Source organism: Pituophis catenifer, unplaced genomic scaffold (assembly GCF_029215685.1).
Source record: "Pituophis catenifer annectens isolate HBS135680 unplaced genomic scaffold, rPitCat1.0.hap2 SCAF_6, whole genome shotgun sequence".
Classification (NCBI taxonomy): domain Eukaryota; kingdom Metazoa; phylum Chordata; class Lepidosauria; order Squamata; family Colubridae; genus Pituophis; species Pituophis catenifer.
In genome coordinates, this window is record NW_027256886.1 from 44,054,160 (window position 1) to 44,126,248 (window position 72,089).

The following is a 72,089-nucleotide window of genomic DNA, read 5'->3' on the forward strand; positions in this document are numbered from 1 at the left end:
GCACGATGCATTTAATTACAAATTGATTTTTCAATTCCTTGAAAAAAAATGTCTCCATTCAAAACCATTCATCTTCTTCCAAACTAAAGTTATTGTTGTGTAGCATTACCAATATCAGTAGCAGTTTCTCTTACCAGCAGAATGTTTTTTCTTCATAACAAGATTGGAAAGAATGTGTGACTTTAAATAATAAAAGAAATAGGGGTGCAAGGAAATGACAGCTCAAGTTTTTCACCTGGCATAAAGCTCTAAGTCTAGAGCTAAATACCTGTATATTAACTTTTTCCAAGCAAATCCTATTTTTAAAAAATGCTAGAAAGATGTCATAGCCCTTTCTAGGTTGAGAACCATGGTACCTATTGATTTGGCTGGTGTCAAATGTTATCCAGCTCACCTAAATAAAAAGTAATCAATATTGGTGAGCGGGTTTGATGTAGCGGTTATGGGACTAGGCTAGAAACCAGGAAACTGTGAGTTTTAATCTTGTTTTAGGCACAAAGCCAGCTGGGTGACCTTGGGCCAGTCACTCTCTGCCTGAGGAAGCAGGCAATAGCAAACCACTTCTGAAAATCTTGCCAAAAAAACTTCAGGGATTACTCTAGCCATTCACCTGGAGTCAAGACTGACTCAAAAGGCACCAAACAAACAAACAAAAAATCAACATTGTAACACAGTGTAGAAGTATTAGTGAATGTGGGAGAATATTAAAAAAAACCAGTTAATTTTTGTGCAACATTATGTAATTACCGTATGCTCCTTAAATTTATCAAACTGCAAATGCATTATTTGTTAGAGGCTCCTATATTTGTTTTTCTTCTATATTATTGTTTTATCATAATGAGTAAAATACCAAACAGAAAAACAAACAAAGTGAAACAAAACAAAAGCATACCATTCAACACTAGCAACAATGTTTGTGGTCTTTCTACATGTTAAATACAACAACAAATGGTTAACAGAAGGATTTGAAGATTAGTGTAATGTTTAGCTTAACCTGTTGACTGCTTTTTCTTCTTTCTTATATATATAATTGATACACACAGAGAGAGAGAGAGAGAGTCAGTCAACAGGTAGAAAGTCCACAATTTCCAATTTCTTATAAAGCTGTCTAGTCCATTATCTCTAATCAAAGCAGTTAATTTAGCCATCTCTGCTAGTCAGTCAATTTCAAAATCCATTCTTCAGCGACCGACATTCCTTTTTCTTTCCAGTGTTTGGCAAATCCTTGCAGCTGTCACTATGTGAAGGAATAGCACCCCAAACTGATTTTCAATTGGCTTGTCCATAATACCTAAAAGCTTCAGGTTTCATTAATATTTGTATCTTAAATATTTTCTGCATTGTCATTATGTTTATCCTATATGTTTGCAGATATGCAAGACTATTATATATAATAAAATGAACCTGGAGTTCGACTACATTTCCAGCACTTATTAGAAATCCCTTTATACATTTTCGCTAGTCTATCTGGGGTGAAATATAGACAGTGTATCTCCTATGCTGTCACTGGTATCCACAATCTATTGTATCCCTTGACTATAATTTTCTGCAGTTTTCTCTAATCTGCTTCCAGTGTTACTACAAGTGAGAAATAAAATATGACCGAGATTTTCTTTTGTGCATGCATGTGTGCCCTTTTCTGCATTTATGAGGATGTGTATATGCACAGGAAATTATGTCTATAATAGAAGGTTGCATTATTATTATTTTTTAGTAACTGCATTAAAGTGAATAAAATTATTGTAATGAAATTCATTTCTTTCATTCAATTAATGCATTCCTAATTTATTCCAAATCTGGGAATCGGGGTTCATTGTATGTGTAAATTTTTGTGCTAAAAGTTATAATTATTAAATGATCAGTCACTACTTGCCTTCTAAAATCTTCTTTGCCCCACCCTCTTTTACAATGAGACCCCCTCTCATTTTTCAGCATGCCCCCATGCCATTTAAAAAGGCTATAGCAATCTAGTTCTCAGCCTGAGGGAAGCTGTGCCCTCGAGACATCCAGTGACAAGGATGACTTGCTTACTGAAAGGCTTCACCATAATGGAGGCAAGTCTAAAGGATATATTAAAAACTCACCGTAAGTATATCCATAAAAGAAACTTTTTAGAAACTCTCAAAATTGTTTACCCTGAGGATATTACCGTTTCCCCTCTATTTTGACGAATGTCTCTGATTGACACCATGTTTTCACATCTTCAGTCCCATCTTCCTTTCTCCCTCCCTCTCTCGGTCTTTAAAATATTTTGATTCTTATTGTTTTCCATCTGAAACAGCCTCAGAAAGCAGGCAGAGAAAGTAGCAAATGGTGCTCTGGTGACAAGAAACTGACACATTCTTGAGAGGCCAGTTAGAGCAAGTTGTCTCAAGCTTCAGCTGTTACCTGAGCAAAGCCGAAGCGCTGTGAAGTCTGTGAGATGGAGCAGCTTTGCCCTCGCTTTTTCATCACGGGTAGCTTCTCAGAAAGGAAGCTTATTTTGAGGCACATCTTCTGAACGGAAAGAGGGGTCTCCACAAGGTGTACCCAAAAATGTCAAGATGCATTGCACTGATAAAACAAAGAGCCTCAATCACAGTGTTGTGGCACCACTTGAATTTTCTGACCATACCCTGTGATAATTATGCTATAATCCAAAATATTAAGTGGCGAAGAATAAATCAAGTCACAAATAAACGTCTATAGATCCTGAAAATATTAGTGCAGCACATCCTATCTTCTCCCAATGCAGGATTCTTTGGAAGAGGTCTTGGAGGCTGATGGAGCTTTGCATCTGATACAGGCTTGTGATTTTCCTTCTGCTTGAGGAGCAGTGGCTTGGCTATGCATATCGCAACCATGGTACTTCAGGTGAACAATGAAAATTCTCTTTGCCACAAGGCATACATTGCAAGAGATTATATCGGAGCTGGCACTTTATTAAGGACAGCTCAAGTTCAAACTAGCCTACTCTGCTTCAGAACATTGAAAATTAGGTCTAAATTATACTCCTTCATCTCAAAATCTGGGATGTAGCCAAATCTAACGCACATTCTGAATTAAAGCAACAACTGCTAGCTTCTTGAAATATCTTCCTGTCTTCCCCAGAAGGCTGACTTATATTATCACCTCGTTGTACAGTATCCACTGTATAAGGCTGGCTGATAACTAGGAATTCATCATTAATCTTCCAAAACTGAGAAATGCCATCCTCTCAGATCTCTGCCCTATGAACTGCATTCATATGAATCCAAAATAAAAAATGTAATATAGCAGAATTCTGAAGAAGCTTAAAGGAATGGCCAGAATAACAGTACATCAGAATGATAATTTTGCCTATTGAATTAAATCCAACATAATTTTCCATTATCCTAACTCAACAAAAGAGAATATATGTAACTGAGGATTGAACTGAGTTGTTGTTGGTGCTCCCTGATCTTGGTTGTTTGCTTGAAGACATTTCATTACCCAAGTAGGTAACATCATCAGTGTGAACATGGGAAGTAAACAACCAAGCTCAGAGAGCACCAATGACTCCACCATTAGCAACAGCAATAGCACTTAGATTTATATACCACTTCACAGTGCTTTACAGCCTTCTCTAAGCGGTTTACAGAGTCAGCATATTGCCCCCAACAATCTGGGTCCTCATTTTACCAGTCTCGGAAGGATGGAAGGCTGAGTCAACCTTGAGCCTGGTGAGATTCGATCTGCCAAACTGCTGGCAGCCGGTGATCAGCAGAAGTAGCCTGCAGTACTGCACTCTAACCACTGCGCCACCGTGGCTCTTAATCATCTGGCAAATCTTGTAACAATCAATTTAAGTATTTAAATTGAGACAAAGAATTTAAATTGTACTTGAGACAAAGGACAAAATTGTATCCTTTTTATTCTATGTACAGAAATGAGATGGCAGAGGTGGGGTAACAAGGCACACATTTTAAAATGTGATTAACACATCTTTTTGAAATCATGTACGATATACACATCCATTCCCCTTTCTAGAATCTATAATATTCAGATAGAATTGGTTAGGTTCATGCCATATACTAATCTATGGTAAAATGGAATTACCCTACATTGTTATTCAACAGTGAAAATTCAGTCATTGATTTAGCACACAATGTGAAACAGGCCATCATTTAACATGGTTTATTTGGGCTTAACATGTTGTGGGAACACAAAACTAGTGTTTTGTTAATCAGATTTATTTAGGGTTTAATGCATTGTATGAAGCCAACTGGTGATATTCCAGATAAGGCTATAAAGATGGCTGTTTTCCTTAAAGGTTAAATCTCTTCAAAGGTGTGATTCCAAACAATGCTTTAATATCTAATGGTGCTTGATATTCAAGCCTGTGCCTTTTAGATTATTTATTACAAACATTAATTCCTGATTAATTATGTTCCCAGGCCTCGGAGGAATTGTGTCTGTGGAGCCCCTATTACGTTTTTGCTATGGCTGTTTGTAGTTTGGGATCCTCCATTTTGTTTCATGCTTTTGACTGTTTCAGTTGACAGTTTCAATTGTATATTTGGATTTGTAAGCTGCCCAGAATCTTGTGGAGTGGGTAGCTAATAAATTAATATCATTTAATAAAGTAAAAAAGTTTTAAAAAATAAATACCCAGCATTTTTTATACTAAGGTATGATGCCAAGAAAATGAAAATAATATGCAGGCAGGAGGCTTTATATAAAACAATATGTTTTGGAAGTTGATGAGCCTCCCCCTGGGCTTAATCTGCCTGTCACTCATGGGGACAGTTCTTGGAGCATTTTTGAGCTGCTGGAATTTGTGCTGCGGTAAGTTTTTCGGCTTCTTCATTTATTTATATTAATGTTTGTTCATTGTTTATGTGAACACAAACAGAATCATCATTCTGTTTTAATGTAAGATTACCTTTTCATTACAAACAACAGAAGCTACAGTTCTTAAAAATTAGACATAAAAAGACTAAACCATTTGGATTTAAAGTTTACCTATTATTTAATATTTAAATATATTTTATAATTCAATTTAGCCAACTGAAAATCTCCAAATGTGCTAGAAAACAGATGATAGTTTTGCATTTCTTGAAGATTCCAGAGTGAGAAAAACTGGTTGGATGGACTATGTGTGTTTATAGCCTTGGTTAATTTTCAAGTTTTATGCTTGAAATTAAGAATATACTTAAATTCATGGCTGTTAGGATACAAAATTGAAGTAAACTAAAAAAGTAGAAATTCCCCTCTCTATCATAGCTCAAAGTAGGTCTTTCGGGCAACTTTTGAAACTATATTCCTCTAGAAAAATCAACACAAGAGTCAGCTGAAGAAATGTCATTTTAAAAAAGTTATTTCTAATAATTGAGACTAATACTTTGCCCCTTTTATTCATTTTTCCACATAAATTACACAAACACTTTAGAAAATGATTACACAAAAGAGAAACCTTCTTATAAGTGCATAACTTAAAACAAACCAAAGAATGCATCTCAGAAACTCACTAAAATATTTCTTTTTGATAAATCGGCTGTGTGTACCATCTCTTTTTAAATATAAATGATGCCTAGGTTAAAAAGTAACTCAAAAAAACCCCTATATATTTTAGATATTTTGTATCTTCTTGGAATTTGCTGTAAGAAGTGCTTAAATTAATCACAAGCTTTTTCTCAATACAATAAAAAGAAAACCGTGAAATTACTGGTCAAGAAATAGAAAGAAAAGGATGTTCTGTTTGATTCACATCTCCTCTTTTGTGGAGCTGACTTCTTGAGCAAAAGTAAATAAAATATTGAACAATATCATCAACAATACCAAAATAATCTATCAAGTAAAACTGCATTACCCCTGCAAAATGCCACAGATGCCTCAGAGTTATTAAAATATAAGTTGATCAATGCAGAGTTTGTGGGTAGCTGTGAAACTGATTTCAGCCTTCACACAAGAGTTTATGAGGCAAGCTTTGCATTTCTCAGTCATTCTAGTATCAATATTCCTTCAACAGAACAAAAAGAAATAAAGCAAGAAAAACCCAAAGAGTTCATCTTGGAAAAGACAAAAGAAAAAGGTGCGAGATTTTATTTTATTTGTAAAATCTAAATGTCTTTTAAGAAAAGGGCACCAGCAGGAGATGCAGTTGTTGTTAAAAAAAGGTTCTTATTCTTCATTCAGATTGCAATTGTGGTTTTTCTTAAAATGATCAGCCTGTAATACTTACATGGGAGAACAACTCCTGTCTTGACGGCAGATAAAATGATATAGCAGTTGTTTCTTGAAAATGGCTCAAAGGAAGAACCTTGGGTTGTTTTCTCTCCAAAAGAATTTTCGGATGTTCCAATATCACCCTTTTCAAGAAGACGGTGATAGTGATGGTGATGTCGATGAAAAACAAAGAAGGAAATTGTTGCCTTTTATTAGAACACTCCACTAGACCAGCACTGTATGACCTTTCAGAGCTTTGGCAAGCAAGGGGACATTGTCTGGTTGCTGCCACTGGCTCATTCATAGGTAACCGTGTCTTCTATGGATGATGCTGAATAAGGCCAGCCACTCTGTAATCAAGAGTCCATGCATAGGCAAAGTTAAGATTTCACTCACAGGAAGAGGCCACAGAAGTAACGCTGGTGATCTTGGAAGTGTCATCTGACCATGGCTGAAGGTTCTGGAGGGCAAAGAGGGAGGAATTGTGAACACAGATTGGGTCTGCTTGGATGGGCTGATTGATGGTTTTTTGGAAGGCCTCTTGCTGGAGCTGCATGAGGATACGATTGGCTTGCTGCCGCTCTGCTTCCCGTTCTTCTGCAGTTTGCCGCCTAAGAGAAATGCACAGAGTATGTCATGTTTCAGCAGGACAACAGATGCCCCTTACTTGTAAAAGTTGACTCCCATTCCATTTCACCACAACCTCTTCCCATCTTTTGGAACATTCTTATGCTCAAGGATTTTTCTCTTCTATCATAGCCAAAATGAAAAGACACATTTAAGGCAACCTGCTGCCCAGTTTATATTAAATAACTGAGCATGGAGAATCCATGTAACAAAGGGAACACCCCTTAAAAGACTTAGCCCTTCTTTGAAACCACCTGACTCAATGATCATCCTAGTGGCAGCCAATAGCTTAACTATGCGTTGTCTGAAGCAGCACCTGCATCCATCCATTAACTATTAATGTCATTTGGTTGATGCTAAATTTTAGAATTATGAGGGATCAGCTGTATGTGTGTGTGATGGTATGTATCTGATTATTCTGTCCTTACACATTTATGTGAGTGGAAAATGTGAAAAAAACCTACAGATTCTAAACATTGCTCCATCTACTGAATACAGAGCCTGTAATACAGTGAACTAAAGCACTGTGATTAACATCTGCTGCTTGCAATTACTGCAAGTTCAAATCTCACCAGGCTCAAGGTTGACTCAGCCTTCCATCCTTTCAAAGGTAGGTGAAATGAGGACCCAGATTGTGGGGGCAATAAGCTGACTTTGTATAAATATACAAAAGTATGAAGGCTATCACTTAACGCATTGTAAGCCACCCTGAGTCTCCGGAGAAGGGCGGCATATAAATTAAAGCAAAAAAAAAAATTTACTTCATATTCATAAAAAGAATGCCTCTTGTTTTAAAACTGCACCACAATTACACAGAACACCTCAAATCCTTGGAAAATTTATACACTAATCTAGTCCACATCGACCACTCATAGCAACTAACAGTATCTAAAACATGTCATAATCAGAAGCATTGAAGAGAAAAACAAAAAATAAAAACAGATACTGTAAATGAGATAATATATATGGGTCAGGGTTGAACTGTGGGGTTCTGGGTGCTCTCTGAGCTTGGTTGTTTGCTTGAAGACATTTCATTACCCAAGTAGATAACATCATGATGAAAGTCTGCAATAAAACAATCAAGCTGAGAGACCATCAAAGATCCCACAGAGTCCATTATAAACTAAAGTTGGTGCCACTCAATTCACAAGAATTTATCTCATGCCACAGTATGGTGTCCAAAGAGATACATAACACCTTTCATCCTTTTTGCTACAAATAATTTCCCTTAATTCTATTTTATTTAAGGACTATGGAAATAATCAAAAGAGCAAAGAAGTCCACAAGAAGATATTGCCTGGGGGGAGAGGGAAGGGGGAAAGCAAGGGAGGGACCAAGAAAAAGAAACTTTGAGAGGCAGAAAAATAAACGAGTTTACAAGAAAACTGTCAGAATTGGAAGAAGTATGAAAGGTGTTAGCAGTTCTCTTTCCAGTTCTGTAACTTAGTATTATGGTCTGGCATGTGCCAGATCCTGCTTTTCTATCAAAAGAATGAATTGAAGTTTCTTTTAAGACAAGTTAGAAATTATTTGCACTCATCTATCTCTCTTCTTTCGTGCACAATCACTTTATCCTAAATCTGACTCATAAGGAATTTATTCTGGATTTTAGAAATTATCTCTTAAGTAGTAGTGTTCAAACAGGAAAGGGAAGACTTCAGGCTTGTTGGAGCTACTGTCATCAGATGCATCAAGTATTCTGCTTTGACAAGCTTAGAATAAAATTGTCGTATCTTAAAATAAATGCTACAATACTCTTAACTGCCTTTAAAAAACAGAAATCCAGAAAAAATATTATAGATTACCTGTTTATAGTGATTATGTGCCATCAAATTGTTGTTGACTCTTAGTGACCATATAGATTCTTAAAAATAAATACATTTGATATGTTATTTTAATATCTGAATAGTTCACCAAATTTTATAAATGGTTAGTGTTTCTATCTGAAATCCTTTTGAGATTTTGGGCAAGAATGCCAAATCTCACAAGATTTCAGATGAGAATGCTAATGTCAGGAAAGATTTGACTTTTCTCTCCCTTTCATACCAGTATCTGCAGTTATCACCACAGGTTGAAACCACCTTTACTCCCCAATTCCCATAAAACATTTTTGCTTTGACTTAGACTTAGAAATTTGAGAAGTGAAATAATACACAAAGAAGTGAATCTCCCAACATGGTGAGCTAGGCCAGAAACCAGTAATCTGGGGCCTATATTATATAGCAAATTCCATCAAAGCTAAAGCCAATACGCTAACTAATAAGACCATTCTTAGAAGAGCATTCCACTGTTCAAAATTCTGGTGAAATCTCCCAAGTGTTAATATTTTCAAGAATCTGCACCTTTTTTAAAAAAAAAGTCATTCTGGAAATTCCTTTTTATTATCTTTATTGATATTGATCTCCTTCCATTGCTGCAGTTCACAAACCATCAGACTTTTAGTCATAATATAAAACAATTTCTGCCTGGGATATTGGTTTAGTTTGATTCCATTGGATCTGGAAAGATTATTGAAACAATTATCAAAAAAGATAGTAGTGAAATGTGGTACATGCAGGTTTAACTCCTTAAAGCAGAGGGAAATTATTAATCTAGAAACTTCAATACTTTTCAAGAAGAGTGGAGATGGGAAAAAGAAACAATATTTCTGTCTTACAGGTAGTCCTCATAACCATTCATTTAATGACCTTTCAAAGTTACAATGGCACTTTAAAAGTGATTTATGACCAGTTTTCACACTCACCACCACTGTAGCATCCTCATGGTCACACGATTACAATTTGGCACATAGCAACTGACATGTATTTATGACAGTTCTACTGTCCTGAGGTCATATAATCACCATCTATAACTTTCCCAGCTGGCTTCCAACAAGCAAAATCAATGGGGGAAGCCAGATTTGCTTAACAATATCTGCAGTGATTCGCTTACCAACTGTGGCAAAAAAGGTAATAAAATGAGGTGCAATTCACTTAAAAATTTATTTGCTTAGCAATGGACATTTTGGGCTCAACTGTAGTTGTAAGTCAAGGACCACCTATATTTGAGAAGTTTACCTCTCTCTTTCTGAGAGTGATTTATGTTTAGATGTAAATTGTGCCTTTTTTGCACAAAAAAATGCCCTATTAATATCACTGTAACTTATAGGAGATTACACCTAAGAGGAAATGCAAAAAAAACAAACAAACGCAAGGCCTAAACATAAACAGCTTTAATACGGCACAGTATTTAGATCAATCTGATTTCAAGGCAGGCTTATAACCTGATTTTATGAATTCATTGTGGCCTCAAATACTTAACTTTTACTAGGTCATGACCAACATTTCTGTATTAACAGTAGAACCATCAATTGCCTATTAAAAATATTTCAGAACTGATTGGCAGATTTGAATAGCGCCCCTCTCTGAGAGCAAGTGAGTTAATGTTACCCAATAGCAATAGCACTTAGGCTTATATACCACTTCATAGTGCTTTACAGCCATCTTTACAGCAGTTTAGAGTCAGCACATTGCCCTCAACAATATGGGTCCTCATTTTACAGACCTTGGAAGTTCAGAATCAAACTCCTGCAGTGAGCAGTGAGTTAGCCAGCAGTACTGCATTCTAACCGCTGTGCCACCACCACTCTTCATCCCTTCAAGGCACTGCAGCAGCCAAAACATGAGAGAGAAAGAATATACCTACGTCCATAGATAAGGAAGTACCAGAACTAAAAAAGACTGCATGCTCAAATAAATGTGCAACAGTTTGGGAGTAGATGAACAATTAGATGCTATAGATGTGGAATTTTTACATACACACATAACTATAAAAAAAACTCCTTAGAGTTGATTAACACAAAACTGAAGGTGTGTATTGTGAAAGATTTGTATACTGTACCCGCCTAGGACATAATGTGTGTGTGGGAGGGGATTATTTGTTTTAGGGTGCTGAATAGACATAGCTACATGTGACTCATTTAACAACCATGGTCTAAAAATACCCCATCTTAATGCAATAAAGTGAAGAAACTGCCTCCCTCCCTCCCTCCTTCCCCCCCCATCCATCTATCTATCTATCTATCTATCTATCTATCTATCTATCTATCTATCTATCTATCTATCTATCCACATAGTAGCAGGCATTTATGCCTTTTTCATCCTATCTGGTGCCTTCTGGTTATTTGGGACTATTGTTCTCAGCATTTGCAATGACTGAGAAGGATGGGAGCCTTGATCCAATATTTTTTGAAGGGAATGTTTAGAATAAATAGTTTAAATGCGTGTTAATTTTTCATATAAACAATATGTTTTAAATTAAGCCCTTTGTATATGTGTGTGTCTACAAATGCACTGTGTGAGGGTCTGTGTGTGTACTGGGAGAAGGATTCTAAAGCCATATTCTGCTCATTCTCTAACACAAAAAAAAGTGCATGAATAAAAAATACCCTTTTCTTTCCACTACAAATTTACTCCTGATGCATATTTAATATTGTTTTGACTCAGAGAAATGTAACTGGGCTTCTTCTGTTGCTCTTTAGCTGTGTTTGTAATTAGTGAAAACAGATTTATTAATTTCAGTATGGAATATTTTTCTCTGTTAGCCAAGTTGTTCACTTGGCAGAGAAAAGCAGTAATTTGTTAAAGAACAAAAAACAAAGCCCAGGCTTGGGGGGTGGCAGTAGGGAAAGAATAAAGTAAGCACTGTGTCCCACCTCAATTTGTTTCAAGACTGCAATAGAAAGCAGCTTAGTTACAGCTCTTCAGCCAGACTTTCATTGCCTTAATTGCAAATATGCAAATTCAAGTAAAGCTTTCCTGGCACTGAGAAGAAATGTCTCATGGGAGAAGTTCCATCCAGACTGCACTGGGACCTTGGAAACATTGTCAAAAAAAGAGAGAAATATTTGCTTCTGAGTACAGTCCAGCATATATTAATTACAAAAGGAATGAAATCCTGTGCACATCTATTCTGAAATAAACCCTGGTGCATTAGAATACAGGAAGTCTTTGCTTAGCTGTCAAAATTGGGACCAGCAGCTCTGTTGCTAATCTGTGGCTGCTAAACTGCAGCTGCTAAGACAAAAATCTTATGACCATACTTCCCAGTCTGTTATTAAGTGAGTCACCATAGTCTTTAAGCATAACATCATGTAATCACGACTTATGGTTTTATTTCCGCATTTTCCATTAACTCTGCTTGACACCAGCCGATTGGAAAGCACACAAATAGCAATCATGTGATGATGGATTCTGTAATGGTCCTTAATGCATGCCAGCTACAAAATGCCTGAATAGTAATCCTGCAACTATAGGATGCTGCAATAGTCAAATACGCAAAGATTGATCAAAAATCTGACTTTTTTATACTGTTGCAACTTCAAATGGTTGCTAAACACTGGACCAATGAGGTCACTGGGTAACTTGGGCCAGTCACTTTTTCCCAATCCAATCTGTCTCACTAAATTATTATTTTAAAGACAAAATCAATAGTGCTGCACTTTGAACTCTTCTGTTGTCCTGTTACATTTGTTAACCATAAGCCTTTCCAGGTTTTGCATTGATGGGTAAGGCCTATTCTTAAAGAAGGGTTCATAAGTATCAGAAAAGCTTAAGGCATCCATTTTATCCCTTAAAATCATCACAAACCCACAAACTGCAGGGAAAGGAAACAAACATTCTAGAAAACTTTGCAGCCATAGAAGACGAGCTATATGCCTGATATATAAGATAAGCAGGCTTTTTGTGAATTTTTTTTAAAAATTGCCCAAGGATTATTTTTCCTAGCATTTGTTGCAATTAAGTGCAGAGTCTGCTTGTTTTGCACTGCATTCACTTAGTTCTCACAGTAACAGTTATCAAAGAGTTCTGTTTATCACCTAGCTTGTTGCAGAACCTGTCAGTGAGGAAGAGATTGGCTGCAGCTGCATTCCAAGACTAGGATTAGGCTAGCTAGAACCTAGGTTTCCATCCTCCTAGCCCAACACCTTAATCACTACACCACACTGACTGTCCAGGTTAATATGAAAAGGACTGCTCCCCGGAAATCTACACAGAAGTCATTTGTTTGGGTAGGTGGTTATTTATTTGAAAGACTCTCTTGTGGACAATTCTGGACAACTCAAAATAATAATAAAAACCAAATATGGTACAACCTTGTGCCTAGCCAACAATATCCAATCCATTGAACAGAACAATCTTCAGATCTCCAACCTTACCTTTTCCAATGCCTTGGTGAACAGTTAAGCCTTTACACTCTTCTGGAAAGATAAAAGGATGAGGGATGCCAAATCTTAAGGGGAAAGTATTCCATAAGATAAGGGGCAAGGGACAGGGGTAACAGCTGCGTGGCGCAGAGATTAGAATGCAGTACTGCAGGCTACTTCTGCTGACTGCTTGCAATTTGGCAGTTAGGCAGTTTGAGTCTCATCAGCTCAAGGTTGACACAGCCTTCCATCCTGCCGAGGTCAGAAAATGAGGACTCAGATTGTTGGGGGCAATATGCTGACTCTGTAAACTGCTTAGAGAGGGCTGTAAAGCTCTGTGAAGTGATAAATAAATCTAAGTGCTATTGCTAAGTGCTATTGCTATTGCTTCTGAAGTCCCACTAGATGGCACTATTTAAAGGAACGGACCTGGAACATGCCCATCCTAAATAACCTGATGGGCCACACAGGTACCTCATGAAGAGCTGGACTGATTATTTATACCAACCATGTCCATGTCTCTTTCCTTGCAATAATTTTCCAGGCATTCTTTTATCTTGGTTGTGTATAATTTAGGCTTTGCTGGTGGCAAGTGTGCAAAATAAGTTCTTTTTTCTTGCCAGCTTTCAGACAGGTTGAATCCTTGGCTTTTTGGATGATTCTGTATGGCAACATGATATTTAGCAAAGTCAAAAACAGTTCAGATTGGTGATATTAAAACACATAAAAGCCAGGAAGCTTTCATAGGTAAAGGCTATTTCATAACCTTTTTCATTTCAAAAGAAAACTACCAAGACCTACCAATTACATCACATTTCTCCAACCTGGGTGTTAGAAAATTCCCAGAATTCTCAGCAGTAAACATGATATATGGGGAATTCGGGGAACTGAAACCCACATATAAGGAAGGTATTAGATTCTTGGGCTGAGGAAAAAAATGCCTCTGGGGCCTGAATATGTTACCTATTTAAAGTGTTATGAGAAGGCATACTTCAACACCAATTTCTAAAATTGAGATATAAAACCCTCTGAGCCTACAAAACTCAATATCAATTCTGCCCTCAATCTCTACTTACAATAATTAATTTAATTGTTTTATATCCAATTCTGCTTTTACTCCATCAGTTTACACTTCCTTTGCCTATTTTCCCAACAGCAGTCCAATGGAGACAGCTGGAATGACGGGCAATAAATGGCACAAAGCCAACCAGTGAGCTTTCACGCCTGGGGTCAGACACAAGCCTGGGCCTCTTCTTACTTTAACACCTTTCCTGGCTCTTTTACAATATGAATTTCTCTGTATATATAATTTAAGCTAATTATTATGTTACACATGCTTATTTAGAAATACTTATTCAGTGGGGCTTATTCCTATGTACATTGGCATAGGATTGCGTCCTTAATAGCATTTTCAGGACACATTTATAGTATAAGACAGCTTATAGTGATATTACAGATGGACACATCAAATTAAAAAAAACAGAAATGTATTCTTCATTCATGATTAAATGTCAATAACACAAATGCCCTGTTTATAATGTTTTATCGCCGTTACAAAAATGAATAATGTACCCAGAGAGAGAGAGAGAGAGAGAGAGAGAGAGAGAGAGAGAGAGAAGATCCAAAATGTTCTAATTATTAATAAGTCTGCTAACTAAATAGGGGCCAAGAAGTCCAGATATCCTATGAGACACTGATTAATAAAAAAGTTTAACATGCTGTACTTCAAATGGAATTATAACATCTGGAACCATGAATTCTTCCAATGATCAATTATGGGCATAAGTATAAAAGAGGAAGTACTGTAATGTCAACTACTAAATATTTAAACATCTATTTAAATATTCTCACTTTTAGACAAATCTAAAATGAGGTACTGCTGGTATATGATACCAGATCCATAATGTATAAAGATACCTGGTTTGTGTGGGAAATGTGAAAAACACAAAGGGTTATTTTACCATGCATAATGGACTTGTAATAGAAAATTTTGGGTACAAATACATACAATAATGCAAAGAATTTTAAAGATTAATATATAGGAAACCTGATTTTTTTTTAATGTACGACTTGAAGAAACTTGTTTTCTTTATATATGGTAACAGCAGAAAGACTACTATATGCACAAAGACAGAAAGATTCTGAAATACTCATAACAGAGCAATGATTGGTAAAGATGGCAAAACTTGCAAAAATGCAATACTGACTTGTTTGATTAGGAAGAAGACAAATACATTTATTAGTGACTGGAAACCTTTATGGACTTTTTGCTGAAAATGGAAAAAAATGAATGAATGATTTATGGATTTGATAATTAGAAAGAGAAAAATATGGGAAGAAGGGAATTATGATGTAACTATAAAGAGGAAGGATAGATGAAAAATTTGTAACTGCTATAAAGTAAGTTGAAAGCCAAACCTTGATGTGTTTTTTTTCCATTTCTTTTCTTTCCTTATTTATGTCTTGTACTTATTCACTTGCTCTGCTTTCTTTATTCTTTTTCTTTTCAATTATATAATATCTTGATTTTTATTAGCGTATAAAATCTCTTAATAAAGATAAAAAAGAAAAGATATTGTTTTAATTTGGAGTGCATTTGCAAATAGAATATATATATTTTAAAATGCATTGGGTGTCCTTATTTTTAGTTTGGTTGGTTGTAGCTTTTTTAAAAAAAATGATTCTATTTGTTAGCATTTGTATCTCTAGATAACTGGTATCCACTTGCATTGACAATATGATTACAAGCCTTACCTTAATATGTTAGTGTATAATTACTAGCATTACTCACATATTGGCTTGCTACATGTAGTCCTCAACTTATGACCACAATTGAGCGCAAAATTTATGTTGCTAAGTGAGAAATGTGTTAAGTAAGTTTTGCCCCATTTGTTAAGTGAATCAGTGCTGTTGTTAAAATAGTTACATGGTTGTTAAGTGAAACTAGTTCCCCCCTTGACTTTGCTTGTCAAAAGGTTGCAAAAGGTAATCACATGACCCCGGGACACTGCAACCGTCATAAATGTGAATCAGTTGTCAAGCATCCAAATGTAAACCATGTGACCATGAGGATGCTGCAATGGTCATAAGAAAAATGGTCATAAATCACATTGTAACTTTGAACGTCACTAAGTGAACTGCTGTAAGTCGAGGAATACTTGTATTCAGGATGCTAGCATTTTATATTTTTATTGAACTTCAGTATCTCTAGTCCCCTCCCCATCCATATCCTTATTCTGAGAAAATACTTCATGTTTGCTGACTCTTTTTTTCAAAGGTGAAACTGTTTATTTTCCACCCTAATACTATAGACTCCCTATGTGGATGTAAGGACCAAAATTTTCAGGGCTGTAAAAAGTCAGAACTGAGTAATATACTGTATGTCTATTACAGCATATAACTTTCTTGTGAAGTGATTCTCCTCTTCTTACACTGAGAAAAGACCAAGTACTCTACCTATATTGCCTCCTTAAGTCCAGGCAAAGACAAAGTATCTGTTTAAAATTTTAGATGGGAGATAGCTTGTTTGCCTCCCAAAACTATAGTCATTTTCAAGCAGGATGTTAATATCTGGCTTCATGGTAGTGTCTGGAAGACTTTTTATAATAAAACCACTAGGAACTATATGAATTTTAAGGCTATATATTTATGATAGTATACACGGACAATCTAGTTGATCAGATTACATTAAAAATTATTGCAACTGCAAAATAAGATTGTCCTTGAGTTATTCTTTCAAGGGACTCTGTTCAATCCTATCTAGTTCATCTATCCAGGAAGCTGCTTTAATAAAGATTAGCTCCTAGGTGTCTCTAGCTCAGAGGTGTCAAACTCACGGCCCGGCAGGCCAGATGCGTCATGTGCTGCCTACCTCCACCCCCCATTTTAGCGAAGGGAGAAAAAAGTCACAATACGTCACATGACAATAACGTGACGATGCGAGTTTGACACCCCTGCTCTAGCTGCCATGAAAAGTCTCTCTCCTCTGCTGCTCACAGTTTGCATCAGTCCTAGCAATAGAAAGAAAGCTCACCTCTCCTGTTCTAGATCAGTCCCAACAATGAAATTTTGCCCTCAGTACCTGTGGACTGCTCGGTGCAAACCCTCAATATCCCAGGAACAATATTTTAAGCAATGATAACATATGCCTAGACAACTTAAAGATCAGAAGTAGAACAAGGAACAAAAAATGTTAGAGCCGCTTATCCAATATTTTAAAGACATTTCTAGAAATAGAGAACACTAATGGGTTAAGCCACTTCTAGCCACCTCCCTCCAATCTATTGCTGAGTCATAAGATAGCAAAGGAAATGGCTTGGGATTCTGCTGTGGGTGATGGCAGCCCTACCTCTATTCTGCTCGTAAGGTGGGTGAAGAGTCACCCAGAATGAGAGATGGTACATATAGTACAGCCTCTGAACTTCCTTACTTGTTTCCGAAGACTGAAGACCGGATGCATCAGACCTCACCGTGCAAAAGTTTTCCTTGGTTTGTTTCTCCTGTAGCTCTAGCAACGGAAGCTGTCTTTCCACAACAAGCCTGGCTGTCTTCATTTTGAATGGCAACTCACAGGAACCAGCCCCTCCCCACCATTTCCAGTCCATCAGCCAATAAACCAAGACTCAGCTTTAACCAATCAGCTTTCAAAGCATCTGTTCCAAGCTTAAAATAGATCAGAAAGATTGCTCGTTTCCAAAGCAAAACAAATGGGAGACAGCAGCTAATATATGATGATTGAAATATTTTCCACCACAACAAAAGTCACATGATGGACAGGAAGTCCTGTACATGTATCTCAATGGTTAAAGAAGATGGACTCCATTCCCAACTGTGTTGTCTAGGAATTATGGGAGTTTATATCCAACCCATCTACTCGTCATGTTTTGGGGGGAAATGGCGTAAATAAGATACAGAGATTCCTAATTTAAGCTTAGAATAACTTTGACTAATCAGAGATCTCAAAGAAAAGAGGCTCCTTTACCGAGAAATAAGAAGGAGCTAGCCTGAAGTAGTTAATGTACATTAACTGAAGGAGAAGCAGCAGGTGAATCAGGTAAAAACAATGTCTATGTATTACATATAAAGGGACACATTCAAAAAGAAGTATGAACACTTAGTGATATATATGAAATTAAATAAATATTATATATCGGATTGGATGGTAGGATCAATAGTCAAATTAAAAAAATATGAATGCTGATACAACTCTTAATCCCTTTGACATTAAAACTGCACAACATTCATCAATTTCCCTCCAGATATGCCAAAATTGCAAGACGCATATTTCCCACGAGCTCCACTACTCTGTTTGCTAAGCATTTGGAGGGACCATGCTGGGGAAGGCCTCCTACAAAGAACTTTTAAACAGGAACTCAAACATGTTCTTTGATTCCTAAATGACTCCCAATGGGACCAACTTCTTCCAGGAATCACTGGATCTGTGCCCAGTAGATCCTTGGGGCATGCTTCACATTTGGCAGACCAGATCTAATCATGCTCACCCCAGGAAATCACCCCTGTTCCTGATCAACTCCCACTGAGAAGTTTGGGGGGAAAAAACCTACTCGAGGTTTGTAGAGAGTCTTGATGGCCCAGGAAGTGACTAGTCCAGTGGGTGAAAACATGTTCCAGCACAGCAACAGTAGCAACAGCTCACTTGCTTGGTGTGCTTACCTCCATTTTGTTCTCCGGTTCTGGAACCAGGTCTTGACTTGGGCATCAGTCATTTTCAGAGCCTTGGCTAAAGCCGCCCTCTCGGCTGAGGCCAGGTACTTCTGTCGGTGGAAGCGCTTTTCCAGTTCACAGATCTGCAGACGGGTGAAAGAGGTGCGCGGTTTCTTCTTCTTGGGGGGCGTCCGGTTCTGGTAGGGGTGACCTATACGGCGTGTTACAGTGAACGGTGAGAGGGCCACTGGAGGGGGAGACAGGGCGGGCAGGGGGGGGGCAAAGAAGTAAGCGGTGACATGATCAGGAAGGACTCCACAGAGCAGCGGCAGAGGAGAGACAGAAAGACAGACACCAAGAGTCAAACAGAGAAGTAGGAAGGCACAGAGAAGGCTTGGTCACAGGGCTCACAATCTCCTCCTTGCTTTTCCAAGCACAAACCTCTCTTTTAGAACCCACCAATATTTCCTTATTCATGGGCTGCTGTGGAGCAGCTTTCCCATGTCCCCAGGTGGATCCCAATATGGAGGCACCAGACTCTCTGCAAGAAGTGAGCTCTGTGGCAGAAGAGCACATGAAGGGTATATACGAAGCGGGCAGGGGGCATGAATGGGGAGGGGAGAAATCCTTGTTTGGAGCGCCAAATCTACCTTGCAAGCTAGGAGCAGAGCGATCAAAACTGTGTACATGTAGAGCCCAATCATTTGAATGTTATCTGGGAGAAAATACGTAAAAATAAAGGTTCAGACTTCTGCAGCCTGAATAAGAGCATTATTGAGCTGCTGTTATTTAAGACTTTGGAACAAAAGAGAGCTTGAAAACCTTCCCTATAAAAAATCCAAATCTGGGATTCCAGTTCACCCCACTTTTCATTGTTTTGACAACCTTTTTAAAATTATGATGATTATTCATATCCTTAGTAGTTATGTAATCATCAAAGTACACTTTCATTTTTCATTTTTATGTGTTTTTATTTTGTTGAAGATCGTTTTTTTACTGAAGTCCATAACCCTGGGCAAAGTTCTTACTCTCAGAAAAATCCACAGGAGTTAACTCAAAATAAACCTAATTAAACAGGCAGTTCTTTCTGAAGTTTGAGCCACTCTCTCTGGATAAAAGATATGTATTATATAGACTGTAAACAATAACCTTCATATGAACGAAAAAAAGTTTTTTAAATATTGGGATAATGTCTAAGTAAATATGCATTGGGCTGACTCCGATACTAAAGATGAGTCCAGTTTGTTCAGAATTAAGTGCCACTGAACTCAATGGAACTAACTCTGTACGTCACATAACTCGGCTTGCAATTATAGTGAGCACAATTATGTGTATGGAAGTGGGATAAATCTCTCTGTCTCATTATCAAAATCTGCTTTTGATATTTGATTTATTCATAAATGTTCATGCAATTACCAATTGAAATAATGCTTATGGGAATATATATTTTGCTATTTTATTTATAACCTTAAATATATTTGCCTCCCAACTTCACTCACTTGAACACATTCCCAAGAAATGTCAAGTGTAAATCATAAAACTAAGGAAAATGTTTTAATTCATAAAGCTAAGAAAAGTGTTATTGAAGGAAGCAGGAAGTGAAAGCAGCAGCACAGGAATGCTTTCCAAGAATTATTCTAGACATAATTACTCTGAGTTACTTTGACATTCTTTGGAATTCCTTCATTTATGGCTTTAATTTTAAATCTAGGAAATGTGACTTGTTATAAATTTTGTAGCATCGTTGGACTGAAACTATCAGGATAATTGTAGTGTCCACTGCAATTGTAGTGTTTTGTTTTAGTTAGATGGCTTTACATAATTATTCTGCACATGAGCAATTAAAGAAGGCACCTTTTAAATTTCTCTAAGAATATATTTCACTTGTGACAGCTATAATTAACAAACCTATTTTCCAAAATCTTCCTAACTTAAGTAGATGTTTACAGTTCTATTACTGACACCAAAATCACCAACAACAGCAACAAAAAGAACTCTGATTTAAGACTCTCTTGCAGGGATTTTATTTTGGTCCATTTATTTTGTCAAAGGGGGGGGCATTATCTACCTGTACCCTCTTCCCCTCTCTCTAAGGCTGAGCACTTTCTGGAAAGATACTAACCAGATGCCAGAGAGGCATAGAAAAGTGTACCTGGGAACTACGGGAAGAAATAGAAGGAAGTTGACAATAGTGTTTAAAATAGAATATCACTGCAATCTATCGCCAACTCTCCTAGATACCTGATTTTGTTTGTATCTCGTTTAGTGGCAGCAAATCCATTTAAAAACACAGCAAATAATCCCAAAACTGAAATTAGCGACTTTTGGTTAATTTACCAGCAACATCCGGTTATCTCACCTGAGATCTCTCTGAGCTTGCCTGATCTGGGTATTGTACTCTCCTGTAAAGTTCAGCAGTTTCCCGAACCGAACAAGGAACGGAGGGAAATTCTACGAACCTTGTTCGGCGGTGCCGAGGCTGATTTTGCCACAAATAGCTCTAAACAGCTCCTCACAGCCTTCGCTCTCCCCACGCCAATATGGTTCGCATTTCCCCAGCAGAGGCCCTCGGCGGAAGGACGGCGGGGAAAAAAAAAAGGCCAAGGTTAGGCCTCTGTAGAAGAACAAAATCTCTTCTTTCCGAAGAACGAACCAAAAATTCTCTTATATATAATATATATAAAGCCCGATGAGGACGGGCCGGAGGAGGATTTGTTCCGAACTAAAACGACCCAGCCTCACTTGCAGCAGCCCCTCGGCAGGGAGGGCGAAGGCTTTTTCGGGCTGCAAGGCCCTCAGCCGCGTCTGCGCCCTCGCGAGTGGAAATTTCGAAAGAACCACCTCTTGCTAATTGGCGGCGGTGGCGGTGTAATCCAGCAGGCCTAAAGACCCCCCAGTCTGGCGACGGCCAGGCGAAATAAATAAAGCGGCCGCCTGGGTCGTCGCGTCTTCGGGTTAAGCTGTTTCAGGCATGGCCCGCGCTGCCAAAAAGCGCCGGTCTCCCTTCTCCCCAGCTTCCGCGGCTGTTTAAGATTTCTCTCCGCCATTCAAGGAAAAGCAACCAAAGAAACTGAGGCGTGGCGGGCAATTCAAAACTCAGTACAACCCGGATTACAGGCCTGTTTGCGCGGACCGGGGCGCGTCCCTTCCTGCGGGAGCGGGTGCCTACAACCGAAGAGAAATTTTCCTCCTTCCTGGCCTCGTCTAGTCCGAAATTGCTCCCCTTGTTTAGTGGTGATGACTCCCGGTTGGATTTACTATTGCAGGCCGGGAGTTGCTGCCATTGAACGCCGTGGGGCTCCCTTCAGAGCACAGCGTCAAAGAGCAAGATCGCGCCGCCACAGCCTCGATCTGCCCGTCCGTCTTGCCGGGGACATCGCAGCAACCATTACTCTAATCTGCATGTAATAATCTCTCCGCCCCGACTGGAAGCCAGGTAAAGGGCTAGCCCTGGGGACAGGAGGTCGTATCCTGCTCCGAAGCGTCAGATAATGGGAGCCTTTATTGATGAAGGTCGGGGCTCGCTGTTTAAATTAAAATTGAAATATAATTACCATTATTGTTTGTGGCATCCTGGTTGAAGGGAGGGGCGGGATGAGCGTAAATCTGGGAGATTTGGAAAGAGCATTGAATTGCTAAGATTTATCTTCCAATAGATTTGCCATTAAACAACGAACTGACATTTGTTCTCTTTTCTCCTCCTCCCCTGCCCTTTTTAAGGCACGTGGAATAATAAAGGTGCCAATTTATGGGTTATGCATGCCCCATACTTCTAGGAAAAGATGAACCTGGCCGGAGTGTAGTTGATCTATACTTGAATGATTCAAGTATAGATCGTTCTTGGACTCAACTATAGATCATTTTCTGGCACTCTCCCTTTCAGTGCTACCGGTATTAATATCATTTTTGTACCGTCTGGCTGAAATGTATATTATGTGTATTAAATGTATATTTTTATCCGTATTCCCACGTTCCATAATTTATAACAGTAATTGTGAGGGATGCACACAATTACGCAGAATAAACCTAATCAGGGAATATGTAGACAGACGCATTATTTGTTCAATTTACGATTTCTATGTTTTGAAATTCTACTGATGGTACATTTTTAAAACCTAGTTATTTTCCAACTTGGACTATATATACTAACAAAAGTTGGTGAACTATGTATATGAAATCGTTTGATAACTGTATGTCTCTGTGTACATAAAGTATGTTACATACACATAAACATACAGAGAGATAATGATGTTGTCGGGGATAGTGATTGCTATAGGGTTATTATAGTATTATAGTATAGATTCTAGCCATATCTATAGTGTTCCTAAGAGATGTTGTTACCGTTGGACGCCTTTTATGAGCGAAAATGAGGTGGGCAAAATATATATATTCGTGAACGAAATATAGAAAATTGGAAAAGAACCTACATTGCGGGTACATGATTTAATTTAAAAATGTTGAAACAACATGCTTGACCCAAGAAAGTAAAATTGAATGTTTAAATGTTTCTAAAAGTTGCATAAAGGCTAGGCAACGAGATTATTTGCCCGCCGATTTGAGCTTCTGAGAGAAGTGGTAAGAGTTTCAGAAAGATGGTACGGTATCTCTTCCGTAGAAATTTTAATCAGTGTGAAAGCTCGTCCTAATTATGCTATAAAACATCGTTAATTTAATAAGGATAATCAAGTCGCCATGAAAAGTATTAGGAAACGCTTGCTACTTGACGTTTAGCCTTCTGAATTTCTGGCACCGCTGCTCTTTCGGGCCATACAGCTAAGGCACATCCGTCAACGCTGTTTATAAATCAAATCAAACCAATCGATTCAATTAAAGCGGTTGCAAATCGAATGCGAGCAAGGCCGGGATTCTCTCGCTGGAGGGCAGGAGAGGGAGGCTATCCAGCCAACTGGCTTGCCGGAGGCAGGAGCGGGGAGACAGCGGGGAGGCAGCGCTGAAAGGCGCCGGCAACTCGCGCGGGGCGGAAAGAGCCCCGGAGCCTCTCACTCACCCGTGAAGCGGTCCTTGGTGTAGCGCCTGTTGCTCTCCATCCAGGGGAAGGTCAGCCCCGTCAGGTTGTTCACGGTGGGCACGGCAGTGGGGAGTGGCTGGGGGACGCCGCCGGCCATGGGTCTGTGTGCCGGCACTCGGATCACGCCCCCGGCCGCGTTGAGGTTATTTCCGTTCATGGCCCCGACTCCGACGTTGAGGTTGTAGGAGCCCGCCAGCGAAGCCATGCTGCAGGCGCCGCCGTTGCTGTAGCCCCCGGCGGAGGAGGACCCTCCACCGCCGGGGGCCGAGCCGTAGTGGCCACTCATGGGGTTGTAGGCACTGCTCACCACGCATCCTCCCAGGCCGTAGTCCGCCGCGTCCTGCAGCCGCGCATTGGAGATCATGCAGCTGCCTTGGTCCGGGTTATTCAGGATCTGGTCGATTCCAAAGCTAATGGGCTCGGCGTGGCTCTGGTGGAGGTGGTGCCCCCCTAAGTGATCCATGCTGGGCCGAGAGCCACCCCAAAGAGGGTGACTTTGCCCCCTCCTCCGCCACCGCCACCGCCACCTCCTCCTGATTCAGTGCTAGAAATTTTTTAAAAATACACGCAGCTTTTCTGGTCTCGCTTCACTTGCTCCCGAAGAGGTAAAAAGACGGCCGGAAGCTGAGGAAGGAAAAGCGGGGAGAGGAGGAGGAGGAGGAGGAGGAGGAGAGAGGGTGGGGAGGGGGAACATGCGCGCCCGTGGGCTCCTTCTCTCGCCTCTTTCCGAGGGCATCAATCATGTTGGCCTAAAGCCTGGCGCTGCTAGGCCCTGCTCCCCCATTGGTGGAGCCCCGAGAAGCGAGGAGGGAGAAAAAGAGACGGAGGCCAAGGAGCTTCCCCCAGCAAAACTCTAACCGGGGAGCCCGGCAGTAGCAAATCAGCCGACCACGCGCGGAAAGCAAGGTCCGGGTAGGCAGCGAAACTGTGGGCTCTCTGTTCTAATTCCCTGCGGAAACTGTTGCCTCTGAAGCGTTTGCTCCGGTGTTTTGAACCTTTGAGCGCCACGTGTGTTCGGTCCTATAAAAAAACAAAAAATAATTATTTCGTTGTAGCTGTCGTATCTTCCTTCTTTACCAATTATCTACGACTTTTCCTTTCCCTTCCCCTTCCCCTTTCCCTTTCGCTTTCACTTCCCCTTTTTCTTCTCGATCCACACTGATTAGGGAAAATCCTGAAGTTTAAAAGATCATAATCACCGTCCCTGAACTTAATTTGGGCTAGAACCGCTTATCATTAAGTGTCCTCAATACTGGGCAAGAGTAGTGTGTATCCTCCATGTGAGCCTTCAATATACTGTTGACTCCTGGCTGCTGCCTAGACTGGTCCCTGCAGGATAGAGAACCATTTTCTTTTAATTGATTGAACCTTTCCAAAGCATATACAGTATTTTCAGAACGTTTTCGGGACAAATTTCTATAGAAATTGGTATGCTTTGATCATCTCAGCACTTTTTCCCCTCACCTCATTCATCTTTTAGCTAAAAGAAAAAGGGAAAAATACCCACTTAATATTATGACTCTTCGGAAGGGAGGAAATAGATATAAAAATATTAAGGAAGAAATTTCACAAAGTTATGCTGACCGTAAGAAGTACCATATTGAATGGTTTTTCTGTACAAAAATGTAACGGGCCAAAAGATTACTATACTATTTATAATCCCCATCCTCATCCACAAAGATTATGGGGGGGGGGACAAAGAGAGAAGACGAAAGCAAATTTGGTAGCGATCTCCTATTTACATAATCCTACCAATCTCTTCTGATCTGATTAGGAGAAGCTTATGTGTCTACTCAGAGGCAGAGAGTATAAACTCTTCATTAATGACCCTGTTTCAACTACCCAACCTAATAGTCACATATGTATTAAGTGTGGAAGTAAAATTTCATCAAGAGTGAGATGGTAGAGTGTATGATATCCAGAAGTTACTCAGTTCTGGATAACAGGTGCAAAAATTGGAAAATCCGGAAAATCCTTTTGGTCTCATTTGGGGTCAGCAAAATGAAGCTGTCTCAGACTTTTGGGGCTGGCTGCAAATTCAGGAATCCTCCCTTACCTTCACCCTTCCATTTTGCAAACAACGTCAGCCCTCAGCATTTGCTATCCAAGCCCCCAGAGCCCTTTTTGCTCATTAGCTGCGTGCAGTTCTATTAATAGACAGCGCTTTCCATGGAGAAGGATGCGAGTGAGCTCTGGACTCCCAGCCTGAATTGTTTGTATGGAGAGGCAAGACTTCTGAAAGGAGCAGAAGATGTTCGTGGGAAAAGGATGAAAACTAGAAAGGAAAGCAGGTGGGAGAAGGAGCTGGGCCTTGGTGTTCACTTTCCTAGTTGTTTCACTACAGTCAATGTGCAGTTTCTTTCAGTATGTGGTAAATTGTGCTGGAGGCAGAAAAAACCTAATAAAGCTGAAGGCAAATGAAGACCCTTGATACAAATTATTGATACAATAATTATCAAGGATTTTCTGGAAGTGTTTTCAATACTTAAAGGTAAATTAGAATCCTCATCACACAGAGCTGTGAATATACAGTTTAATGTGCTGCCCCTTCTACAATCAATTGCGCAGACAATGTTCTTTAAGAAACTGGTGGAAACAATTTGCATTTTAGTTTTAATTTTAGATTAAAAGCATTTAAAACAGTACCCAGGAAGATCCTTTCCTATAGCTCTGATGGAAATTTTGTCTATGTTCAACAGCTGCTATGGCTACCAGAAATCATTTGACACATTTGACTTTGGGACGTTCACACACACATTCGCACATATCAATTACCCTGACATTTTATGTAGATCGAATGATAGATTATCAAACAATTTCAAAATCAACAAAGTAGGTCCTCCCGTAAGTACAATATTCACCCATGTTTGTTCAAGTTTCCCCCACCGGTTTCAACCACTCATGAACCTTCAAGTGAGTGAACACGAGCCAAAATTCCTGACATTGTAATTTGAAGTGACATACGCATAATATTTGCTTTTAAAATGAAGGAGGGCAAAGTAGGTCTGTTTTATTTTCAAAATCAGTTGAGACATACACAGTATAGGCACTGAATCATTTTCTATAATTGGATGAGAGAAAATCCTTGTCTGGGTTTACTGATGTTCAGAGTTCACAGCACTTTGCTTAGTTGGGTGCATTACAGGGTGGAGGAGTTCGTTGCAACCATAACTCTCTTCCTGTGGCTATTTTGTCACCTCTATTTTTACTTCTTTATATCATAAGGTTGCAGTAGCTTCCTTTTTCATTTGTTTGGAATCACTTTCCCTTAGGAAATTGGTGGCAAGTTTTTGAAATCTATGAATTGATATACACCTATGTGACATTAATTAATTGATTTGGAGGGTAGGGGAGGTAAGCAGGACAGAAAATTCAGGTAATTTGAATCAAAATATTTTTGACTACATCTTTCTCAATCCCGTAGAACTGCGCCATGCCTGAATATTGTTTAGAATAATAATAATAGCACTAATTATAATTAAAGCAAGTAAGATTTAACAGAGTTGACAAAGTGACTAAAAAAATTCTAGTTGATCCAAAATTCTATATTCAGAGGCATCTGCAATTGCTGGAACATAATTGGCACAAAATTCCCAAGTGGGGTAGCTCAACTTTAGCACTGCTTCAGCAAGGCAGACCAGACGGAAGGAACAGATTTGACTTGAGCCCAAGAGATTCCCCCATCACTCACATGGGTTCATTAGTGCCTTTGTAGAACTGTACGTTTAAATTAAAAAGTATTTATACAATGTGCCTTATTTAGTCTGGAGGAATTTTTACCATCTTTAACAGAGTTAAAGACTAGATTTGATATTTGCAGGATTGGGACTCAAATGTCTGACAAACCTCTCATCTTTTCAGTCCAACTAATTTTTAAAAGCAACTCATGCCTTCCTCTCAAATTATAATTATATTACTGTGTTTGTTGTTTGTTTGTTATGGAAAACAAGGACAAAATTCACCATGAGTTTAATTCCAAATGTTTGTTCCAAACTAAATGCCTTTTTTGTGGTGTTGGTAGTAAAAATACAACTTTCCTTGTGAATATATTCCCATGGTTCTCTATATGAAGTCTCACTATTATTCAGCAGGGTTATCAGTATCAGTATGTTCTTCAATACCAACACTTCCAAAACTGTTCTTTTCTGCAGCAATGTTTAAAACAAGCCATAGATACTTCTACAATGAATACACACATCTGAATTAACTTTTAATTCTTTTGTTTTTGTAAACGATGTGTTCAGCATTAGTCAGAAAGGTGGTGGTGATGAATGGAGGAAGTTTCAGTTCAACACATCAACACATGAGGTTTTGTTTTGAGCACACAGCATGCTTGCTCTGAGCTCCTTCCTTCTCCCAATCTTTCTTGCCAAAGAACTTTTGGCTGACTTAAAATTGACCAGATGCTGCCGTAGTTTCAAGAAATTTCAGATAAAATGACTTTATAAAAAAACAGTGCTAAATTAGCATGTCAAGAAGTTTATGATGGAAAAGATTAAATTGCTTTAATAATCAGAATATTAGGGTGGTGCAAGCACAGCCTTTCTGATTAGGACTGAGGAGAGAACAATGTTTTTTCTCTTCTGCAACTGTGTGTGTTTGGGGGGGCATGGAGGAAGCATATTGTAAGTTTGAAAAGCAGAAAGTAAATAGATCATCTCAGCAACCAGGAGCAAGGTTGAGTGCCATGTGTAGGACATGCTTTTGGCACTCAAATTATCTGTCATTATACAATACAATTGTGCCTGTATTTGATATACGTGTGTAAATAATCCCAGTACGATAGCATTTTCACCTTTGCTGGGGAGATGCCCAGTTTACAAGGGCTGCTTTCATTCCATTTCTATTTCATCTTCAGTTAAGAATCGAGAAGTGGGGAAAGTTGCTTGGTAAGAGTTTCCCAGCTGGACTTTGGGTTTCAGAAGTCTGAAAACCATTGAGTTGAGATGGTTACCTCTTTTATTTTTGAAGAATGGTTATAGTGGTTCATTTTTCAAACTATTTTGAAACCAGCTAGAGAGTACAGATGGACATAAATCCCTTGCAGTGAGTCTTAATAATATTAAAAGAATGCACATTTATTCGTTTTCTGCTGTGGAAACAACTTTTCCATCGCTTCACTTGGTCAGAGCAGCCTATCCAAGGGACAGGAGTTCAAGGTACAGTCAACGGGAGCCCAGATATAGCCCAGATATTACAATACTGTCAATTGTTCACCCAGTAAACGGGCGAACACTTTGGACTCGTTCCTTTGGACGAGTGCTCATCCAAAGGAAGGCTCTTTCGAAAGAGCGCCACGGAATTCGGTGGCATTTTCTTCCGAGTACTTGAGTTCAGGGTGGTGAAGTGTCATGCTGTTCCCCCGGATCATACCGCAAGTGGGAAAACTCCAGTGGTATAATACATTGCATACTGAAGACTGGTGGTTTTTGTTTTAAACTCTTCAGGTAAAAACCTTGCACAACAGTCAGACTCCTGTCTTTTTAGTTTATAACAGACTTTTTACATGGGGTGTAAATTTTGAACTGGTGCGTCTAAGACTTCTTCCTAAGACCTACTTCGGGATGCTACCACTTTTTTGTGGCTTAAGCTACTGCAGCCTCCTCCAACTGCTACCATAAGTACATTCATTGGGCTCAATTCCTAGCACTTCTCACCATGATCAGAGGCAGGGCATGCTAAGGTGATGGGAATTGGAGTCGAACACGTCCGAAGCTATTCTTGGACGCCAGAGATGTGAGCCCCGCCGCTTCCTTCCTTCTCTTATCCTCCAGTGGTCCTATGAAGCTAGCTGGCCACCGCTGCCCGGGGCTCTCCTGCGGTCCAGAGTTCGGGCGGGCCTCGCTCTCGCGGTTGGGTTTCTCAGGAGCGGAGCGGTTCCCTCGCTTGCTCTCTTTGAAGCCTTTTCCTCCTCTCGTGAGCACTAATTGGGTAAGCAACTGACAGAAGTTAATAACGGCGTAAGAAAAATGTCTCCGAGCCGGTGGCCAAACGAGGAGAGCCTTCTGGCGAATTGATTTGGGGCCCTCGGGGGCCTGGCTTATTTCACTGCAAGCATTAAAGCATTAATATTTTAGATGGGATCCGAGTCTATATTTTTTATGTCAGGCAATTGACGAACATTAAATTTTAATGAAATGATCTGCTGGCCAGATTTAGAAGGCTGGTCGGCCCAAAGGAACAGAACCATTAGCCGGGAAGAGGTGGAGGGGGGGAGCTTGAAAAAAGGGAATGTAGCCCTCTCACTAACAGGTAAATAATTAAAATGAAATGTTCCCTCCACTGGGTCGGGGCGATTATTTGGAGAAGATTCGTGGGCGAACTGGGCAGGCCGCCGAAGGACCAAGGCCAAGGGAATGAGCTACGTCCCGACGGGGTCCCAACGCAACGTAACTTCCCGAGGCGACTGGTGGCCGAACGAGCGGAGAGGCTAATGTCCACCTTTCGCTTCAGAGTTATTTTGGAGTGGTTTTATTGGTTTGTGGGAGATCCTGCGATAAAATCCACAAACAAGCAACCAGAAATTTGGAAAAAGAACAAGAAATGAGTGTCCAGCGATACCTTCGGATGAAAATCGCTGAGGAGGGAAATCAATTTAATTCTTCGTCTGAGAAATAGTTGGTGCTCAGGCGACACCTGTATAACACCGGCTCCGTTTTTTCTTCAGCATCCTTAGGAAGTTCGACTTGAAGCCCTTTCATTACCTGACTCAGAGGAATCCAGTGTTTAGAAGGAAGGATACGAATTTAGACAATGGGTTTAGAAACATCCCCTTCGTGGGCAAATTAGCGGTACGATTATATTGCTAAAGTATATGAATCTATCCACTGTATAGTTTGATATGTCGCAGAATTAGTAGACTTTTCAGTTAAAAATGCTGGAAGGATCCATCTGTTAATCAATCAGGTAATCCATCAACTGTTCATGGCATCGAATGTGATTATAAACGCGAGTGTAATACATCCGATTTGCCCTTTCTGCTGAAAGCCTCTGAGCACTTAATCCATAATCTTTTCTTAGGTGTAAAGGGAACTGTAATGTATTGTGTTTTTTTCATTGTTTTCTTTAGTGAAATATTCTCAAATATGCAGTGAGTTGAAATTGTCGAAAATATATGCAAACTTGAAAACAAGGTAGTCATCTTCTTCCCTAGAGGCCTCTGGCCTCCTAAGTTCTTAAGTTTACATATATTTTCCCCATATAACCCCATATTGCTTGTCGACATGGCCAAAAATTGGAATAATGGGAACTGTAGTGCAATTTATCTACAGAGGCCAATTTATCTACGGAGGACAAGGTTACTATAGAGATAAACACCCAATTTTAAATTTTCTAGTTGTAGTAACAGAAAGATGTTTTTGCTCCGAATCAAATAATCAGGGCAGAAAATGTAATGGTGGTGACTAACCATGAAGCCGAGTATGGGAGCAAAAGATTCGCAATTCATTCTTTTGTGATTGTGAAAATATTTGCGAATCCTTCAGAAAGAATTTAAAATTAACATTATTCCTCCCTCCCGACGTGCGCTTAATACATACATGTATCCAGTGCTTCTGTTGTAACAACGCTTCAATTCCCAGTTGGTCCCGGGACCCCAAATTTAGCCCTTCCCCGCTATAGAATAACAGGCCAGATGGCCTTTGCCTTGCCGCCGCCGCCGCTAAGTGATTGGGAGACGATCTTATTGGGAAGAGCATCTGTTCAGGCACCCTTCCCCCGCATCTTCACTTAGGATGCCGAGCCACACCGCCTCTCCTGTTGCCCGCAGCTCTCTTCGGGATGAGCTCAAATGTCCCAGGGAACCCAAGCTCCGAATAAATATTTGCAAGGCTGTTTTGTTCGATGTCAGATCCAATTTAAACCAAAGATCGCGCATAGTCTGCGTCGCCCAATCCACAGATTCCTCTGCCCCCGAAAGAAAGGGAGGGGGTTGCAGAAGGTGGAAAAAGGAGACAGAGAGAGAGAAATACCCATTAGGATCCTTTTCCACGTTGAATTTGTTTTTTTCCCCCAACTGTACTTTCCCTTTTTTTACTCGATAGCGAAAGTTTTCCACTTGTGGCAACTACATTTGTAATTGTCAACACAGTTTGAAGAAGTGGAGTTTTACCATATACCTCATGTATGCGCTCTTTGCTAATACGGGTTCGCTCCCACAGTAAAAGTGTAAATTGTTCCAGCTTCTAGATGCTTTTTAATCGGAGCCAAAAGTAGTGTATAGACAAAAGTTAAAATCTTAGAGTATCGTTAAAGATGCCAATACAGTATTTTTACTATGCTGAAAACTATCTTAACTTCTGAATTCTTCTAAGCTCTTACTCAAAACTGCCCTGCTGTTCGGACGTAGAAGCAGGTATGCACGTTATCTCCTACCAGTTTCCACATATTTGTTTGTTTGTTTATTTGAAATAAAGTTCCACTGGGAAGCTGAAGTTGGCGCCTTGGTCCCTATCGAATCTCCGCAGTTTGGGGGTTTATGTCTGGAAAGCTCTTTTATTTATAGGTAGCCTTTAGAGGAAGGCCTTGCCACGAGACACCTATAAAGGAGGCAAGCATGCCTGTTTGCTCCCGACAGAGGAGCCGTCTGCACCGGGGCGATGGCGGCTGTCCTAAGTCGGGGCATTCCCAGCAGGCTCAAAATCACTCCTTCCGCAGAGCTCCGCTCCTCCGGCTTTACCATTAGGCGGAGCGAGTGAGGCTGCTGGAAGACCAGCCAATCATGAGTTGTGCAATAACTACAATATATTAGGGGATTGTTGGGGACGGCGGATTTTCTTCAAGCGCACACGGCAGCTGTGGGTACATCCAAGGACCATCTAAAGGCCCCTCGGCCTTATCCTATATTGCCTTCAACTTTACCTTTGACCGTTGTACACTTCTGAAACTCCAATCCAATTTATGTACTTGGGCAACAGCAGACAACACTGGCCTAACAGCTGGACTCATCTGCTTTCTCCTCTTTGTCTGGCCCAGCGCTGTGCCATCACCATCGATTTGACAACAGAAGTTCAACCGGGTCAGCTTTTTGCAGGTTTTCCTGACCACGCCTGTTGAATTTTTACGAGGCGCTGCGCGGCGAAGCGCTTCTCTCTGCGGGGCGCCAGGAAAGAGGCTGGGACTCTGCCAGAACCCGGAGAGACTCACTCAGCCTTTTTCCCGGCTCTGCGAAAAAACTCTGCTGCATTCCGTGGTCTCCCGGGATTTCTTCTTCCCGGGGCGCGCCTTGTCTGCAGGTGATCGGATTTCCCCCGCCGCCCCTCCCCTACCTACCTAAAGTTCTTCTGAGTTCTTTAGGGAATCTGCCGGCGCCACCTCCATCATCCAAAGTCCTTGTGGTTTGTTTGGGAGAGCGGGCGCTTTCTGGAGAGAAAGGAAGGCGCTGATGACTGCTTCAAGAAAGAGAGCCCTTTAATGGCCCTCCCATGGGCTACTGCGGGGAGGTCAGGGGGATGGGCATTAGGCAAAGAAATACTGTTGCTTTTCCACAAAAGAGTCACACCGGGTTATATTTGGCATGGCAGGTTGGCTGTCTCACTCAACCTCTTTAAGTGTGGCATACGAATTATTTTATTTAATAGTTCAATAGTTTAATAGTTATTGGGGGGGGATAACTACTTGAAGTTTCATTGAATTAGGAATTCAACTCCTTTAAGAATGATTAAGTCTAGACTAGTACATGTTTTTTTTCAAACTTGAGAACCTTAAGATGTGAAGACTTCAATTCCCAAAACTGGCTAGTGAACGGGCAAAGCAAATTCTGCAAATCGGAGTCCATACATCTTAAATTTACCAACTTTGAAAACACTGGTCTAGTACAAGTCTTCTAAAGAGAAATAATAACATTTCCAACCTTACCCATTACCACATTGAATATTTCAGGTGACCTGATAACAGAATAACAGAGTTGGAAGGGACCTTGGAGGTCTTCTAGTCCAAACCCCTGCTCAGGCAGGAAACCCGATATCATTTCAGACAAATGGTTATCCAATCTCTTCTTAAAAACTTCAAGTGTTGGAGCACCCACAACTTCTGGAGGCAAGTTATTCCACTATTTAATTGTTCTAACTGCCAGGAAATTCCTCCTTAGTTCTAGGTTGGTTCTCCTCTTGATTAATTTCCATTCATTGTTTCTTATCTTGCCTACAGGTGCTTTGCAGAATGTTTGACCACCTCTTTTTGTGGCAGCTTCTTAGATATTGGAATACTACTATCATGTCACCCCTAGTCCTTCTTTTCATTAAACTACTAGACATACTGAATTCCTGCAACCGTTCTTCATTTATTTTAGCCTCCAGTCCCCTAATCATCTTTGTCGCTCTTCTCTGCAATCTTTCTAGACTCCCAACATTTTTTTTTTATCATGGTGACCAAAATTGGATGCAATATTCCAAGTGTGGTCGTAACAATGTATTATAAAATAGTACTAACATTTCACATGATGCTATCCCTCTGTTAATGCAGTCTAGGACTGCACTGGCTTTTTTTGGCAGCTGCAGCATACTGCTGGCTCATATTTAAGAGATTGTCCACTAGATTGTCCCTTTTGCAGTTACTGTTATTGAACCAGGTACCATGTATTCTGTACTTGTGCATTTGGTTTTTCTTGCCTAAATGTAGAACCTTACTTTTCTTACCCTTGAAGTTTATTTTGTTAGACAGAACCCAGTGTTCAAATCTTTCTGTATTCTGAGTCTATCTTCAGGAGTGTTGGTTATTCCTGCCAGCTTGATGTCATCAGTAAATTTGACAAGTTCCCCTTCTATCGCCTCATCTAAGTCATTGTTGAAGATATTGAAGAATACTGGGCCAAAGAGAGAGCCTTGGGTACCCACTGCATACTTCCCTCAATGTATATGTAGGTCCATTAGAGACTACATGTAGGGTACAATTGGTCAGCCAGTTATGAATCCATCTGGTGGCGATGCTCTCTGATTTCTATCTTCTCAAGTAGTAGGTTGTGGTCTACTTTATCAAATGCCTTACTGAAGTCCAAATTAGCAAGCTTCTCCCTCTGACTCAGTCCCAGCTTCCAATATGCTAATAAGATTAAGTTCCTGTGCAGTGCTTTCTAAGATTTACAACAATAGTTATCCATGGGGAGAGTCTTTTTGTAGGTGCATCTTTTACCCTCATCTTAAAAATAGGTAAAAGAATCCCGGCAGATTTTGCTCAGCTAGATATTGCTGACTGTAGGGGGCAGTGCTCATCTCTATATCAAGGGTAGTTGAGCCAGCCAGCACTGTCTGAAGATGATTCTGTGGTCATGTGGCTGGCACGGAGTGCTGTTACCTTTACTGCTGAAATAGTACATATTTATCAACTAGCATTTACATTATTTCAAATTGCTAGGTTGGCAGGAGGTGGAGCGAGAACAGAAAATAATTCTGTCCTGTGGCACTTAGGTCCTGAACCAGGACTGTCAGTTTTCCAGCCAACAAACCCAGCAGGCAATGGGCCACTACACTGCCCCGAGCCACAGTCTGCATAGGAAGATGCTGACTTTTCAATTCTGCTTTATCTAGGTTTCCTGGGAAAATAAATGGGAAAATATCATTGAGGGGCAAATCCACTTAAGGTTAGTGCTAGGGCTGCATGAATTCAGACAACAAAATGGATACCTCCGAAGGATTTATAGTGCATTGGTATGCTTAGGAGGGTGCTGGCTTTTCAAAACTGCAATATTTATGTCCCCTGGTAAAATGCATGAGAAAATCCCATTGCAGGGAAAATCCACTTGGGGTTTTAGTTAGGTCTCCATGAATTCAGAGAACAAAATGGACATGGCCAATGGATTCATAGCACATCAATATACATTGCTCAAAAAATAAAGGGAACACAAGCAGAAGACATCCGAGATCTGAATGAATGAAATAGCCTTATTAAATACTTTGTTCGTTACATACAATAGTTTTGTGTTCCCTTTAGTTGTTTGAGCAGTGTATAAGCAGTGTATTTTTTTGAGCAGTATATTTAGGACGGTGCTGATTTTTTGAGCCTTTCTTATCTACATTTCCTGGGAATATATATAGGAAAACCTCATTGGGTGGGCAAATCCACTTATGGTTAGGGTTGGGTCTCCATAAATTCAGAAAGCAAAATGAACATCACCAATAAATCCATAGCATATAGATGTGCTTAGGAGCCCTGGTGGCACAGTGGTCAGAATAGAGCATTGCAGGCAAATTCTGCCCACAGCCTGGAGTTGAAGGGGTCAGCATTCAATCCTTCTAAGTTCAGTACAATGAGGACCCAGATAGTTGGTAGCAATATGCTGACATTGTAAAACACGGAGACTGCTGTATAGCAATATGGGGCAGTATTTATTGGTTCGGTTTATATGCCGCCCTTCTCCGGAGACTCAGGGCGGCTTACAATGCGTTAAGTACCGGTATATAAGTGTTATTGCTATTACTATACCTATTACTTAAAAGTGCACAGACTTTTTGAGACTATCTTATCTATGTTTCCTCATAAAATACACAGGAAATGATTGTGGGCAAAGGAAAGGTACAAGGCAAAAGGCAGTCCTCCAGGCTAGGCAAAGCAAAAGGCAAAAAGCAGCCTTCAAGACAAGGCACGGCAAAAGACACATGTCAAAGCCGGGGGAGTGTAAGTCAAAACAAACAATTGTTCCTGGCAAACACTAACTCCTCACAGCTTCTCCTTAAGTCAATGTGTTCCTTGTGAGGAGGGTGACCTTCTCACAAGTAGCCTTGCAGCCTTCTCTCAACTTACCTACATTCTGCTCTCCCTGCCCTTGGATCGAGTGGGGAAGGCAGCTGTTCCCCATCAGAGGGGATCTGCTGCCTGTCAGCACCACTGCCTATCAGCAGCCGATCCTCCCCTGTGTCTGTGAGGGTAGGCAGTTCTCTGTAGGGTAGACCATCTCCCACAATGCCTGAGGGGCCTGGGTCAGCATCTCCTCAGCCCCTGGCCATTCCAAACATGCCATCCTTGTAGGATGATTCCGGTTCCGACTCCTCCTCCTCCAAACCTGGCTCCAATGTGGCCATGACACTTCGGTATGGTTAAAAGGGCACAGATTTTGGTGCCTGACATATCTAAATTTCCTGGTAAAATCCATAGGAAAATCCTATTTGGGTAGCAAATCCATATAGGGTTAAAGTTAGATCTCCTTGAATTCAGACACCAAATAAACATTACCAATAGTTTCATGGCTCATTGGTATCTTTTGCAGGGGCCTGACCTTTTTTTTTTTTTTTTTAATTTAATTTATATGCCACCCTTCTCCGGAGACTCAGGGTGGCTTACAATGCGTTAAGCAATAGCCTTCATACTTTTGTATATTTATACAAAGTCAGCTTATTGCCCCTACAAATTGGGTCCTCATTTAACCTACCTTAGAAAGGATGGAGGGCTGAGTCAACCTTGAGCCTGGTAAGATTCGAACCTGCAGTAATTGCAGGCAGCTGTGTTAATAACAGGGTGCTTTAGACCACTGTACTACCAAGGCTCTACCAAGACCTTTGGCAGCATGCTTTATATATGTCTCTTGGGAAAATGCATGGGAAAAAAACATTGAGGGGTAAATCCACTTCAGGTTAGGGTTAGGTCTGTTTGCCAAACAGAAACAAGAGTGGGGTTGGTAAATTCCCAGGGAGGAGTAAGGGTTTCCTGGCAAAATACATGGGAAAATAGAATTCACAGGAAATACACTAAGAGTTAGGATTAGGTCTCCATGTATTCCGAGAGTAAAATGGACATCACCAATGGATTGGAAGCACAGGGATATGGTTATGAGTATGCACACATTTCCTGGCAAAATATATGTCCATTTTGCTCCCCGAATTCATAGAGACCTAACCCTAACCCTAAGTGGATTTTCCACGAATCGGATTTTCCCATGTATTTTGCCAGGAAATGTAGACAAGGCAGGCTTGAAAAGTATGCACCCTCCTTACCAAGCCCATGGGCTCCGAATTAATTGGTAATGTCCATTTTGGTCACCGAATTCATGGAAACCTAACCCTAACCCAAAGTGATTTTCCACAAATGGGACTTTCCCATTCACACGTGCCTTATCTCCATTTCCTGGCAAAATACATGGGAAAATCCCATTGGCGGAAAATCCAGTTACGGTTAGGGTTAGGTCTGCATGAATTCAGAGAGCAAAAGGGACATCGCGAGGGGTGAAATTCAGCAGGCTCTGACAGGTTCTGGAGAACCGATAGTGGAAATTTTGAGCAGTTCGGAGAATGGAATGGGTGGGAATGGAGGTTTTGCCAATATCCTTCCCCTGGAGTGGGGTGGGAATGGAGGTTTTGCAGTATCCTTCCACTGCCACACCCACCAAGCCACACCCACAGAACCGGTAGTAAAAAAAATTGGATTTCACCACTGGACATCGCCAATGAATTCAGAGCCCATGGGTATGGTTAGTAGGGTGCCTCCTGCTCAGGTCTGCCTCATCTATGTTTTTTGTTAAAATACATGGGAAAATCCACTTTGAGATAGGGTTAGGTCTTCATGAATTCAGAGAGCAAAATGGAAATGTAGGGAGGCCCGAAAAGTAGGCATCCTCCTAACCAAACCCATGGGCTCCGAATTTTTTGGTGATGTCCATTTTGCTCTCTGAATTCATGGAGACCTAACCTTAACTGTAACTGGATTTTCCATGAATGGGATTTTCCAATGTATTTTGCCAGGAAATGGAGATAAAACAGGCGCGAATGGGAAAATCCCATTAGCAGAAAATCCATTTAGGGTTAGGCCTCCATGAATTTGGAGAGCAAAATGGACATCGCCAATGAATTTGAAGCCCATGGGTATGGTTAGGAGGGTGCCTAGTTTTCAGGCCTGCCTTATCTACATTTCCTGGAAAAATACATGGGAAAATCCCATTCACGGAAAATCAGTTTTGTTCTCTGAATTCATGGAGACCTAACCCTAACCCTAAGTAGATGTTTTGCAAATGGGATTTTCCCATGTATTTAGCCAAGAAATATAGATAAGGCAGGCCCGAAAAGCACACACTGTCCTAACCATACCCAAGGGCTCCAAATTCATTGGTGATGTACAGTTTGTTTTCCGAATTCATGGAGACCTAACCCTAACTCTAAGTGGGTTTTCCACGAGTGGGATTTTCCCATGCATTTTGCCAGGAAGCGTAGATAAGGCAGGCCCGAAAAGTAGCTACCCTCCTAACCAAACACCTGGGCTCCGAATTCATTGGAGAAGTCCATTTTTCTTTCTGAATTCAAGGAGGCCTAACCCTAACCCTAAGTGTGTTTTCCCGCCAATGTATTTTACCATGTATTTTACCAGGAAATGTAGATAAGCCTGACTCAAAAAGTCGGTGCCCTCCTAAACATACCTATGCTCTCCAAATTTGTTGCCGACATCCATTTTTCTGTCCTAATTCCAGGAATTCTCCATGAATTCAGAGAGTAAAATGGACATCGCCAGTGAATTCGGAGCCCATGGGTATGGTTAGGAGGATGTCTACTTTTTAGGTCTGCATTATCTACATTTCGTGGCAAAATACATGGGAAAATCCCATTCGCAGAAAATTCACTTAGGGTTAGGTCTCCATGAATTCAAAGAGCAAAATGGACTTTGCCAATGAATTCAGAGCCCGTGGGTTTGGTTAGGAGAATGTCTACTTTTCGTGTCTGCCCTATCTCTGTTTCGTGGCAAAATACGCAGAAAAATCCCATTTGCAGAAAATCCATTTTGCTCTCTGAATTCATCGAGACCTAACCCTAACCCTAAGTAGATTTTCCCGTCAATGGAATTTTCCCATTTTCCCATACCAGGAAATGTAGATAAGCCCGAATCGAAAAGTCGGTGCCATCATAAATGTACCCATGCGTTCCAAATTCGTTGCTGATTTTCAGCCAATTACTATTTTTCAGGAAAACCTACCATACAGGGTTATTAGGGAGAGAATAGAGAACAGAATACTATGCCTTGAGTTCTTGGAGAAAAAGTGTTATATAAAACAAATCAATCTAACAGTTTTTAATTTCATCACATAGTTAGGAATTATTTATAGCAGCTTATGTAATAAGATAGTTGGGGATTATTTATAACAGTAATGTACTTAGTGCAAATATTTATTCAGAAGTACTAATAATATCCCTGGATGAGCACACCAGCATGGAAAAAAAATCTCTATTTGTAATTATATTTATAATTATATTTTCTTGAGGATGAATCAAGGAAAATTCTCTCTTTGTCTCTAGATTGGCTTGAGATGGTTGATGTTTCTAATCTTAACACCTACAACTTTCCCCAGTAGAATTGGAAAAACAAAACCAGAAGAGATGATAGGAGTTAATTGCCCATTGGCACTTTGCCTGGTTAGAAGCCAGGACAATGATTTCATTGGACAGATTGGCTCTGTCTCCCTATTGTGTGATTGGAACATGTTTAATGAAAGTGAATTTGGGTTTCAGAATAAAACTCAATTGTTCATTAACTCATCATGGATGTTCCCTTGGAAGCCTTTAGTGGGCATTGTGTTTACAGAAGGGCTGCTCAAATGATCAAAACAACCTGCATCATTTATAGAAACAAACAATGGGCCATTAGGAAAAGCAATTGACATCTACTGTTATGGGCAGGTAGGTCATCTTATCATTAGATTACAAACCACCCATCAGTAATCTATTTCTATTAAATATGGAATAAGACGATCTACAGGCAATCTTGCATAATTGGGGACTTGACTATTAGGGTGCCAGAGGGCAATAGCCAATCTGAGTGGGACAAGTATTTGAAACTCAAGCAATGATCTGCCTTACTGCTTCTAATAAATGACTATGCTTGGCAGAGCCTCACATCAGCATAGTACCTTCTTTGAAAGTGTGTCTATTGGAAAGAGCTAGCAATCCATTGCTGGCCTCTTTATTTATTAGTTCCTATCAGCTCTTGTGGAAGTCAATCATCAGCTAAGGTCCTAGCTCCCTTTTTTTCTCATCCCCCACCTCAAACTCCTAAGGGGCTGTTTAGAGTCCCTCCTTCAATCTGGATTAATAAAGACACTGGAGAGAAATCCATCAGTTTGATTAAGGCTACCCTGAAAGGGCTCTCCATGAATTTTCCACTGCAGATGAAGAATGTTGCAAAGTAGGGACAATTTATTTTGCCGAAATGCTAAAGATGTCGTGGACAAACCAGTCTCCTTGAATTACTTACACTACACACAAACAAAACATTCCTGCATAATGACATTTGTGTCTACAAATGTGTGATTGCAGTGGCTTTATGACAGTTGTTTTGCGAAGGCTGCACAAATCCTCCCCCTTTCCCCCCACAGTGTTGTTCTTTCACACCATAATGACTTAAGCAAGGCGCATTCTAAAGTGTAAGCATTGATTTAAGCCTCTGCTTTCCTAAGATTAGGTACTGGATGTTTTATTTACATATATACAAGTCAAACATTCACAATATTAAAATTCCTTTTGTTCGTATTCAATTAAATTGTAATTATAATTGTGAATAATTCTAATTTTCATCCTGTCCTCCTGGTATCTAAATATCAGTCAAGTTCCACAGGGTTCTTGACTCCTGAAGAGGCTTTGTGTGTGTGCATGAATTTTCAAGTCAGTGTTGACCCCTGATGACTTTGTGAAAAAATCCCTGCAGTTTTCTTAGCAGTGTTTCAGAATTGGTTTGCCGTTGCTTCCTTCCTGGGGCTGAGAGAAAGTGATTGGCACACACACACACCCAACTTTTGAAGGTTAACATGTAACACTCAATAACTTTTCTGTTAGGTATAGCAAACCGTTCTGTGAATTAATTGCAGTCTGGATATTCCTTTCATCAACAAAACTCATGTTTACCAAAATACTTAATGTCTGAACATGTATACTGTTTTCCTAAACTGTGTTGCTTAAGGATGATGGTATTGAAGTTCAGTGTATTTGGAGGATAAAATGTGGGGTAGACTGCCTAAATCCCTAAACTGAAATCCACAAGCATATAGATCTGTAGTGGGAGAGGTCCCTTCTCTGTGTGCTGCTGACTATGTCAACAACAACTAACACAACTTTTACTTGTATGTGAGTGTGAAGAGAATGTATGTTTCATTTTTCATCCAGTAAATTCCCAAGATTGCTTATTTTCTTCCTTGTCTTCATTTCTGTTTAACATTTCAGTGTTGTTTTCCTATGCCTCTTTTCAAACTGGAAGCTTTTGGGGTCACATCCCTATCAAACCTGCCACCTGTAAGCAGTGGTGGGCTTTGAATTTTTTAACAACTGGTTCTCTGCTCTAATGACAGACTGGGTGGGTGGGGCTGAGTGGTCATGTGACTGGGTGGGTGTGGCCATCTCAACATCACTCACCCGGCCTTGCCCCTCTCAGCCGCTCCTTGCCACTGGAAAGTGCCCCATTGGGGACAGACAGCTAGACCTGGCTGGTTTCCTAATCGCAGCCAAGCAGATATGCAGCTGGTCTAGCTTCACGCCTCTATTCGCACATTAGGCTAAGCTCAAAAAAAGTTGGGAAACCAGCCATTTTGGCTTAGAGGGCTGCACCACCCTGCGATTCAGCCCTTTGGGGATTGCGCATTAGCAGGTCCGCATGCCGGATGCCCTCCATCACCCCCTTTAGCGCAAACAAATAAAAACTGATTTTGTGCTCTGGGGCACCGCCAAGCTCTCTTGGACTCAGTTCCCCCGGATGTTGCAATGCAGGCAGAATGCCAACACGGAGCAGAGGAAGCAGACTTCAGCTGCTTCCAACCATGGAAGAGGACACCAGCCGTTCCACTCTCTTCTCCGCCCTGCTTCTTTAAACCAGGGATGGAGAGAGAGAGAGAGAGAGAGACCCTCCTGGGCCACCCCTCTTCCGTCACCAACTCACCTCCCTGGCCCGTGCATTTTTGCATAAGGCTTCCCTGCCACTCCCTGCTCTGGCTGCTTCCCCTTGGCTAAGGCCCAGCAAGGGGAGAAGTTGCTCTGCCATGAACAGGTGGAGGGGGGGGGTGAGGGGATGCCAAGCATGCTCCTGCACCAAAAAAACCTTCCCTTATCCTCCTCCTGTGTAAAGGTCTGTGCCTTTTTACTCCGTCCAGTGTGAACCCGGTTGCTAAATTCCCCCAACCCCCCGCTATCAAAGAGGATCCTGGGCGCTGCACTCAATAGAGAAATGAGAAAGGGAGCTGCTGGAACTAGGAAAGACAAGCAGCAGGAAAGGAGGAAAAACGGCTTCCTTCCCTTGTGCTGGCTGCTCTGTCCTGTCCTCCTCTTGCTATCAAAGAGGATAGCAAGGGGCACTGCACTCAGTAGGAAAATGAGAAAGGGAGCTGCCGGCCCAAGGGAAAGACAAGAAGCAAGGAAAGAAGAAAAGTGGCTTCCTTCCCTCATGGTGGCTCCTCTGTTGCCCTTTTCTCCATTTCAGTGTCCCATCTACCACCGCCCAGGCCCTCACTTCCCCCAAGCATTTCTTTGCCTACCTGATTTCCCCTCCATTGCATTTTCCATTGCATTTCTTGCCATCTTGTGCAGGGAAACAAGTTTGTGGAACTAAAAAAAAATCTTAAATCAATCAATTCCAACTTCGCAAAATCTTTTTTTTTTTTTTTGCAAGAAGTTGGAATTGATTGATTGAAGCTTTTTCTTAATCCCACAAACTTTGTTTCCCTGCACACGATAGCAAGAAATGCGATGGAGCTGGAAATCAGGTAAGCAAAGAAATGCTTGGGAAAAGCGAGAGCCTGGGCAGTGGTGGGTGGGGCAAGCTCTTCTGCCCACCTCATCTCTGATGGATGACACCAAAAGACAGAGCAAGAGCTTCCTGGCAGAAGCCAGTTGGCCCAGTAGTCAGCCAGGAATACCCTTTCTGCCGCCCCACTTGCCACACTCCCAAATTGCATTGAAAAAGGGGGCAGGTGGCTAAGTGAGGGGCAGGAAGCCCTGCCATTTCTGGTGGGGGGGGAGAAGAGACAGCAAGAGGAGCTCCATCTTACTACATGCACCCCAATGAAAGGCAGCGGCAGCCTGGCCGCTTTCCCTCCCCACCCTCTCCGGCACTGGAAGCCATGGGGAAGGAAGGTAAGTCAGCTGGGCTGCAGGGGCCGTGTGGTAGGCCACATAGAAGGCAGGCAAGCAGGCTGGGCTGGGTAGGCCATGGGGAAGGCAGGTAAGCAGGCTCAGCTGCTGGGTGAGGAGCAAAGGAAGGCTCACCAGGCAGAGATCAGTTGAGCTACATGGTTGAGGCAAGCAAGGGAACCAAAGAGCAGCAGCAGCAGCTATGCCTCGGGTGTGATTCTAGGCACTGGCCAAGGCAGGCGAGGCGAGATAAGAAGTGACTGGGCAGGGCAGGCTGGGTGGGCGGGGCCAGCCAGTGGCGGCATTTGCGGGTTCGCCAAACTACGCAGAATCTTAACTACCAGTACGCCCGAACCGGTGCAAACCGGCAGCAGCCCACCTCTGCCTGTAAGCCGTTTTTCTATACATGCATTGTGCTAAATGAGTGACAAATGAATGGCTTACCAGAACCATTCAGGCTAAGCCCCTAAAGAAAATATTTAAAACCTGAAAATTAAGAGTGTTGAACACGCTTAGAGAGAAATTATTGCAGCATCAATAATTTCCCAAGAAAAATGGTCTGCAATAGTCATCTGCCTAAGCTCAAAACACAGGAGCAATAGAGCAGGTCTCACAAAGATCCTAATATTGGCAGCAGGTGATTTTTTTTAGATAGCCATATGTCTCTGATTGTATAGAAACACACAGGAAGCTAGTAGAAATCATTAAATCCTGCTACTATTCATCACTGGTTATAGTTAATAATTTTGCTGCCAAGTTTGTATCAACCAATATTTCTCAATTGTCTTCAAATATATTGACGTTATCTAATTGGGATGATATCAAAGCATAGAGAACTGACAGCAGAGCTGGCAACTAGTGTACAGTGTTGCTTCATACATTTATTTTCATCAATGGAAGTTCCTTCTCCCTTAATTCCTATTTATAGGGAAGTAATCCTTGTAGGTTTGAGCACAGTGTATAGGGATTTTTGCTAATACCAACAGTAAATTGTTGCTAATCTGAAAAAGCAATTTGAAGAAAACTGTGATTTGCCAAAGCCAAAAGTATGGATTTCGTTTGGAAGATTGAATACGTACAATTTGTTTCACCCATTCATACAAGTATGCATATATTGACAAAAGAAGAAAAGGGTTACAAAGAGATTCTAAAGAACAAAGTTTAACTTGGAAAGGTATAGAAAGAAATGCTTCTTTAGCAACAGAAAGGCAAAACAGCCAGGGTTTAGTGACTGACAGATAAAGAAGAGAACAATGTGTTGCTCACATGAATGGTGGTGGTATTGTAGCTTTATTGATGTGGATAATCTAGGCCAGTCTTTCATCCTTAACAAGCTGGGTTTAAGTCAAATTCTGCAAAAACATTTTTTAGAACGTATGAAGGAGGAGATTATTGAAGCTGTGTGAGTTTGAAGTGATTTATTGTTGATGTAGAACATGACATAGTCTTTTCAATGAGACCAGCAAGAAATGATCTTACAAGATTTGGGACTATCTTATGAGTAGAGGATGATTAAAATCAAACTACAGTTCCACTGGGGGACACTAGCCAAGCTTATACCAAATTGTGAACTGGAATGCAACTTTCGGAAATCATGGTTTTGAGCATTTTGTAAGCAAGAAATTTATATGCCAGTTCTGAATCAAATAAAAGATAACTTGTCCATCACTTAATTTAGTCAAGTAGAAATTATGCTCTGAAATATTCATACCTGCTGATATATTCATATCTGCTGCCAAATTTTGCTTTGGTTTGTTGGTTAATTTTCATTCACAAAACAAACCAAAGATTTGGTGATTTCAGGTTTTTTTATCAGTACATGAAGTCCATAGAATTTGACAATGGACATTTCCATTTCTATTTGACAATAGAAATGACATTGGGTGGCATTGCTTACTCCATATAGTCCGCTCATATTTTCAAATAATTTTTTTATCCTTTTTCCTTATTAGAGAAAAACTGTAAGGAAAGACAAAATAGAATAACTTGTAGTGCTGGAGAATTTTTCCTTTTAGAAATTTAAATTGTTTCTGATGTTGAATTTTAACAATATACTGTCAAGCTTCAGAGTTGCCTTAGTGAAATGACTGGAGAGAATGTGTCAAATTAATAGCTGTTTTACACAGGTGTTAAAAATAAATTTTGAACTTTATTGCCTGGAGTTTTCTTCCAATTCTAGAGCTCTGTATTCCTATAAATTTCAATTTGATATGTTAATTAGGTTGATCAATCTGCTTGAATGAGAAAATCCAGATGAAGGTGGATTCAGAACAACAATATTGTTTTAACAAGCACTAATGACACAGTTGCTTAAAATGACAGAAATTATAAGAGCTAGTACTTTAGAAAGTAATATTTTCTTTTCAAAAATAAACAGTCTAAAAGAGAAACATTTTTCCAGTATATCCTCTTGGAGCCTAGACAGAGCTTTCTGCACATTAAAAGCAATTAACACCATTTGGGGAATTTTTAATTGCTCTATAAAGCATGCTGTAAATAATTATTCCCAGCTCTGTGGATCCTCTGAATACTGTTCTTGACAGTTGTAATTTATGGAGCCTGAAGCATGGCTCCTTTTATTCAGCATATATCCTTATTATAATAATGACTTAGCACTCTGGAGCTCTTAATGAGTATAAAGAGCCTTGTGCTCAAGGGATGGGAATAAATGCATGATTTTAAGAACCTGACCAAACACCATTTCTCCCTAGTTATAGTTACAAATTGTTAATTGGTTCTCTACATTACTAAATGATCAAAACTTTATGGGGATGGAATCTAAGAAAACATTATCTTGCAATCCACACAGAAAATGATGTCATTACAAATACTTGTTAGATAAATAAGAATGGAGGTGACTTTGGGTACTATTACCCTGTGGCTAAACGACTGAATGGGAAATACAAGCAGAGGGCTGGGCCTTCTTCTATACCGGTATATAATGGCCGAACCAAAAGTGAAGTAGGGGAAAGAGTCATCATCTTCTCTTGGGAATGCCGGGAAGAAGTATCAGGCATTTACTTCAGTATTCCCTAGCTACTTCATTTCAGAACAGATGCTTAATTAATGTTTGAGCATATATAAAATACTACTGTACATTATTGTTGACATATATATATATACTGTGGATATGTATCTAAAGGGTAGGCTGCAATATATCTTTGCCTCTTCAATAGAATTAAGATCATGTATTCAATGTTCATGTACCTTGATTCTATATGCATAGAATGATGCTTAAAGATTAAGGAAGCAAGCCATCCTGAGCTGAAACCAATAGCACATAATGACTGGTCTTTGGCTTATTTTCCCTTCCTTCTTTGGAGAGATTCAAAATACAACTTGATAAAGGGTCAACAAACTAAAATCTGATTGCTAGATTTTAATCTACAAGCCGAGTTTTAATCAAGCAAAGTCATCTTGGTATGGTCTAATCAAAACTTCAGCTATTTATATAAAAGAACACAGATACTATATACTACTGTGGAGTCTTAAAGCAAAACCGCATACCAACATTCATGAGATACGATCAGTGATGGGTTGCTACCGGTTTGCCGCTGATTGGGCGAAGTGGTAGCGGCGGCAGTGGGAGGCTCCGCCCACCCGTCCAGACATCTCTGTGCATGCGCAGAAGCGTTGTACGCATGTGCGAGCGCACCCATGAGCGAACTGGTAGTGGTGGGGTTTGAAACCCACTACTGGGTACAATAGTGAATAGCATATAAACAAAACATACGGCAGGGTGGATAATTAATTTTCCCAAGGGGCCACATGAAAAACTGAGGGCCATTGCTCTGAAACTGACCATTGAGGGCCACTGCTACCACTGTACTGGTCCCCTACAAATGCCCAATACTGCTGCCTCACCATGGCTGCTACCATCAATTCCACCAATGCCACAGGCTGCACGGAGACAGCATATGGGCTGGATGTGGTTTACAAGCCGTAAAATGCCCAGTTCTGGCATATAGAGTAAATTAAGCCAAAGTTTCCCAAGGTAGGGAATGTCCTTAAGATTTGTTAGGTTGTAACTTTGCATGATCCCTGAGTAACTGTGCTAATGGGAAATAAAAGCATATGAAGTCCAATGCAAAAAGTCAGAACAAAAAATGGACAATGTGGGGTAACTGGAAAAGTACAGGTTTTAAATCTATGCCCTATTACAGGGGTATCAAACTCAGGGCCTGGGGGATGGATCTGGCCCATGGGGCCATCCTGGAAATAGTGAAGGACTGGCTCGCAGTGCCTCTGCCAATGAAAACAAGCTCGGGATGGCCGCATGCAGCCCTTCCGGGCTCCCTTTTCTCTGGCAGAGGCCTGCAGGAGAATCGCCCCAGCCCCACTTGGACCACCTCAGGTGTCCCCGACACGAGTGATATGAAGCTGGCCACACCCACCCTAGTCACGCCCACTCCACCATGCCCAGCTGACCCCCTGAGGTCAAACACAACCCTGATGCTGCCCTCATTGAAGTCGAGTTTGACATCCCTGCCCTATTGCATAACTCACTAAATAACCTGGGCCAGTTAGCCTAATCTCCACTACAGAATGTTAAAGAACTATTTGGGGCTAAGTCAGTTTTTAAATTTTGCTTTACCTAAAAACATAATGGTCAATAATCTCCAACTGTTTGTGATAAAACAACAACAGAGTAATTTACTTATTACTCAAGGGATTCAGGATGCACTGTATAACTACAGTTTCCAAATTAGAAAGTTAACAGATAACTTGGTTATTGGTAGCAACCCCACTTTTACTGGACGTTATATTTTTCCTAACAGTAAATCTGATTTATGAATTCATTTCAATATGGTAGTAGAATTAGTATAAGTTTTCACTTGGATAGATTTTACAAAAAACAAAAGCTGCTGTTTTTACAAAGTTTACTACATACTTGACCTGTCAACTGACAAAGGAGTTTATTTTCAATGCTTCCAATCGCCATGGAGAGGTGATATTTTAATTTAAAAACAATGTCTGAGAATTGGAGGTTTGATTTTGGCTTGTTTTTAAGAAGATGATCTGGCCATCCCTAATCTTGCAAATGTGCCTTCTGAGCAACAGATGTGAAGGTAAAACATTCAAGTTAGAAGCACAAACAATCTATCATCTTAAACTTTAATCTGTTTATTATGGCAGAGTCCAGTCCAAGAACACAAATGCTATAATGAATGTATTCATCTTTACAGCCCCCCAGGATCTTATCAAGAGCTGTGGTGGTACAGTGGTTACAATGCAGTACTGCAGGTTACTTCTGCTGACTGCCAGCAATCAGCAGTTTGGCAGTTCAAATCTCACCAGGCTAAAGATTGACTCAGCCTTCCATCCTTCTGAAGTGGGTAAAATGAGGACCCATATTGTTGGGGACAATATGCTGACTCTGTAATCTGCTTAGAGAGGGCTGTAAAGCACTGTGAAGTGATATATAAGTCAAAGTGCTATTGCTACTGCTATATATTTTATCTGCAATTAATATAGCTATACCCCAATAAGGGAGCATTGTGGGGTTGTCATTCTTATATTGTTCTGGACCAGATCTATGTGGCTTGGAATCTAAGAAATTAGTAATAAAGTCAGAGACTTTATTAGTGTCATCTGACTATTAGGATATTGCCAACATATAATAAAGGTCACCATTATCAGTACCCTCACACAAATTTTCTGTGATGGAAAACAGAAAATTTCTCCCTATATGCCTAAGGTGAGTATATTTTAAAGTTTATGTAATTTTTAAAACTAATATTCTTTTACTCCCACAGATTCAAGCACTATTTTAAAAAACCACTTTATTCCAAATAGCAAATTTTTATTTATTTATGAAATTTATATGCCATTCATTTCTGCATCAAGTGATTCTCAGCAGCTTATAATGTCAAAAATAACCATATAAAAATTAAGAGGTTAAGTACATTAAAATATTGGATATTAAAAGATAAAACATTAAAATTAACAACAAAGTGGATAAAACAGACCAATGCGTAAACAGGATAGAGGTGAGTTTTCTATAATAAAATGTAAACAATACAATATAAAATATAGTAAAATGGTTACTTTTGAGAGCTGATGAAACTTTGTCATAATAAGTTTCCAAACCAAGATTAACACATAGGCAAGAGTTAAATATAAAAGGGAAACTATTATGGCGCAGTTCTATGGACTTTTACCAAGGAAATCCTGTGGAGCTCACTGCTGAGAATACATCCATAGAATTGCATTGCTAATGGTAATTGAAGAGCTCCACCTATTCCCAAAGTATGGCTGTATCCTTCCATTCAGCCTTCCCCACCTGCTGCCCTTCAAAGGCCAGCCTCCTCATAGGCATGCTGATGATGGGATGGTGAGGGTTGTAGCCCACACATCTGGAGGGCACCAGACTGGGGCAGGAACGCCATTTTATCTGTTGAGCTTTTTCAATAAATATTAATTGCTCCTCTGCTTCCGAAGAGCATCTGCCTCCAAAGTTATTGTCTTTTGGCAAAAGCTGCCTACTTGCAGGATGAAAAAAGAAGCAATTTGGTTTAATTTAATCAGTTTGGTTCTTGTGCCACCTCTATCTGCACCAGCCAGCCACCATTAAGGAACAATACATCCACCTGACACCATTTATAGCAATGGTGGCCCCAGGCAAGGCTCAGATCACCCCTCCTTTGCCTGTAACAAATTAAATTTGTGCCATCAGCTCTGAGGCAAGTTAAACACCAGGGGAAGCCAGAACGGACAGTGACAGTGTGATGAATGGAGGCACCGAGGAGAATGACATAGAAAGAGAAGAAAGGGGAGGGAGAATCAACCAGCTTTCAGCTGCTGCCCTACACCAGGTGCCGAACTTTTATTTGCCTCTTCACGCTGTTTCAGAGAAACAGAGATTGATTACTCTTGACTCCTGATATTAACTTCCTGCTTAAATTGCTCCACGTCTTCTCCTCAGTCTTGTGCCTCGGAGTTCTTAGCTGTTTGTTTTCCCATATCTAGGGTGAAAGTTGTTCCACATTTCTCCTTTTTCTCCTCTTCTAAAGAGATGGCAGAAACAGTTCAGGCTTAAACCTGCCTGGTTGGTTTATTCCCATCTCTATGCTGCAAAACTCACAGAGGCACAAGCCACAGTAGCTGAACTATATTTACAGCTTTCTGCATAATGTTTGGACTCAACCACTACGTTTGGACTGATTTGGAAAGCTCTTCCAGATATCTATTTACAAGCTGGGATGAAGGGGAAGTACAGCATAGGTACTGTATAATATATGCACAGTATAGCTATACTTTTGTAACAGAGCTGAGATTGGCTGGGGTGCCCTGATGAACAAATAATAAGCTTGGATTTACTAAACTGTAAGATGACCAAGAAAACTTTCCAGGTAGAATTTTCAGATGCAGGTTGCTACTAAAGATTTTTTTTTTTTTACTGAGGAATGGAAAGAGGGCAGCTTTCCCCAACTAAATGATCTTCTCATGAGCCAATTTATAACTATTATCCCTGCTTAATTTAACCAGCAACTGTGAAAGGAAATGTAGTTAAACATTCCAGAAGGACACAAAGTCATGAAGAAATGGAATTGATTTTTCTTTTACATGTTTTCAGTAGGAAAATAAACAGTGATATATTGGACTTCCAGGATTATGAGAGATGTTTCTCAACAGGTATTTTCATTTAATTAGTCATTTTAACAGAGATGAATATTGATGGATGCCAAAATCTTTTTAGAGATGTCATTATCCTTGACCATTAGTTGAGGATAAATGCATCAGAGGGATGTATAGAGGGACACTAGTTTTCTACTTCCATACATTACAGGTAAAATGCTGAAAGCCAGTTGAATCATTTATATTCAAATATATTTTTATTTACTTTCACATTCACAACTTTCAAATTACACTGAAAATTTTATCAGACCACATATTCCTCTTCTAATTTTTAACAAGGAACAAAATAATGTGTTTCCCTAGTAAATGACTGGCATGAAATTTTCTTAGTCATTTGTTTTTTGTTTTGGTTTTCTTCTGTGCGTTGACCTAATAGAATACAACAAAATAAAGTTACAGGATTTGTTCAGTAGCTAGAAAACCACTGAATTCTATATAAACAAAAAGACCTCCATCATGCATCAAGCAAAATTGCTCCCATAATAGGTATCTACTTGATTGTTTTGTATTTCTCTCATGACATCTTTGCTTTGAATGTCAACATCTTTATATAATTCTAGTTTTATTTTTAATCAGAAACTTCATTGTAACTAATAATAGATGAACGAAGACAAATGGGGATACACTACAGATCTTTAGATCAGAAACAGTTTCCAATCTATGTAGTTCAACAGCACCTCAACAAACAAGAAACTAAATATTCTCTCATCACCGTTATCTCATTTGTTCCTATCTCTGCATCTATTTTTGAACCATTTGCTTTAACCACATCTTTCTAAAGTGTTATTCATCATTTTTTACATTTGCACTGTAACCGTAATCCCAGTGGAATTACACTGAAATCCCAACTCTGTATTAAATCTGTAGATTTCTACTCAGATGTAAAATAGAACCTTGATATGCTCCATTTCCTGCAGACTATTAACCTCTTTGCTGATAGTTGTTCTAGAACCTGCAATCACAGCAAAGGACCACTATAAGACTGCATTGCTGTAGGGTCCCCCTAGGCTGGTCCAGCAAGAGTTGAGCATAAATTGAGGCTGAACCATTTTCTTTGCATCACTTAATCAAGAGATCCAGTTTGGTCTAGTCGTTAAGGCACCAACCTAGAAAGTGAGAGACCTTGAGTTCAAGTCCTGTCTTAACCATGAAAACCAGCTAGAGACTTTGGGGCAGTCACTCTCAGCCCAATTCATCTCACAGGGTTGTTGTTGTGAGGAAAATAGGAGGAGGAAGTGTTGGATATGTCCGCTACTACGAGTTGTTTGTAAAATTCATAAAGATGAAATATAAATAAATAAATTGCTTAAATGCAATATTATTTCATATTGATTTGCTATGCTTTAATCTGGCTCCATCAGATTAAATTCCACCATCCTCTCCACTTGCTGGGACTGTATGTACTAAAATACCCAACCAGCATGGCCCACACTCCTGGAGTTTTTGGCAGTACTTTCTTAAAAGAGACCTGGTGCCCTCTTGTCTTTTAGCCTTTAATTCCTATTAACTACTGCCAGCACGGCCAATAACATGGAAACTCCAGTCCAAAACATTCAGAAGCTGCTGTCTTGCTTTGCTATTATTATCTTTGGAAGCGCATTTCAGGGAAAACGGCGGACCAGGGACAAAGAAGGGTGTCCGAGTGGGACGCGCCTCCTCTTTTCCCGGGACCAAAGCCGCATTCGTCTCTCTCGTGCCGGATACCGGGCGGTGTTTGCTCCGAGGCGGGGTCCCTTAAAAGTACCGCGTCCCGGACTGTCCCGAAGGAGCTGGAAAGTAAGTGAGCGTCGGTTCATCCCCATCCTTCAGGCCGCGACACAGGCAGGAAGGTTGTGTTCTTTTCGATGTAAAGGCGGGCGAGAATGCCTGCTAGAAGACTGGCTTCGCTGCCCGCCATCCGTCACTGCCGCCAGGTTTAGCGAAACGCGCAGCGAACTTCAGCCTCCTTCCTTGTTCATGATAAGTTGCGCCGACCGCCGGCGGCCCGAAACAGTTTAAAATGCCGCTGCAAATATTAATATTCCCGTAGCAATCGCTTCTTTTTAACATTGCAAGATGCGGGCTTATTATTATTAAGAGTAAGAGAGATGGATCAGACGCAGCCTCGCTCGAAATCCGTCTTTCCTGCCAGGAGAGCCGAGTATTTAATGGATGTCCGCGATTTCTTTTATGAACATAATTTATTGCCCAGCCCAAGCCTCAATTCCCCGGAGGCTGAACATCCTCCGCGGAGCAAGTTTTTATGTTTCCGATCCCGGGTCTACGTACAAATCTTTCCTTGATTGAAACAGCCTCCTTTCCATCATGGTGCCCTCCGGTTATGTTGGGCCCTCAGCAAACATAGCCATCGCTTGGGCATTCTGGAAACTGGAATTCCGACCCAGCAAGGTGTGTGATGGGGGATCGCATTAGGTTGGAGGAACGTTTCTTCAATAAAGTCAGTAGCTGCAAGGGTAGCAGAGCAGCGAGTGCAGAGGAAACCTTGCCGAATTCCTATTATCTTGGAACCTGTTAATTAATTGCTGATCTCAAAAACAACAACAAGAATAACAAAAAACCCAAACACAAGTAAGATGGATGGGAGACCTCCAGATAATTCAGGTTTGCAGACTACAGTCAAATAAACAACCAGGAAGAAGACTGATGCCTCCCTACAGCTTCTGCAGCAGTCCTGAATTAGCTCCACTTAAAGGAACCCATCTTTAATGGATAAAGAGATTCCAATTTTTGTGCAACTGAAATCCTGGGTCTATTTATTCAGAAGTCCCAACATGTTCATAGGGTTTTCCAAATCAGGTGACATAGAATTTTACCCTGAGTGTTATGATTATTGAAATATGGTTTGGCAAACCATGATGAAGAGATATAGAACAAGTCATGGTGGGTTTTTTTTTCTCCAATCCATCATGAAGTTACAATAAGATTTAAACAAAAATCTCTTGGGCCTCATAAAAACTTAGCTGGAGGTGACAGTTGCTGAACTAATGAGAAAGATCACAAAGTCCTGGATATGGAACCCTTTCTCTGGAGATCCATTGCCAGATCTGCAACTTGCATTGGGCATAATTGTAACTCATGAAAGCTCAAAGCACAATGACTTAAAGCAGCTCTGGGTCTCTTTGCTGTCTTGCAAAGTTTCTAGCCATTGTAGTTTTAATATTATTAGATGTACTTCTCAGCTGTCCCCATACACATCTGGAAATCAAACAATGTATTCATTGAGGAGTTTCCCTCCAGGGTCAGTTGAAAATGTTCTCAAGCAACAGCCTATGGCTTCAAGCAGCGGTATCTTTTTCTGTTTGATATCCTGAAAAGAAATGTAATCAAGGTTTTTTGTTGTTTGAAAGTTATTAAAGTCATTAATTACAGTACATTAAAAAAAAAAAGCATCTGCCCTCATTTTAGCCAGAAAATTAATAGTTCAGATTCAGGAGACAGGGCTTAAGGTAGCATTTGCACCCAAAAACCAGGCCAGGCAGGAGATGGAAAGAAGCTCAGGCTTGCTTGCATTCAATAAAATTTACTTTAGAGTAAGTGTACTTTTGCAGACCAACAATTGGGCTACAGAGAAAGCCACTCTCTTTCTGTTTTAGCTAGGTGATGAGAAGTTTCCACAAGCAGCACTCTGCAGCACAGAAGTTGTCATCAGAACTGCATGGAGAGAAGCCAGAGGCAGGAAGTTTAAAGTTTGGCCCAGAAAACAGAGACCATTGGAATATTTTGAGCCCAGACTTTTCCCTTGGAATTTAATGGAGCTTACAGGCTTTCCAGGAATCCTCTCCTGCCCACCTTTTTCTTCAACTAATGTTAGCCGAATACTATCACTAAACAGAATAAGAGCCTTGCTGTTCTCCAGGACCTGTGAGATCTAGCAAATTCAGATCTCTCTCCAATCCATTCCTTATCTTTTACTAATGAAGCATTATTAGTTATTCAATTGATATCCTGTCTTTCTACCTAGAGGGCTCTCAAGGAAGCTTATAAATTAAGGCATGGTAAAATGAGGAAACCTCTGCTAAATCATCCATTTTTGGCAGAATATAAATTGCCCAAACTCATTTCCCATCATGTTAATAAAAGACACCATCTCCCCCTCCCTCCCCCTCCTTTATCTGAGGCTATACAATGCAAACTTCCCTGGCTTAACTAAGCCAGGTTAGTCCTACTGAAATGAATGGGACCTAAATTAATAATACTGAAAATAAATCCCATCTATATTTAAATATGAGTCTCAATCCTGCATAATAATATTAGTGCTGAACTGGAACATGTAAGATTGTTGCATTAGAGGCTGAGATGTGTTTTCTATGTAACATCTGGAGTGCTCTGTATGAATTTCTCATTCATCTAATTCCAGAAGTGGCTAGATGAAAGATTTGAGGTATACTTGTCCTCTGGCATGTCATCCACCAACAATGCATGTTTAGACTAAATTTGAAAAGAAAGGCCACAGTGTCTGCTTTCCTGGATTATCATCCTCCCCTGAGATTTGCTGTTAAAATGAATCGGAGATGGGAGATGTCAAGGGCCTGAGAACTACTTTCCTAGATGCAAAAGGGCTTCCAGGTTGGCACTTCAAGTAAAAGTCGATGAGCAGCCAAAACATTTCAAATCAAATGCTGCTGCAATTGGTCCCCCCTTCCCTCCCTCCCTCCCACACACTGACACATAAACATCCTGCCTTTCTTTCTTCTTCAGTCCCAACCCTGCTGGATACCAAACAAGATCTTCAGTCCTTACAGTTTCTGCACAGGTCCAGTTTAAATCTAGGTTTGCTGCCCAGCAAGGAAGTCTGACAATGGCATCTGTAGGTGAATTGAAGGAGACAGCAAAGAGTGCATTTTCTTAAGTTCTCCAAGCACTTTCCCCATTTGATCAGTATTGGCTGGAAATGTGACTACAAACAGATGCCTTTATATTTTTCATACAAATATAATACACTGCGTCTGCACTTCTTGACACAAATATCACCCTAGGACCTTTGCTAGTGATTTTGGCCATCAGATTAGTGTTGAGTCTTGGTGACTACATGAACAAATCCATGCAGTTTTCCCGGCAGCATTTTCAGAAGTGGTTTGCCTGCTTCCTAAGGCTGAGAGGCAGGGAGCTCTGTGTCCAAGATAGGACTAGAATCCACAGGTTTCTCCACTCCTAGTCCCTCAGCACCTTTAATCTTTTCTTTCTAGGTATCTTTCAGAAGATACTCGGTCTACAGTCCTTTAATACAGTACATCCACAATCTTATTTGCATGGCCTCCAGAGCAAGGCTCAGGACAACATCTTATTTCTTAATGTTATTTAGCTTCTTGCAATAGATAAGTTCAAAATATTGCAATAGAAAGGTTTTAAGATTCAATTAACATTTGTTTTTGTAATTTTAGCAAACTTGCATGATATTTCTTTGGACTGGAAGAGCAGAACATATATCTAACTAAGCAAGGCTCCAGAAATGCCAGAAGTTAACTTGTCCTTGTGTGGTGGGATAAATAACAAATATATGAGATAAAATCCTGAAAGTATTGGAACAGGATAAGTGACTAATATAGAAATGAATTTTCCATATGTTCAGAAGGAAGTTGCCTCAGACTTCCACTTTCTTATGGAAATTCTCTCTCTTATACAGGCAAATTGGATGCACACAACCTGCCTGTTCCTTGATACTTTGAAGAGAGGTTAATTCCATTACTAGACTGTCTCTAACTGATTGATTTCTATGTGTGAGGAAGTCATTTTTGATTCATAGAGACCACTCAGATTTTCTCTGTGTCCTTAATTCAACCTTTCAGGTTTTCCAACTGTGCACTCATGGCCACTGTAACTGAGTCCATCCACCTTGCTGCTGGCCATCTTCCTATCTTTCCTCCTACTTTTCCCAGAATTAAAGCTGTTCCCAGAGAAACTCTTTCTAAAGTTGCTTGTTATTTTGCTTTTCCAACCGAATTTGCCTTAATGTTCATGGATGGATGTCTTGTTTTTAAGGTTGGTTGGCTTTATCATGATAGGTATATGTAAAATTTATTAGTAACAGATATAGTGTGTGATAATGACTTGGGAGAGACAGGAGGAAGATCAACATCCTAGGGGCAATGGTCTGATTAAGAGACAGTTCAACCCACTAGTGGAAGAAAAGCAAGGGAAGCATTTCAAAAGGAACCCTAATCCCAAATTTCTTGGGGACAAAAAGAGAGGATGGGAGAAATAACTCAGTCTTGCAAGATTCTGTTAATGTAAAGATTAGTTCATCTGGATGTGCTTCTTGTCCGAAGAAGTTGCAAGGCTGACAAAAGCACTCTGGGCATAATTTTGAGAGGAAATGTAGTAACTTCTCTACTACACTTCCTCTCAAAGCTCAGACTGATTTCCATCTAACAATCACCATTGGTTGAAAAACATCAGTCGGCTGCACTTTCACATGGGATAAAACATAAACCTTGTGTTGTAAAAAGCACATGTAATTCCTGCAAAAAAAGAGCACATTTTGGCTCAGTAGTGATATACATATATCCAGCTATTTCCAGTCAAGAGATCTTTGCAAACAGTTTTTGGATCCTAGAATTAAAAGCTAGGGAACTCTGGGAGTTGAAGTCCATTCATCTTAAAGTTGCCAAGGAAATTGAGAAACCCTACTAAAGCAGGGGTCTCCAACCTTGGTAACCTTGGTAACTTTAAGCATGATGGACTTCAACTCCCAGAGCAAAGCTGGGCAAATTCTGGGAGTTGAAGTCCTTCAGGAGTTGTCCTCCTGGAGTTGAAGTCCTCCTGGAGTTGAAGTTCTCCAGGCTTAAAGTTACCAAGGTTGGAGACCCCTGTACTAAAGGACATGAGGCTGCAGGGCGTAGTCGCTCCAGTGCTCGGAACTGGCGAGGTCAGTAGACCTTTTCCAGAGGAAAATCCTTCTATTGTGAGCGAAGGCGCAGAGGAAGACGCGGAACTGTGCAGAATCCCAGCGGCTGGGCGGCGGGCGGCTTTGGAGACCTACCTAATGGAAAGTCGAACTAGAAGCAAAACGGTTGCCTGTTTTCCCCATTTGCCTCCCAGTATGGACCAGCGCTATTCTTGCAAACAAGTTTTTTTTGCGGAGAGATGGGATGGGAGTAAACAAGAAGGGACAGCAAAGCCAAATCCTTTTGGGGGAGGAGAGAGAAGGGAGGATACTTACCCCAATGTTTTCTTTGGCACGTGCTTATACTTTAAGAACTTCGAACAGGGCATGCGCGGAGTAAGTAAATAAAACCCGCGCCCCGCTGTAGGCGAACCGAGAAATCCGCCCTGTTTTTCCCTCTGCCACACTGTCTGCACGTGACAAGTCAATCACGTTATATCTATCAGGTTGTGTAAATCTCAGAACTGAGGTTCGTGTATGTTGTTAAGGCCGTTTTAGTGTGCGGGCACTGCAACAACAGATAAAGCTTTTCTTGTTATTTGGGTGAAGTACCCATGCCTTTTTATTTCTGTACCACATTTCCCACGAAAGTCAGTTCTGGATTTATGCAGTTATGATTAAGCTGGAATTGCATGGCCTACTGGCCTGCTGTAAAACGTTGAGTAATGCTTCAATTTGCTGCAAGAGTTTCTATTATTCTAAATTGATTTTACATGACATATTTTAAAATGTATTAAACCAGTGTTTTAGATACTGATTAAAGTTGTTTTGCACTGATATATGTTTTATATTAATTATTACCTAGTGTACATTTGAAACCACTTTGTAAGCATGGTGCTAAAGAGTCAGCCCAGTCAGCTACTAAATAATGAATAATCACTATAGCACAAACTCTTGTTAGCAGGATGGCCGTCCCTTACCTCCAGATGGAACACCCAATAGGATGGGATTTTAACAAAAAAATTAAGATTGGAAATTATTTTGATAGCTTTTTGGGGAATTCTCTGTTGATTTCTGTGGGATAGAATTCCACAAATAATTGTGCAAGACCACTTTATGAAAAGCTGTTCATCAATTCTTCCCTAAAACCAAGCACTGAGCGATTGACAGCTGTATATTTATGACTGGTCCCCAAAGGCATCCTCATCTTTTTTGAAAGCTTTCTGTAGAGGTCTGTGGAGGAATTGAAACTGAATACCTTTTGGGACTTTGGACTTCAGGAGAAGGTAGCCCGCCTAGCCCTTCATTCTCTTACCTTAATAGTAGTTGGCTTATTTGTTTTTATTTGTCTTTGTAAAACCCCTTTTACAGAGGAGGATCACAGAGGAGACAGATGACTGCCTTTGTTTGTTTCTCAAACCAGGCAAATCCTTGTTTTGGCAATAGAACTTTGCTCCCAAACAGCAGTCAAGAAGATCAAAGGAAACTGATCTATGCATTTGTGTGAGGAAAGGGAAACTAGTATAGAAGAAACTTTATGTTCCAGTATTGTCTTTTAGTACTGTCTAATACTTCTAGTGCTGTACTGTCAAGGTAGTATTTTCCTAATTACCAAATAATCAAACACTGTTATTTCAATTATTCCAAGTGTACAGGTTTATAAATTATAAATTCTCTCCAGTTAATATTTTAAATTTTATTGAGGTTAATTATTTACGAAACAACAGAAACCCTTAAAAGGGTGAACTGAAACTGAAGGTTATCTTTTTCAAACGAGAGGCACAGGGAAGATCTCAATTTAAGTACAGGCTGCGCACATATATATCTCAACCCTTTTTGACAAGCCAGTGTTAACTATTAGTAAATAAATAGCATACAGATCAATGAATAAAAAAGTAAGTTACACGAGATTTTGTGATATGTGATGGCATGCTAATCATTCCGGCCATTTAATAAGTCACAATAACTGTCCTTTCTCTAAACACCTTTATCATTTGTTTTGATTAATCCATTTTTAGTGCAGTTCTTAAAAATTCAGTATAAACACATTACATTTCCAGATTTTCCTCTTGTGTATATATTTTTTCTGATCTCAGGAACAGGGTAAATGCAAGGAAAAATAAATTCAGCAAAGATAGATATTATAATAAAATGGATAATCATTTTTAAAACCAATATATTCTATAGTGGGTTTTTTGTGTGTGTTTTACTAATCTAGGTGAAGTGTTAATATATATTGCTAGTCCATGTACAGTATGTTATGCCATATGCTAAATAAATAAATAAATTCTATAGTGTGGGTTTTTCCAACCTGAGAAAATTAAAGCCAAGGAGTCACTTTGTTCAGGTAGAATTTACTACAGTGCTGCCTTTATGTAGCAGGCTTGCATAAAATTGGATCTAATGCAATTTTATCCTAGGACCTTTACTGCTCCATGGAGATGAGCTGTGACATTTCTGTTTCCCCTTTCATAAATATTGCATCTACCAAATGCAATTACCAAAGGCAAAGCAGCACCAAGTGTTTACTAAATATAATTATGTGATAATGTTAATGTGTTCTATGTCTCTGTGTTCTGACACTAGACCAACTCCCTATTAATAACAGCTCAATAAGATGCTGAGGTTTTGCAGAGTGCAATAGAAGGCTGACGATTTCATGGTGGCTGTTAAATACCCAGAAAAAAAGAGAATCTTCCGATTTAAGTCCTACAGCTTCAAACATTCTGGGCTGAAATGTACATGATTAGTTCAATCTGGGAAAACAATAGATTAAATAGGAAAAAAAATATTTACATTTCATGAATACCACTCACAAGGGATTAGTTTTTTTTATATAATTTCCTCTTTTGGTGATCTACAAATTTCTCCACCTTGTGCCATCTAGATATGTTGAATTTGAATTCCCAGAATTCAAAAGGTAACAGCCACCTTAAATTTCAGGAGTGGCAATTCACCAGGTTGAAGAGCAGTCTAAATGTATAAATCACATCTATAAAGAGGTTAATTAGTCCAAACTTGTTTAATGAATGCAGTCTTCAACATACATCTTACTGCAATCATTTTATATTAGGCTTTTTGTATAAAAGCATGGAACAATGCTCTTAGGATTTATAATTCACTTGAGTACTTCTAAGGTTTTTAAAGCACTTTTCCTGTTTCTGTTTATCACAAAGTGCAGTGTTTCTCAACTATAGCAACTTGAAGAATTCTGGGCGTTGAACTCCACACATCTTCAACTTGCGAAGTTGAGAAACACTGGCAAAGTTAGAAACTTGACAGTGGGCTTGAGGCCCTTTTTAGGCATGATAGAAACTGACAAGCAACATCATAAATCTTCCATCCTTGCAGAAAATAGCTATTGCCAATAACTCTTAGGAAGATTGTAATCATTTTGAATTGGGAAGGTGGATGAATACAAACACTTAGGCACAAAGTTGGACATTAAAGAAGAGTAGGCTTTTATGTTTATTATTAATCACTGTTAAAGACATTGTTGATATTCCCCTGATGACAAGTTATGTTTAGATTATTTAGAATGATCTTGTATTTGGGGAACTGGCTGTCATGTTATCCATCCATGTGAGAGAAAATGTGATATAGCAGTTAAGATGCTGGCCTAGGTTTGGAATACTTGTACTCAAGTCCACTGTCAGCTGTGGGATCATGCTGGGTCACTTTGGGCCAATCACTGTTTTTGAACTCAACCAGAGCTGAGAGTTACACACAATTTCTATTTCTGTCTTTTTATTACTGTAGAATGTTCAGTGAGTTCATGGGAACTCTGTAGCATGATCTCTGTATTGATTGAGAAGTAATGCCTAGGCTATGAGGATGAATAGGAAGCTTCTACTTGGCAGGGCAGATCTGGCAAGAAAGATCTATAAATGTAAAGCTACCAGATCAGGCTGGCAAAACTCTATTTATTTATTTAAACATTTATTTAGCCACATATCTTAAATCAAACTCTGGCTGGCTCCCAATCAGCAATTAAAACAATATCAATAATAAAACAGCAATATATAAATACCAGTGTATTAAACCATACACATTAAAAACTTTTGGCATACAGTCTCTCACCTACCTCATCCTATCCCAGTACTTGAGAGAAAAGCCAAGTCCTCAGTGCTTTTTGGAAGGCTAGCAGGGTAGAGGTCTGCGGAAGTTCAGGGGGAAGAGTATGCCACAGGGCAGGGGCTGCCACAGAAAAAACACATTTCTTGCTCCCTTAAGCTGGCAATGTTTAACAGAGGGGACTAGGAGCATGCTGCTTCTTATCTGATCTGGTAAGACAGGTAGATATCCTTAGGAAAGGGTCCTGCACATAGTCTGGTTGTGTTAATGGCAATAACCAGCATCTTGAATTGCACTGGAAGGAAAGTGGGAACAAGTGCAGTTTGCTCAACAAAATTGTTACATATGTAAACCTAGCAGCGTTGATCAGCATATATGTTACATTGTGAACCTGTTGTAGCTTCTGGGGGGTGTTCAAGGGCATCTCTATGTAGAGTACTAGAATAACTACTAGATGGCAGCCAGCAATACCTTATTCCTCTGTTGCCAAGAGTCCCCTGTGTTCTTGTAGTCCAGATCTATTGACCCACATAAGGATTCTCTAAAAAGCATTTCAGGACAATAGTAATGAATACTGAAGAATATAATACTGGTAGTAGAGTCTTGCAGATGGTTTGATCAATATGCAAATAGCAACTTTTCTTAGAGGACTGAATTACATGCATGTGGACTGTCCACACAAGGGTAGAGAAAATATATCCCTATGAGCATATAGTAGTGTCTTTGGAATCTTCTGAACTCTCATCAGCCATAATTTTAATTCGATCTTTGACCTCAGAGGTGAAAGGTCAACTGTTGATTTACTTTCGTCCCAGGGTCTCCTGTTCATCCATATTCACTTTAACGTTTTGCCATAGAAACAATTTTCTTTTCTGGCTAAATCACATTCAAAATATGGTGACTCACCAACACCTGATCTTCTCTGTTATTGAGCAACAGCTGCACCTAAAAAAAAAAGTGCTATGCTCTTAAAACGCTACTAAAAAGTTAAAATAAACCTCTTTGAGAAAGTTTTTACTGCAACCTGAACACATGTTAAGCGATGCCATTTTGGTATAGCTATAGAAACAGAATAAATAAATAAATATTGATTTGGTGTAGTCTCAAAACAGAAGATTATAATGCTAAATTTACATGTAAAATAGAACATTTATCTCAAATTCATTTGAGTTTGAAATCTTGGTAAGTTTGTGTTATATCCAAGAGGCAAGAGGCTTGCAGGTTAATTAACATTCTGTGTTCATCTTCTATCTAGTCTCTTAGGTTTCTTTACTTTTTGTTCAATGTTCCCATTTGTGCTATGAAATTAAAACACTTGTATCTCTGCAAAATATATTTGACACTGTACATGGATGTATATCATTGAGAATATCAAATACTTATTAATAAGGCTGGGAAATACCTAACTTTTCCCATCCTGATTATCTTCCAGCCACATTTACTGTAATCTGTAGGCAGCAGAGTCTGAAATGGGCAGAGCTTCAGGCTTCTCGGACTATTCCAATGGAGCAAGGGCTTTGCTCTGCACATGGTGCTTATATGGATGAGATTTTCATTAGTTGTTGCTAAGCTGTGTCAAGAGTTTCAGCAGAGTACTATAAATATATCTGTTTGGATCTAAATCTCTGTATCAAAACAGGTAAGATAAATATTACATTCAAGGAGAGAAAGGTAAATGCACCTGTTTGGTAAATCTTTCAATCAAACATATTTTTTTTCTTGGGCTCACACACAAGCCCAGAAAAAGACACTGCTTTTTTAAGAAGTTGCTGATAAGTTCAACAGCAGTGTCCATGCATTCTCTGAATCACCTTTTTCCCTTTGAATCCAGGTGCTCTACAGTTCTAGTAAATGTAGTTTTTAAGGATGTTATATTTCTGATTTCCATACAGAAAAACCCAGGAGACTGTTCTAAATGTTGATTTTCACTTTAAGGAATAGTGTTTTCTTTATATTAAAAGAATAAGGGAGGGGACATATTGATATTGTATGAAGAAGTATCAATTTATTGAGCATGGCACACCAAAATACATTTATTTTGTTATGATGTTATGATTGTGCCATTCCAGATCTACAAATCTTGATTGATAGTTTGTGTTCTTTGCTTTTGAACTGATCTCCTACTGACAAAATAGAATGATTGATCACTCTTAGACCATGTGGCCAAGGTGAACTGTTGTAAACAGTACTGTTAGCCTTTCCTAGAGATAAAAACATTTGTTAAAGACATTTTCTGTTTTTTTTCTCTCTCTCTTCGTTTTTTTTCTTTCCTTTTTTTGAATTTGTTGCCCTTTTTTATATGATAACAATAATAAATTCACAATAATGATTTGAAAAAGAAAGCTATGGGTTGCAGGTGCCTATCTAAGAATGCCTCTGGGATATAGGATATTAATTTAATTAAAATAATTGAATAAAGTAATATAAAGTAGTGTGGGATAGAACCTGGTAGGTGATGTATACTCTGATTACTTTATTAAAATATAGGCTCATTGAGTGAAAAAAAGACAAAAAGTTAAAAGAATATAAGTCTGTAGAGATTCTCAGTCATCCAGGTCATGGTTATCCCAAAGGTGCTTTTTCAGGAGGCAACTGGACTTTCTTGTTTGAAAGTCCAGTTTCCTCATGAAAAAGCACCTTTGGGATAGCCGTGACCTGGATGATTGAGAATCTCTACAGACTTTTAGTTATACAATTTGGGATGAACACCCTTTGAATGGTGTGGGAGTAGGAATGGATTTCCAGAGGAAAAATTGCAGACTACAGGAACCAGGAGCACTACTCAGGCAACCCTTAGGACACAGATAAGCCTCTAAGTGCTTCAAGGGCCCTCTAAAAGGATGCAAATTACCAGCTGTCTGCAAGGAATATAAACCCTTCCATTCCCCACTATCCAGAGCTGAAGAAGCTTCTTGGATCAGAAGCGAAACGTCTTCAAAAGAAAAATAAGAAAGTCCAGTTTCTTCCTGAAAAAGCACCTTTTGGTTAAAAGAAATATATAAAAGTGTATCAATATGTAAAAGTACTTTATATAAAAGTATATAAAAGTATAAATATTTAGTAAAAACTTCTATTTATATCTGAAAGAAAGCATACCTAGAGTAGACTGTAGTCAGATCCAGTAATTTTGAGCATTGCGATGATATAAGATTTGGCCACCATTCTGGAAACTTTCTAATCCTGGTCATTTAGAAGGCAGATCTGCAATCAATCAGTATTTTCTGATCAGAATACCTTTAGACCCAGGTATACAGGGCATTGCAGAATTACATACAATGCTCTCTCAATTTCAGAATCTGAACTCCTGTTGCCCTTGGCCGTCATATTGAGAGTTCTAGCTTTGCTTTGTTTTGCTGCCTTTGTTAGAGCACTTGCCATTGTGACAAGCAACCAAATCACATTGTAGCATTAATACTATATATTAAAAATGTTTTCATGGACCTTTTTCACCATTTCAGCCTGTTTTCTTCTGCAGAAAAATTTTAACAATTCTGAAATCTTAATTAGTGTCTTAGAGGGGCCTAAATATTTTTTTTTATTTACAACAATTTTGAGTTAATGAAAATTGAAAGTATTTTTACCTTTTGTCATTATATTTAAATTTCTTTAAAAAGCTTAAAATACTTTCAACATCTGAAAAAAAAATAATTTATACTTTTTAATATAATTTTACTTCAATTTCTCATCAATATTACCTTGTGGGGCCAGGCATAGCTTTAGTTGGTGCTTTTCCAGAATTTATATTCGGTATTAGATTTCCAATTTAAAAGGAGTTAAAAGGAGATTCAATTCATAGTTAAAATATGAAACATGGTTCACACACAGACAAAAGGACCATACATTCAGTACTTCACTCATTGTTTTTTCAGGCATCCAGGATCTAAGATGTTTCTCAGAGAACAATATGATTAACCCGGAAATATGTGTCTTTAACTTTAGATGGCCCTTGTAGAAAAGCAATGTAAAGTTTTAGTCAAAAAGATATTCCCTGGATGGTTGAATGACAGACAGATTGGCCACTGTTTTTCTTGGAGACAATGGTTGATGATGTATGTTGACAACTTACATCACCACAGCCCCTTCCATCTTTTCCATTTTCCTTTGGAGAAAAAAGTTGTCAGATTTTTTTATGCCCATCCTGTTGTGTGAAACTAGATGAAGTATTTTGTGATAGAACAAAGAATGCAAAGTCTTCATTAAATTTCAAAGAGTGCTCAAGAGTTGGAAAATGGATAACAAAACATCCTAGTTCAGCTCTATTGTGGAGTCTATGCAGGAGTTTGCAGCTATTTTTATTATGGTGAAGCTGAGTGCTATTTATAACAGTTATAAGATGACAGTGAACTGGCAGACTGGGTTATTATTGCGGCATGAAGATGCACCTGGTTTTGGCTCATCATCAAAATGCTCCCCCAATATTTCATATAAGCTGTTCCTGGCAGTCTATCATATCCTGTTACATTCAAGCATAGAGAAAGGCTCCTATAGTATCTAGGACCTGTGTGATATGATCTCATTCTACAATGTAGTACAGATGTGAGCAACTGGTGTGGAATTTTTCCTCCTCACCATGGATTCAAAATATATATAAACAGCCTGTATGTCTAGCTTAAAGTCAAAAGTACAAGGAGGATGCTTGGCATGGTTCAGTTCTCCTGGTAGAAATGAATATACTAGACTTTTTCTTCAACAGTTCAGGACTCTAACCATGCAATACAGAGCCCTCTGGCAGAACTGTGAGTAGGAAGGCCAGCCAAATGGCTAAAACCTCATGTGAAATTGAATCTAGAAATGAATTGGAGGTTTATTTATCATATTGGGCAGAAATGGTTTTGGTAAGTTTTTCTCAACCACTATTCTTATATCTGACTATGCAAAATAGTTTTCAAAGAGTACCAGAAAAGAGCCAGTGTGGTAACAGTGGTTAAAGTTTGGACTGCCACTGGAAAGACTGAGGTTTCAAGGCCATCCTCAGCTACAAAAGTTGATTGGATGACTTTAGCCCAATCATTCTTTCTCAACCAACCTATCTTACAGAGGTGCTTTTGCTGTGGGAAAAAGTTAGATAAAAGAGTGTTTTGAGCTCTTGAATGAAAGATATGGCATAAATGGAGGTGCCCTTAAACTTACATTTGATTCAAATCAGCAGGGTGGGTAGTTATAGTCAGTAGGCCTATGTTACATATCTACAGTGCCAACTGAGTTGGCTTCCAGAAGACTTCTGGGTCAATTCCAGGTGTTGGTTATCATCTATAAAGCCCGGTTGTTTGTGACACCATCTGTCTCCCCTTAGTTTTGCTTATCCCCCCTCCAGATCCAAACAGCTGGCATTCTCTGGGTCCTCTCTATCAAGCAATGCCATTTGGAGAAGCATGTCTTTTCTGTTGTACCTATGCTGTGAAAAAGCTGCCCCTCTCTAAAATTCATATGGTCTTGGTCCTATTGACTGTTTATTAGTCATTGAAGACCTGTCTCTTTACAGGTCCTTGGACTGGCATATTACAACAACTCTAAAGGAAATTGTGGTATCTTTTTTGGTATGCTCAGTTGTCAGTTTGTTCTATCTGTGTTCTGTTTGCATTGTTTTTATGATCATTTTAAAATTTGTCTGCAATCTTCCCAAAGTCATTTTAGTTGGGCAGCCATACAAATTGAAGGGATGAAAAATAAATGAAAACATATTAAATAAATGAACATTGACAAGTGTCTAATAGTGTTTTTGAAGAGAGAGGGGGAGAGAGAGAGAGAGAGAGAGAGAGAGAGAGAGAGAGAGAGAGAGAGAGAGAGAGAGAATGTTCAGAACCTGTGGTGGTTTAAAAATTACTACCGGTATTAATCTACTACATGTATTGTACTGAACAATACACCTTGCCTAGAATTGAGGACCTTGTTGCTTGGATATTAATGGAAATGGAGGAAGATTCTAAGCTATGTATCATCTTAAATACACACAAAGGGTTATATTGTTATTTCTTTAGCATCTATATCAAAGTTTTGGCAGAAAGCCATATATCAAGTGCTACTAGGCTGTCCAGTGCTATTTAAATGACATGATTGACTCTGGAGAAAATGTGGCACATCTTTAAGTTTTCAAATCAGTAATGCAGAGTTCATTGGATTTTGTCCCTGCGGCATGCTGCAACAACATGTGAGCTCTTTAAAACTGGGTTTATGTCCTGCATGATGCAAAAGTATGCAGAGAAAACTCAAGCAGTCATGAATTCCTCTAGACCACAAGATGTGTCGCAGCTATGATTCTTTAAAGAACTGTTAATTACTATAGCAAATTCTTGCCAAATTTAACCACCAAGCTTCACTTCTTGAACAAGAGGAAAGATTATGAGAATTGATAAAATAATGTGAGCAAATTTTCATTGAAGCAAAAAAAACCAAATGTAATACCCAACATGGGGTATTACAACCATTCATTTAGTGAACAAAATTAATGACTGTTATGACTGTTTTTCACACTTAACAACCCTTGCAACCTCCCCATGATCAGAATTTGGACACTTGGCAATTACTATGTATTTATGACGGTTGCAGTGTCCCATGGTCATGCAACTTTCTGACAAGCAAAGGCAATGGGGAAACCAGATTCACTTAACAACCATGTTACTAACTTAACAACTGCAGTGATTCACTTAAGTGTGGCAAGAAAGGTCATAAAATGGAGCAAACTCATTTAACAAGTGCCTTGCTTAGCAATGGAAATTTGAGTTCAATTGTCATAAATTGAGGACTACCTGTACCTCACAATATGGTATCGACATAGTTATGTCACACATCATGAAAGATGGTAATGAAAGCCCAATAATGTTTGCATTTTTGCAGAGCAAAAAAAAAAAAAAAGCACAAATAGGCAGGCAGTCAGTTTGGCTTTTGGAATTGGAATTAATGTTTTAACCAATATTTGTGTAAATGGAGTTTATCTTCATTGCTGATCAGCAGCCTCTGTTGGCAATCATGAATCTACAAAAACAGATTTTGTTTATAGCTGTTGATTAAATGCATCATTGGGCTTTGTTCCTCAGAGGACACAGATTCAACACAGAATTCAAAAGGACATGTAATCATGCAAATATGGATGGGTGGATTATGTGTGTGCTGTTTCCTGATTATGCTGACACCAATGGATTATAATATCTCTTGGCTGCTATTTGCATTTAATTTCTTCCTGTATCTTCCAGGAAACTGCAGATCAATCAGCCAGACATCATTACCTGGGAAAGTCCTGAAAAAGATGAACAACAGATATGTGAACATCTAGAAACAAGCAAAGCTATTACTAAAAGCCATAGAAGCCAAAATAGATTTGTCAAAAACAGATCATGCCAGACAAGCCTTATTGCACTCTTCAATAAAGTAACTAAATTAGTGGATCAGCGAAATTCAATTGATATAGTTTACTTCAACATCAGCAAGGGATTTGACAAAGAAGACCACAGCCTACTTACTTGGTAAAATAGAAAAATGTGGGATAGACAGCATCACCACCAGGGGGATTCATAACTGATGGATTCCAATCTCACTCAACAGGTAGTCTTTAATGGAACTACATGTACATGGAGGGAAGCATGCAGTTGGGTACCCAAGGTTCTATCTTAGGCCTAGTACTCTTCAACATATTCATAAATGATTTAGATGAGGGGATAGAAGTGGAAATCATCAAATTTGCAGACAACACCAAGCTAGGGGGAATAGCCAATACTTTAGAAGATAGACTTCTGATTCAGAAGGAACTTGACAGACTTTAACATTGGGCCCCAACAAAATGCAATTGAGTGGTGAGAAAAGTAAGGTCTTCGGCAAGAAAAACTAAATGCACAGCTATAGAATAGGTGATACCTGCCCCAACAGCAATAACTGTGAGAGGGATCTAGGAGTCCTAGTGACAACCACTAAAGTATGAGCCAGCAATGTGCTGCAGGTATCAAAAAAGCCAATTCAGTCCTAGATTGCATCAATAAAAGATCAAGATCAAGATCAGGTGAAGTGTTAGTACTGCTTTATGGTAAGAGCACACTGGGAATACTGTGCCCAGTTTTGGTCACCATGATACAAAAAAGATACTAAGACTCTAGAAAGAGTGCAGAGAAGACCAACAAGGATGATTGGGGGACTGGATGGGCAACTGTAGAGAGTGAGTGAATGAATGAATGCAAAATCCATATCAAATGGGGATTTCTTTGACATTTCTCTCTCTCACACAGAAGTCAAGAACCTTCCCATCACAGCTGAGATGATTCAGAACAAAATTAGGAGAAACTACACTGTCTCAAGTCTACATAGATATACACACCAGCAGAAATACAAGCAACATGGAGTTTTATCAATATTTTGTTAAGTGTACAATAAAAATAGCCATCCACACAGTAGTTATATTGAGAAAATTATTTTCAAGAACAGATGATTCGGAACCATTAGTGAGTGACAATGGGCTACAACTTTTAGCTAAAGCAATTTCCAATATTCATGAAAAAGCCTTGATAGTACAGTGGTTTAGTGTACCCTGTTATTAACACAGCTGCCTGCAATTTCTGCTGGTTCGAATCTCTCCAAGGCTCAAGGTTGACTCAGCCTTCCATCCTTTCTAAGGTAGGTGAAATGAGGACCCAGTTTGTGGGGGCAATAAGCTGACTTTGTATAAAATATACAAAAGAATGAAAGCTATTGCTTAACGCATTGTAAGCCGCCCTGAGTCTCCGGAGAAGGGTGGCATATAAATCAAATTAAAAAAAAAAAAGAATGGACTTACATAATATGAGCACTGTATCACTCAACTACAAACAAATTGGCTGAATATTTTGTTCAAATCTTCAGGAATATTTTTTTGATTTGGACTTTCTGAATTGAATTGAAAGCTTGAACATGTTCTGTTTCAAATGACAACTAATGCAAACAACAATAAAATAAACTGTTGTTCTTGGACATATCATATAGTCATGGTTGGACCTTCTCACATCTAATTTGAGAAATAATTCAGGACAAACAGCTGAAGAAATTTGATCAATCTTTCATACTGAAACATACAGTACATTGATCAGCTGAAGAGCAAAAACGTACAGAAAGAAGAAGTGGCTGATGTCACATCTGGACATGTAACTGCATTTTCTGAATTACTACCAGTAGCATTTACAGCCAAAGCAGATCTATAACTAACAGTTGCTTCATGCTTGCCAATAGCTATATAACATCAAACACTTGTTTGTGACAGATGTTATCCTATTTATATATTGTACAAAAGCCACCATTGAATCTAGATTTATAGAGAGAATAGAATACCTATCTTGGATTAAAGTATTGTTGTTGCTGTCACTGTTATTTGATTAAGTGTATCTGTAATCTAACATTGTTGCTTAATTATCTGGGCTTCTTGTGTAAGCTGTAATTGTACCAAACCTCTTAGGAGTTAAAGTTCCAGTAAAGCAAGCAGCCAAAAAGCATACTTCTGATTTTAGTGTCAAGTTGATCAATGGAAAAACACAACTGGTATGTTGCAATTTCTTCTTTTCTAGGAGGAGAATCTTCATCTGAGGCTAGTCTGTATTTTTAAGGAAGAAATTCATAATTAATTTGCACCAAATTGATATGTAACTGTTGTTTACATTCTTTAGTAGATTAAAGTTTTTTTTCTGTAGAAAGTTGCAAGTTCTTAAATTTTTCAGCAAGCTGACTATATAGAGAACAAGTCAGCTGCAAATAAAAATAAATTCAGATTTTTTAAGCAGTTAAAAATAGATCATTTAAGATGGTCTAAAATATTTGCCAGAAGGATAGTCAAAATTTAGCTCACTAAACTATGATATAATACTGTATATTTATTCTATGTTTGGTTTATAACTGCAGATAATGAGCCTTATTAAG

General features: G+C 39.6%; 1 protein-coding gene across 1 annotated transcript; it reads right to left on the reverse strand.

Annotated features, from left to right (window-relative positions):
• Nucleotides 1-6,553: 6,553 nt before the first annotated feature.
• Nucleotides 6,554-24,132, reverse strand: TLX1 (T cell leukemia homeobox 1). Its single transcript, XM_070945858.1, has 3 exons — nt 23,649-24,132; nt 18,650-18,851; nt 6,554-6,776 (listed from the first exon to the last, which is right to left on the reverse strand). Exons 1-3 carry the CDS (start codon nt 24,130-24,132, stop codon nt 6,554-6,556), a joined length of 909 nt encoding a protein of 302 aa, XP_070801959.1.
• Nucleotides 24,133-72,089: the final 47,957 nt, after the last annotated feature.

Bases quoted from the DNA above. Each gene is read 5' to 3' on its own strand.
- TLX1 (XM_070945858.1), bottom strand. From the start codon at position 24,132: ATGGATCACTTAGGGGGGCACCACCTCCACCAGAGCCACGCCGAGCCC. The intron at 18,852-23,648 runs GTGAGTGAGAGG...CACGCCGTATAG, and splicing joins CACCAAGGACCGCTTCACGG to GTCACCCCTACCAGAACCGG. The intron at 6,777-18,649 runs GTAAGCACACCA...CATTTCTCTTAG, and splicing joins AACCGGAGAACAAAATGGAG to GCGGCAAACTGCAGAAGAAC.